The sequence below is a fragment of the Notamacropus eugenii genome, chromosome X (genome assembly GCF_028372415.1).
Source record: "Notamacropus eugenii isolate mMacEug1 chromosome X, mMacEug1.pri_v2, whole genome shotgun sequence".
Classification (NCBI taxonomy): Eukaryota; Metazoa; Chordata; class Mammalia; order Diprotodontia; family Macropodidae; genus Notamacropus; species Notamacropus eugenii.
This window is the reverse complement of record NC_092879.1, coordinates 31,423,426-31,490,056: the sequence shown is the minus strand read 5'-3', so window position 1 is coordinate 31,490,056 and position 66,631 is coordinate 31,423,426. Positions and strand designations below refer to the sequence as shown.

The 66,631-nt window shown below is 41.8% G+C and overlaps 2 protein-coding genes and 1 long non-coding RNA gene across 11 annotated transcripts in view; all 3 read right to left on the bottom strand.

The window, feature by feature from the left end:
- Positions 1–3,406, bottom strand: part of LOC140515195 (uncharacterized) — a 6,028-nt gene extending 2,622 nt beyond the window's left edge. The window contains exons 1-3 of one of the 3 annotated variants that reach the window (XR_011970887.1): positions 3,204–3,406; positions 2,434–2,563; positions 332–1,004 (exon numbers count right to left, since the gene is read on the bottom strand). This is a non-coding gene — a long non-coding RNA (uncharacterized lncRNA). The remainder of the gene's footprint in view (positions 1–331; positions 1,005–2,433; positions 2,564–3,203) is intronic. The other 2 variants (XR_011970888.1, XR_011970889.1) reach the window with 2 other exon arrangements.
- Positions 3,407–21,189: 17,783 nt separating this feature from the next.
- LOC140515361 (uncharacterized) lies at positions 21,190–50,936 on the bottom strand. 5 transcript variants are annotated; one of them, XM_072626031.1, is made up of 9 exons: positions 50,734–50,936; positions 45,310–45,894; positions 40,644–40,775; positions 39,195–39,326; positions 30,523–30,654; positions 28,411–28,542; positions 26,306–26,437; positions 23,491–24,075; positions 21,190–21,538 (listed from the first exon to the last, which is right to left on the bottom strand). In XM_072626031.1, the coding sequence occupies exons 1-9, from the start codon at positions 50,746–50,748 to the stop codon at positions 21,410–21,412; spliced, it is 1,974 nt and encodes a 657-aa protein (XP_072482132.1). In that variant the 5' UTR covers positions 50,749–50,936; the 3' UTR covers positions 21,190–21,409. The 5 variants fall into 5 exon arrangements, with proteins under 5 accessions (XP_072482132.1, XP_072482133.1, XP_072482135.1 ...); XM_072626032.1 differs by lacking the exon at positions 26,306–26,437; XM_072626034.1 differs by lacking the exons at positions 39,195–39,326; positions 40,644–40,775; positions 45,310–45,894; positions 50,734–50,936 and adding an exon at positions 31,227–31,477.
- A 5,840-nt stretch (positions 50,937–56,776) lies between these two features.
- LOC140516471 (uncharacterized) overlaps positions 56,777–66,631 on the bottom strand; it is a 12,142-nt gene continuing 2,287 nt past the window's right edge. The window contains exons 3-5 of one of the 3 annotated variants that reach the window (XM_072627445.1): positions 61,683–61,751; positions 58,759–59,343; positions 56,777–57,122 (exon numbers count right to left, since the gene is read on the bottom strand). In XM_072627445.1, the coding sequence (XP_072483546.1) occupies positions 56,871–57,122; positions 58,759–59,343; positions 61,683–61,751 (906 nt within the window). In that variant the 3' untranslated portion in view covers positions 56,777–56,870. Of the gene's footprint in view, positions 57,123–58,758; positions 59,344–61,682; positions 61,815–66,631 lie in introns of all 3 variants that reach the window. The other 2 variants (XM_072627444.1, XM_072627446.1) reach the window with 2 other exon arrangements.

The following is a 66,631-nucleotide window of genomic DNA, read 5'->3' as shown; positions in this document are numbered from 1 at the left end:
TACATGCATATATATCCCACACCCTATGTATTCCCTCAACCTCCAAGTATCCTAGGTTATATATGTGCCCCATAACCTCTAAGTAGCCCATACCACACAAGTGCCACACATGTGCCACATCCTTCCTGTTCCCCTTTCCCTCCAATTGCCTCAGGACGCACAAGTTTTCCAGACCTATATGTGCTCCATGCCCCACATGGACACCATCCTATGTATGCCTCACCCCCTCTGTGTACACCCTCTGTGTGCCCCATTTCACACAAGTGGCTCACACTATCCAAGTGCAATGAGTTCTCCCAGGTCTTTTACCCTTCAGATGTAACTTACTGACCTGTATTTCACATGGCCTTTCGAAATCTATTTCATTTCGGCAGAACTGCTCTTTTAAAGACTTTGGATGGTGGCATCTTCTATTTCTCCAGGTCCCTTGTTGCATGTTCAAACCCATTTCTCGAATTCCGGGTTCAAGGATATCCTCTAGGTTTTCTTCCTCCACCGTGGCCAGCTCAGATGGTTTGATGTCTTTGAATGGCACGTCTAGGTGACGTTCACTAACAGGGCTGACGTTGTGTCGAGTTGGAAGTGGACTTTTTATGATGATACCTTGGCCTGATGTTTCTTTGTTCCTAATATACCTGCCACTGTCAGTTGTTCTGGATGTTTCCTCATTATTGACGGATATCTGTTGTACAGGGATGTCAGAGGAGTCCTCACAGGATTGAAAAGGGAGGGACATAACCAATAGCTCTTAAAAGGAGAGATTCTATGAGGCAGATGGAAGGAGTGGCCTTTTAGATAATGGATGGAGAGTCCTGTATGAAGAACACTGAGAAGATCAGGTTATGATCACAGAGTGAGGGAAGAGGCCTGAGGTCCAGTGAGGCTGAACAGATAACTTTGAGCCAGGGTGCATGCCCGTTAAAGGCTAAATGGAGGATGCAGTGTTTTATCCAAGGAGCCACAAGTAGTCACAGGAGTTGCTTGTTAGAGTGCAAGGGTCAGATCTGCATGTGAGAAAACACTCTAAGAACAGTATGAAAAATGGACTAGAGAGGGGAGAAACTTGAAGCAAGGAGACCAATGAGAAGGCTGCTTGAGGTGACAAGGGCCTAACCCAGGACTGAGGAACCTGTGGGGTCTAGGCACATGTGACCATCTAGGTCCTCAAGTGAGGCCTATTGAGAGAATCCACACTTCACAGAAGATATCACGTTAATAAAATAATAAAAAAGAAATTTTTAAATAATATTTCTATTTTAAAGACTAAATATTTAAAAGAAAACACAAAAATAAGTAATGTTAATTCAGGTATCCCTATTCATTCAACAATTCAAGGATTAAAATCAATGTATTTACATAAATTGAATAATTAACTAACAATTTTTGTTTATATTAATAGCGTAGGTAAATAAAGTATGCTACTAATTCTGTGAATATAAATTATATGCAAATTATTCATTGAAATATACAAACTTTAAGTATAACTGTATTCATCACATTAGCATGTAATGTAATTACATGTAATTGTGTAATCAGAATTTATATTAATTAACTGAAATATTTATACAAATTTGATAATTTTACAATCAGAATAGTGAAATATTAGGTATTAAAATAATTTCTATACAACTTGGACATAGCCAAAAGGCCCCACCCAAGCATCTAGATGGTCGTATTTAGCCTTCCAGATCCTCAAGTGCCGGCCTTTAGAGGAATCCAGACTTCACAGAAAAACATCTATAATAGAATAATTAGAAATAAAATAAATATTGATATATTAATAATTAAAATTTAAGTGTTAATATTTCAAATGAAATAAAATGAGAACATAAATTAATTAATGGATTTATATTCCATAATTCAATGAATAAAATTGATTTATTGACACTGGTTTAATATTAAATTAAAATAATTTACTTATATTCTGTTGATAATTAGTCTAAATCATACATTAATCCTATAAATGCATGCAAATACAAATTAATTGTCTATATGTTATAAAAATATATATGATCAAAATTTTATAAAGTTATTAAAATATTAATATTGATTGGATAATTAATTTTAAAATTAAAGTAATGAAATAATGATAAGAAGGAAACGAATTCTGTAAAACTTGGACTCAGTCAATGGGCCAGACCCAAGAACCAAGAAGGCCACATGTCGCCTCCATGTCACAGGTTCCCCATCCCTGGACTATAGGAAAGGGGGAGACCACAGTGGAGTAGGAGAGATGATTTCGTGGTATGTGAAATGAAGGGAAAAATGGAAGGAAACTCATCTCCACTGGCCTTGATTGTCTCACCCAAGTCAGAGAGGGTGTCTTCTGCTGAGGGAGAGGGAACAGGGCGAGGCCTGGGAGGCTTGGGGGTCTTGGGAGGGGAAGGGAAGGTTCACAACAGCTTCCATGGAGAGAGAGATCTCTGATTTTACCTGACCCCTGGAGCCCAGAAATCTTCCCTCAGGGCCTGTCTCCCTTCCTTTATAGTAATACTTGTTCCCTTTCCAGTGAATCCTTCTTTGCTGTTTCATGAAAGCCTTCATCCCTTAACAGATTTTCTTCCTGTGTTTCAGAAAGATGCAAAGGTGATACTGGACCTTTTCTTTGTGCTTTCACCTTCCTTTATCTAAAGTGGGGTTGGGGGAAGGGGGAGGAAATTAGACTGGGCTTAAAGAGCAAGAAATATCAGGTCAGGGATTAACTGGCACCCTCTTATTGTTCTGGGGCATTGCTGAAATGTCCTGCACACACAGACACCCAGACACGCAGACACACAGACACCCAGACACGCAGACACGCAGACACACAGACACACAGACACACATACACATGCACACCCTTAAGATTCTCCCACAACTCTCCTCCATTTGACACATCTCAGATCATGAAGAAAAGTAGAAGAATCTCCCATATTTGCTTTGGTAGCTCAGGGGAGACCAATGACAGATTTCAAACGAAAGTTCAGTTGGAGGTTCGTTAAGACCAAGGTATCCCTACTGATAAGTAGCCCTCTTTCTACCCACTCTAACCAAAAGGGGAGGAAAACACTTACTTTTAGATAAAAGAATCTGAAAAGAATAAGACACTCCCAATGGCCCCCATTCATTCAGGCCAGGTGAATTATTAGGGTAGCCCAGCCAAAGAACCCCCCAGGGTACCCTCCAGAACACAGGCACAGCCAAGTGTCCCAACTTCATCTCACCTCTTTGGCTGCCATCCGTGACAGGTAGGGAGGTGTCTGAGAAACCTGAGTGAGTGATCACAAGAATCTCTTGCCAACTGGGTTGATTAGAGGGAGATCCTGAGTGAGGGAGTGATGGACTCTGCCAGCAGCCTGAGCAGAGCTGTGTTGCCTAAAGCCTGTTGCCTCCAGGAATCCCACCATTCCAATGTTAGCTTCATCATAAAAGGTCCTGAAGTGGAGGGTCCTGATGACACAATGGACTGCACCAATGGAAGTGTCCAGTAGGGGGATGGGGCAGCTCACTGAGCCAAGATTCTAGGAAGGAGGTTGTTCTTAAAGGGGCAAGGCTCACCAAGAAGGACAAAGGGGATAGAAAAGACTGAAGCAGAAGAAGATTTTCAGGCAAATGGACATGTTTGGGAAGCAATAGACAAAAAAATGTGGCAAAAGGTTCAAGTCCTTGTCCTGGGGAGATCAAAAGAGGACAACCATAGACACATGCATGCACACATACACACACACACAGACACACACACACACGTCATGACCAGGACAAGTTAAGTGGAAAGATCAGTAAGGGGTTGTGGTAGTATTTCTTCACTTAGGGATCCCTGGGAAGTGTGAAAAAATGATCTTGATAGTGTCAGTCCTCCCAGAATTTTTGGGTGATCTGTGTTTATTTTATAGCATTTAGGCCAGGCCAAAGCCTCCTGTAACCCTCCCTCCATTCTCAGAGTTTGCCCTTCTGGTACAGGACCAGAAGGATGAGGGGACAGGGGCTCCGAATAGAATTGCTTTATACACAAGCAAATGCCCACAATGCAGGCCTGCTCCCTGGGTTAGGCACTAGAGCAGGGGTAGGAAACCTGTGGCCTTCTAGTCCTCATGTGTGGCCCTTTGGATCCAAGTTCTAGAGAACCAATCCTTTCATGAAAGGCATTTGTTCTGTGAAGTTTGGATTCAGTCAGAGGGCTGCACTTGAGGACCTGGAGGGTCCCATAGTGCCTCAAGCCTCAGGCTCCCCATCCCTCCCCCTCCACTTCCCCTCCCCTACCCCTTCTTCTTCCTTCAAAAGGAGAGCCTGGGGTTTTGGGAATGGCTAAGATGAATCTCTGTTTCCTAGCTGAATTATTCACTATAAGGGAAACTTTAGTTCATTAGGAGATCTTATTAATGGGAGGAGCCAGGGCAGAACCAGGTAGAGAGTGAGGCTGAGTATGGTGAGGTGGATAAAGAAGGGGCATCCTCTGTGCCCCTTGGTACATGAGAACTGAGGCCCTGTAGTATTTCAAGATTTTTTCGTGTTCATTGGCGTACCATGTTGTGTTTGAGGACAAAGGTAATAGTGATGCTTTTTTGTGTAATGTGCAAGAAAAGTATGGGTCTGGGGCCAACTGAGATAATCAGATATTCCCTGGCACAATGATTCTAAAAAATGAACTTTACACTTCTTGGTGTCTTGAAGGAAGGTCCTCACGACTGCCCTTTGCCTGTCAAATTACCCTAGACTCATTGATTTAGAGCTCATAGGGTCCTTAAAGGTCATTCAGTATAACCTGATGTTACCCATAGTTTTGTTGAGGCATTTCCAGTTGTGTCTGACTCTTTGTGATCCCGTTTGGGATTTTCTCGGTGGAGAACACAATGTATGGGGTGTCAGAGAGGACTAAGCCTTCTGGTGGGGGGGCTGCCTTCTACCTGCCACCCAATCAACTCTCCCCAGGGACTCCAAGAAGGTGCAGCATGTGCAGAAGCCACACCCTGGCAAAACCACAACTGACAAGGCTCAAACTGGTCAGTGAATGAGGGACCATGTCGTTCCTAATCAAGTGAAGAGTTCCCTAGCAGAGTTGGCAGATGGGACCAATGTATTTCAGTGGCCATGAAATCAGCTGTGGAGTGCTTACAACTTTGATCTGACATGGAAGATGCCAAGGTCATCCACAGCACCTCGGGCTATTGCCTTTATCGTTTTTACTGCCCTGGATGCCACAGATGACTGTAGAAGAAGCTGGTAACTGCCTCCCTTGAATCGAATTCATCCACAAGTCAGTAGACCATGATGTCCCTGGACCACTTCCAACATGGAGAAACAACACTTTGCAGATGAGGAAAAATGAGGCCCAGACACAAAGCAACTTCCCTATGGTCACATAGAGGCTCACAGATTTGGAGCTGGAAGGGACCTTAGAGGTCACCAAGTCTTAAGGTCACTTCTGGCTCAAAATCCATAGTCCTGAGTGTCAGAGGTGAATGAACACGACTGACTGCCTTCGGACCCAAATAAGACCGCCAAATATATTCTTGGCATGTTAAGTGTTTATTGGGGTAAAAAGCATCAGGCACTACCCATTAAGGCAGAAGCCCTTGCAGCTAACTTGCTGTGTTCAAGGAGAGTGTCAAAGGGGACTGAATGGCTTCCAGGACATTGACTTCTCCAGGTGGGAGCCCTGAGATCTGGGCATTCTTTATTTCTGGTCTTTCCAAAAGTACAGGGGCTCCCCTTTGCCCCTTGAAAAGGTTGGTGGGATCTATTGCAGTTGGTGGCGAAAACTAGATGACCATGAGGGTAGATTGCCAAAGGATGTGCATTGGCTCTCTGAGGGACAACTACAGGACGGTTCTGTTCTGTGGTCTCCAAGATCAGGTAGGAGCATCCACTGCAAATAGGAGAAAGGACGGTGAGGGTCCGCTGGAGATAGGTAAGCACCAAGAAAAAGCTGTAACTGAATGAGGGAAGCCACAAAGTACTCATTTGTAGCCCAAGCAGACTGTTCTGATAGAGGACTGTCTGCTCCAGCTTGGCCTCCCCTCACAGCTCTGCAAGGACATTGCCCCAAATAAGAACGTTATGCCCTACTTCCCCCTTCATTCTTGTATGATCCTTCATGCAGTTTGTAAGCCTTCTAAGTGTGATCCTCAATAGACTCTGTGTCCTCCAAGTACTCAGTTCACTACATGTGCCACATACAAGTTAGCTCCCCAAATCCCATGAGTGGTCCACACATTGTATGTGGCTTACACGCTCCAGGTAGCCCAGGTGACACCAATGCTGCACAAGTTCCACTTGCATGAAACCCAAATCTTAAAGCCAAATGTCTCCTATGAACGAGACCCACACTCTATATGGATCCACACCCATATATGTGCCCAAAACTCTAGGTGCCCTATACCAAAGGAAAACCTTACACTGGCTGTTTTTTACATCTTCTGGATGCCCCATGTCACACAAGAATCCTCCACCCTATGTATGTCCCACATCCTCTAGGTGTCCTGTGCTACACAGGTGTCCTACATTCTATGTGTGCCCTATACCCTCCAATTGCTCAGTGCCACACAATAATGTACAGCTTGTGTGCCCCAAATCCTGTAATACCATGCATCATGAGTCGTACACTCTATGTGTACCTTATACTCTTCAGATGCCCCATGGCACATAAAAACCATACACCTTATGTGAACCTCTGCTTCCCTAGGTGCCACATGCCACACAGGAATCCTAAATCCTGTGTGTGCCCTTTCCCATTCAGGTGCCCCTTTCCACACAATAATGCTACATCTTATGTGTGTCCCACATCCTCAAGATGCCACACAATAACCTTATACTCTATGTGTACCCTGTATTCTCCAGGTGCCCCATTGTCCACAAGAATCCTTCACTCTGTGTTTGTCCTAAAATCTCCAGGTGGCCTATGCCACAGAATAATGCTACACTTCCTGTGTGCCCCAATATAAACAAGAATCCACCAATCTATATGTGCCCTATACACCCCAGGTCTCCCATGCCACACAATCACCCTACATCTTATGAGTACCCTATATCCTTCATCTCCCCCATGCCACACAGGCATCCTTCACTCTAGGTGTGGCCCATATCCTTCAGGTGCCCCATGCCACACAGTAATGCTCCACATCCTTGAAATGCCCCATGCTGTACAAGAATCATCAATCCTATGTGTGTAATTTACCCTACACATGCCCCATGCCATACAATAATGTGACACCTGATGTGTGTCCTATGCTCTCCAGGTGCCCCATGCCACACAAATATCCCAGATCCTACATACTGTGACTACTCCAGGTGCCTTTCACCACAATGTTGCCCTGCACTGTCTAAGTGCCCTAATTGTTCTGTGTAATTCCTGCCCTGGTAAGGGCCCCCTCCCCCAGTCACTATGTTTCCTCTGACCTACAGATACCTTATGCCACAGAAGTTGCCCTCATTCTACATGTGTCCCACACGCTGTAAATGAGTCCTGTCGCATGAAAGCCCCATACCCTGTTTGTTTTCCAAGGAACACATTTACTTCGTATGCTAAGTGGGTCCCACATCCTCCAGGCTACTCATGAGAATAAATGCCCCATGCCTCATATGTATCCAACAACCTCCAAGTGTCTCATGTGACACATGTGCCCCACACCCTGTACTTATCTCCTGTCATACAAGGGCTCCATACTTTATGTGTATATATGTATCCGTGTATGTATATGCATGTGTGTATGTTTGTATATGTATTGGCATGCACATACATGTATATGTACATGTTCATGTGTGTATATGTGTGCATATGTGTATTTGTTTGTGTATAAGTATATGCATATTTATGTGCAACATGTATGTGTGTATATGCATTTGTGTATATACATACATATATCTCGCACACCCTATATGTATATATATGTATATATATATGTGTATGTATATATATATATATATATATATATATATATATATATATATATACTTCCCCAAACTCCAAGTATCCTACATTATATATGTGCCCCACTCCCTCCAAGTATCCTATACCACTCAAGTGCCAAACATGTCCCACATCCTTCCTTTTCCCCTTACCCTCCAATTGTCCCATGACACACAAGTTTCCCAGACCTCTATGTGCTCCTTGCCCCACACGGACAACATCCTGTATATTCCTCACACCCTTTGTGTGCCCCATTCCACGCAAATGGCTCATACTATCGAAGCGCAAGGAATTCTACCAGGTCTTTGCTTTACCCTTTGCATTTAACTTGCTGACCTGTATTTCATGTGGCTTTTCTAATTCTATATTCTTTCTCCAGAATTGCTCCCTTGAAGACTTTGCATGGTGCCATTTTCTATTTCTCCAGGTTCCTTGCTAGATGTTCAAACCCATTTCTTGAATTCCTGCTTCAACGATATCCTCTAGGTTTTCTTGGCAATTTCCTCCACTGTGGCCAGCTCAGATGGTTTGATGTCTTCCAATGGCATGTCTAGCTCACGGTCACTAACAGTGTTTACATTGTCCTGAGTTGGAAGTGGACTTTTTATGATGGTACCTTGGCCTGATGTTTCTTTGTTCTCATTATATTTGCCACTGACAGTTGTTCTGGATGTTTCCTCATTATTGATATATATCTGTTGAACGGTGATGTCAGAGGAGTCTCACAGGATTGAAATGGAGGGACATAACCAATAGATGCACTCAATTCACTAGGACTTGAGTCATCACAGAAGGAACTGCCAGGTAGATCTTCTGAACCTTTCCAGGTGGGACCTTCAGAAGTCGTCGTGTTCAATAGTAAGAAGAAAACTTCAAGAGATCTCTTTCTTTCCTCTAAGCTCAAGACTTTGTTGATTCCCTGGAAGAAAGATGAAATGAGGTGAGAATCTTTCCATTGATTGTCTTAGGATCTATTGCATTCACCCTTCAGAATACTCTCAGATCAGAGGGCATTGTTGGGCTCAGTCATCACTGTGTGCTCACTGGGTACTTGGCACTACCTAAGTTTGGGCAGAACTTTTTTTCAGGACTCATCTGTGTAACCGTTGAGTAACTCAGCCTCTGTGGGACTCAGCTTTCTCAACTGTAAAATGAGGGCATTAGTCTCAATGACCTCCAAGGTCCCTTCCAACTCTATGTCAGGGATTTATTACCAGGCATTTATTATACACCTACGCTGGACTGGCCCTAGAGATACACAGTTCAAAGTATGAAATAATCCCTACTTCTAAAAAGTTTCCATTCCAATAAGCGGTGAAGAATATGTCTACGAATACACAGCATAAACGACAGTCAGCAAATGTAAACGTATTACGTCATTATAGGCAGTGAAATCCAAGGCAGTTTAGGAGGAAGGGCAGTGGCACTTGGGGGCGTTGAGAAAATCTTCTTGCAGAAGGTGTTCCCTGAGATGTCACTTAAAGGAGGAGACTGTATGAGGCAGATGGAAGGAGTGGCCTTTTAGAGAATGGATGGAGAGTCCTGTATGAAGAACACTGAGAAGACCAGTTTATGATCATAGAGTGAGGGAGGGGGACTGAGGTCCAGTGAGGCTGCAAAGAGAACTTTGGACCAGGTTGTGTGGCCTTTAAAGGCTAAGTAGAGGATGCCGTATTTTATCTAAGAGACAACAAGTAGCCACAGGAGTTGATTGTTAGAGTGACTGGGTCAGATCTGCATGTAAGAAAAGCACTTAGACAACAATATGAAAAATGGACTGGAGAGGGGAGAGACTTGAAGCAAGGAGATCAATGAGAAGGCTGCTTCAGGTGACAAGTGTCTAACCCAGGACTGAGGGACGTGTGGGCTCGAGGACACATGTGGCCATCTAGGTCCTCAAGTGAGGTCCTGTGAGAGAATCCAAACTTTGCAGAAGAAATCTCTTTAAAATAATTAATGACAAATAAATATTTAAAAATTTAAATTTAATTTTAAAGCAAAAAATTTTATTATAAAATAACAAATGATATTGATTAATTGAGGTGTTCACATTAATTCAATATTTCCATGATTAAAATTGATTGATTTACATAGATTTAATCAGAATTAAAATTATTTATTTATGTTAACTTAATAATTAAATAAAAATCATTTATTAATTATATAAAGATAGGAATAATATATAAATAAAATACATGTATGTAATTTATTTATATAAATATATGAATATAAAATAAAATTATATAGAATTATAAAATCAAAACTTGTGTTAATTAATGAAAGCAGTCACAGAAATTTTCAAATTAAATAAACAAGAAAATGAAAAGGTATAAAATGAATTGTGTAACACTTGGACTCAGTCCAAAGGCGTAACGCAGGGAAACAGAAGGCCATGTGTAGGTGTCTAGAGTAATTGCAGCCTTTTGACAAAGCTGAAACTTCATATGAAACATATCTTAAGAAGATAATTAGTAATAAAATAAATATTTGAATATTAATAACACACACAGACACCTAAAATCCCCCCACACTCACCCTTCACACACACACACACATGCACACACACACACATACATCCTGAAGATTCTCCAAGAACGGGGGGCAGAGCCAAGATGGTGGAGTAGAAAGACACACATACACTAGCTCCAAACCCACAGCCCATAAAATATCTGTAAAGATCTACCAACAAATTCTGGAGCAGCAGAAGCCACAGAACAACGGAGCAGATAAGATTTCTGTTTCAGAGAGCCCTGCAAACCTCTCACAAAAGGTTCTCAGTGCTGCGGACCCAGAGCCCAGCCCTCCTTGGCCGCACAGCACCAAGACGAGCAGATCCGAGCATGCTTCAGGGACAGAATCTCCAGCGGCCACGCGGGTCCCTCCACCCACAGGTGACAAGGGTAAGTGAGACGGTCTTTTTGGTGGGTCGAGAGGGGAGTGGGGTGCCCCCATAACTCAGGCCCCCTCTGGAGGCAGCAGTGGAGGCGGGAGCAGACCAGGGCTCCCCAAGCAGGCAGAAGCCCATATCCATTGTTGAAGGTCTCTGCATGAACCCCCTGAGGGAACTGAGCCAGTGAGGTGGCCCTGCCCCCACCTGAGCACCTGAACTTGATCTCACACTGAATAGCAGCCCTTCCCCCGCCAAAAGCCCTGAGGCTGGGAAGCAGCATTTGAATCTCAGCCCCTAAGTGCTGGCTGGGTGGATCTGGAGGCCAAGTGGAAAAATATTCCCTAGGGGTTTCCTCATATTCCTTCAAAAAATTCTTTTTCTGTAATACCTCTATTTGTCCATCAGATATCTCTATTCCTTTAACCAGAATTTTTTCCTTTTGCAATGTCTCTACCTGTCCACTAGGTGTCTCCCTTGCGCGCTCTCTCCCTGAAGACCATGCCAATTCCCTTTGTTTCCCACTCACTTCTGCTCTTTTCTTTGTTTCAGGGTCCTCCCGTTTGGCGGGAACGTTCACTTCCTCTTTGAACTTAACTGATTTTTTCTTTTCCACTTCTAAGTCCCGTAATCTACTCTTTAGCTCATCTGTCTCCTGTTGCATTCTTTCTCTCTCCTCCTCCCTCTGACTCTGCTCCTGCAGCTGTCCTAAATTAGGATAAATTGAAGGTGGACTGGGAGAACTCGGACGGGATGGTTCAGGGGAGGAATCTGGTGAAACGGAAGGCGTTGTTTGTGTGGAGGCTGGGAATTGCCTGGGTTGCCGATCACAACAGCCATCCGCAGCCTGAAGGGCCGCTTTTACTATATTATACATAAAGAAACTTGTCAGCTCCAGATCCCCAGGATTTTCGGAGTCATAGCTAGTTAACTGTTCCCCTACAACTTTCCACGAGCTTATAGAGACCGGAGGTCTCTGCTTTGTCCAGGGACAAATTCTTTCTACTTCGTTTAAGAACTCCCTGATCACTTTCTTTTGAATGACGACCCCCTGTGCCTTAGCTGATCTGTAGATTATCTTAACAAAAGTTTCTCTATTGGCCGTCTCTACTGATTCAACTAGCCCCATAGTAAGATTAGTCTTACTTCACTGCTCCCGAAGCAGGTTACTCACAAAACTGGTGTCATCTTTGTCCTTTTTCTTCCTGAGGCTGAGTGCACGGAATTCTTCTTCTCGGGGTGGTCACTCCCCAAGGCACCTCAGGGCACACAGGTACGTCTTCTCCCCGCTAAAGGACTACGCTTTTGGCCCTGTGCTTTGTTCCGTGGATTTTTTCTTTTCTTTTTCTTTTTCTGCCCCACGTTGGGCGCCAGAATGTTGGGGTCCCCTAGACCATTTACGGGAACCCCTGAGCCCGACCCAAGGCTCTTGTCCTGCAAGAGGCCTTGATCTCGTGAGTAATGAAATGGGGCGGGAGACAAAGGTGGTGAAGACTCCGTTTCATTCATCTAAATCACATGCATATATAGTCTTACCTACGTAAAACATTAAGCCTTACATAGGACCTATCACCTATCACCTTTCACATTGAACCTATCACCTAACACCTTTCCTTATATGGGTGCCTTCTTCACTGGACATCCGGAGCCAGGACAAAGAACTGCCACGTTGCCAACAAAGACGAGACCCTTCCTCCTGAAATCAATCTAGTTCCACCCCTACTGACAAGCCCCTAGGTTATCTAGGCAGGCTCTCAGTGTGGCGTCCTGCAATGGATAGGGGTCAGCTCTAACTCGTCCCGTTACAAGAACACAGGCACAGCCAAGGGTCCCGACTTCCCCTCACCTCTTTGGTTGCCATCACTGACAGGTAGGGAGGTGTCTGAGAAACCTGAGTGAGCGATCACAAGAATCTCTTGCCCAATGGGTTGAGTACAGGGAGATCCTGAGTTAGGGATGGATGGACTTAGCCAGCAGCCTGAGCAGAGCTGTGTTGCCCAAGGCCTTTTGCCTCCAGGAATCCCACCACTCCAGGGTTAGCTTCATCAGAAAAGGTCCTGAAGTGGAGGGTCCCTGATGACACCATGGACTGTAGTAATGGAAGTGGCCAGTAGTGGTGGAAGGGTAGCCCACTGAGCCAAGATTCTAGGAAGGAGTTTGCTCTTAAAGGGGCCAAGGCTCACCTTGAAGGACAAAGGGGATAGAAAGGGCTGAAGCAGAAGAGGATTTTAAGGCCAATGGATGAGTTTGGGAAGAAATAGTCAAAATAATGTGGCAAAAAGTTAAAGGCCTTGGCCTTGGGGGGTCAACAGAGGAACACCATACACACATGCACGCACACACACACAAACTCACACACATTGTGACCAGTAGAAGGTAAGTGGAAAGATCAGTAAGAAAGTTAAACCAGAATTCAGAGAAGTGATAATGCCCACAAGGGGCCTCTCCTCACTTCTCTGCAGAGGAGGATCATGGGTATGTGACATAGTTCTACTGAATTCTTGTTAAAATGTTGTTGGAAGAGATGGCTCTCTGTGGTAGGGAGAGGGATTGAGAAATAGAGGTAATAGACAACAATCTTGGTTTGTTGTGTTTTGTATTTGTTATGTGACCAACTGAGGAGAGGGAAGCAGGTGAGTGCAGAGAGGCCTCTTCATATAAATATGGTGGATATTGTAGCCCTAAGTATTTTGGGGAAGAAATCACCTGGCTCCCTGTGGAGAATAAACGTTTCTAATTTGCAGATTTGTTCATTTCATTCCAAAGTGCTTCCTTTTTAAAATGCACTGTAGCTTATATTTTGTACCTGTGTACATGGAATCACAGGTTAGGGCCAAAAAAAAAAAAAATTCAGGACATCTCCTCCTTTGTTTGATGTCTCTTACTTGAATATGAACAAGTAGAAAGGAAAGAACACAGGCTGGTACTGAGAAGACCAGGCTTCAAATCCTGCTTCAGATGCTGACCTGGGTAATCTCGGGCAAGTCCTTTCCCCTTCCTGGTCCTCAGTTTCCCTCCTGTATAAAATTATTCATTTTATTTATTATGTATTATTTATTTATTGCAATTAAAATTAATTTATTTACAGTAGAATTTTGTAATTAAAATTATTTATTTAAAGAGATTTCATAATTTTTCAAAATTATATGTTATGTGTAAGGTAATACATAAATTATACACACATATGAATATTAATAATAGATATTACAGATAACTATATTTATGTGTAATATATATGAATTATACATATATAAGTATATAATCAAAATTTTTACTAATTTATGATAGATTTATATTACTTGGATAACTAATTTTAAAAGTATATTAATGAAACAATATTAAGTAACAGAAAATGCATAAAACTTCAATTCAGTCAAAAGTTCCCACACAAGGACCTAGAAGGCCACATGGCCCTCCACACTCTCCAGTACGGCCCTTTGACAGAATCCAAACTTCACAGAACAGATCTCCTTAATCAAATAATTTATAGTAAAATAAATATGTAACATTAAAATTTAAATGTGAAGTGGTTAATGTTTAAAGTTAAAAAAGTAAAATAAAAAATCATTAATATTAATGAACTAATGGATTCACATTAACTCAGTAAATAAATGATTTAAATTAATTTATTCACACTGGTTTTATAATTAATTAAAATTATTTATGTACGTTCATATTATTATTAATGAAGATTGTATATGAATTTCATAAATACATATGAACTATATAAATTACAAATCCTTAGGAACTTTATATAAGTGCATAATTAGATTTAATTACATATTTATATTTATAATAGAACTATATAATCATATTTTTATATAATTAAAATTTTTGTATCAATTTCATAATTAATATTAAAATTGAATTAATGAAATGACAATAAGGCATCAATTGAGTAAATCTTCTCCTCAATCAGGAAGTCCCACCAAAGGACCTAGAAAGCCCCATGGCCCTCTTTGTCCCCAAATGTGGCCCTTTGACAGAATGCAAACTTCACTGGGCAAATCGCCTTAAGAAAACAATTCATAATGAAACAAATATTTAAATTTTAAATAGTAATATTTAAAATTAAACGAATAATACAATCAATCATATTAATTCAATAAGTAAAAGATCAAAATTAATTCATTTACACTGGATTAATAAATAATTAAAGTATTTATATTGGTTTAATAATTAATCAAATTAATATGTTAATTATAAAAATATGTAAATTTTATAGAAACATGAGCTGTATGCATACAAAAATGCAAATATACATAATTTATGTGTAAACATACCATTAAAGATAAAACTCTAGAGCTTAAATATATGGTGGAGCATGGTGGAAGTGAGGAAGTCATGGCAGGAAATGTGAAATGAAGGAAAAAAAAGAAGGAAGCTCATCTCTACTGGCCTCATTATCTCAGCCAAGTCAGAGAGGGTGTCCTCAGCTGAGGGAGAGGGAAGAGGGGGAGGCCTGGGAGGCTTGGGAGGGGAAGGGAAGGTTCACAACAGCTTCCATGGAGAGAGAGATCTCTGATTTTACCTGACCCCTGGAGCCCAGAAATCTTCCCTCAGGGCCTGTTTCTATAATAATACCTGTTCCCTGTCCAGTGAATCCTTCCTTGCTGTTCCATGAAAGCCTTCATCCCTTCATAGATTTCCTTCCCGTGGTTCACAAAGATGCAAAGATGATACCGGATGTTTTCCTTGTGCTTTCACCTCCTTTATCTAAAGTGGGGTTGGGTGAAGGGGGAGAAAGTTAGAGTGGACTTAAAGAGCAAGAGCAACGAGGTCAGGAATTAACTGGCTCCTTCTTATTGTTATTGGGCCTTGAGGAAATGACCACACACACACGCACACACGCACACAGACAAACACACACACCCAAAACCCCCCTCCACACTCACCCTTCACACACACACACACACACACACACACACAGACCCTTAGTATTCTCCCAGAACTCCCCCCATTTGACCCATCCCAGACCATGAGTAAAAGGACAAGAATCTCCCATATTTGCTTTGGTAGCTCAGGGCAGGCCAATGACAGATTTCAAAAGAAAGTTCAGCTGGAGGTTCCTTACGACCCAGCTATCCCTACTGATAAGTAGCCCTCTTTCTACCCACTCTAACCAAAAGGGGAGGAAAACACTTACTTTTAAGTAAAAGAATCTCAAAAGGATAAGACACTCCAAATGGCTTCCATTCATTCAGGCCAAGTGAATTACTAGGGTAGCCTAGCCAAAGAACCCCCCAGGGTACCCTCGAGAACACAGGCACAGCCAAGGGTCCCGACTGCATCTCACCTCTTTGGCTGCCATCATCAACAGATAGGGAGGTGTCTGAGAAACCTGTGTGAGTGATCACAAGAATCTCTTGCCAACTGGGTTGACTACAGGGAGATCGTGACTGAGGGTTTGATGGACTCAGGCAGCAGCCTGAGCAGAGCTGTGTTGCTTAAAGTCTTTTGCCTCCAGAAATGCCATCACTCCAATGTTACCATCATTGTAAAAGGTCCTGAGGTGGATGGTCCCTGATGACACACTGGACTGTACCAATGGAAGTGGCCAGTAAGGGAGAGGGACAGCCCACTGAGCCAAGGTTCTAGGAAGGAGTTTGCTCTTAAAGGGGCCAAGGTTCACCTAGAATGACAAAGGGGATAGAAAGGGCTGAAGAAGAAGAGGATTTTAAGGAAAATGGAGGAGTTGGGGAAGAAACAGTCAAAAGAATGTGGCAAAAAGTTAAAGTCCTTGGCCTGGGCAAATCAACAGAGGAAAACCATACACACATGCATGCACACATACACACATGAATACACACATTAACTCACACACATCGTGACCAGGAGAAGGTAAGTGAAAAGATCACCAAGACAGCTGAACTAGAATTAAGAGAAGTGATAATATCCAGAAGGTACCTCTCCTCACTTCTCTGCAGAGGAGGACCATGTGTATGTGTTACAATTCTACTGAATTCTTGTTAAAACCTTGTTCGAACAGGTGGCTCTGTATGGTAGGGAGAGGGATTGGGAAATAGACGTAATAGATAACAATCTTGGTTTGCTGTGTTTGGTTTTGTTTTTAAAAAGCCTGTACTAGGTAACCAGCTGAGGAGATGGAAGCAGGTGAGTGCAGAGAGGCCTCTTCCTGTAAATATGGTGGAGCTTCTAGCCCTAAGCATTTTTCCAAGAGATCATCTGACTCCCTGTGGAGAGGTAACTCTTTGCATATTCCACTGTGGTGTCCTAATTTGGAGATTTGACCTTCTAACACCAAAGTGGTTGTTTTGTAAAATTTATTGAAGCTTAGATTTTATATCTGTATACATGGAATCATAGGTTAAGGCCAAGAAACAGAATATGGAGATCTCCTCATCTGTCCCCTTCTTTAAAAGGGATGTTTCAAGGCAAAATGGGTTTGGTGGCTTTTACTTGAAGGCAGAGAAATGGAAAGGACAGAGGCCTGTAATCAGAAGAGCAAGCTTCAAATCCTGCTTCTGATGCTCACCTGGGTAATTTGGGGCTAGTCCTTCCCCTCCCTGGGCCTCAGTTTCCCTTCTGTATAAAATGAATGAATTGGACCAGATCATTTCTCTAGAGCTTAGGTCATGTGACCTGGCTGAGCAGAGCAGAAACGATTTACCACATCTCATGGCTAGCTTCATTAGATTCTAAGTTGGACAGTACCACAAAGTGCTAAGAATTTCCCTGAGTTTTCCTCTGGGGTCTCTCAGTAAACAGACCTCAGAAATCACATTTGAAGTGGCCGGGGGTGGGAAGGAGCAGGAGGAGAGATTTGTTGTTGGCTTGTTTTTTTTTTGTTTTTATGGCCGACCTTGAGGAGTACAGAATTTATTCCCAACAGGGAGGTGGACCTTGGCTCTGTCAAGTAGAAGAGAAAATAAAAGACAGGCCCCTGCCCTCAGGCATCTCCCAACACTGGACAGCACTGAGACAGCAGCTGGGGAAAGGCCAAGGGGGCTAGTCAATTGGGATAAGATGATGCCAATGCACTATAAGGGTATGGAGTGGAGAGGTTAGTTTGGGCCCAGCATAACTGACAAACTACTTGAGTCAGGAGTGAAAACAGTGGGCACTGGTGGGAAGGGGAGTTCCCTTTTAGTTGGCATTCTTCGGAATCACAGCCACCCTGTTGCCTATGGCCAAATCTTTTCCTTGCAAACCTCCATGATTTATAGTTTGAGGTTTTTCCCTGAGTGAGAAAGGACTGGCCCTGGTTATGTTCAGAGCTGTTTCTACCTTTCCACAGAAATTCCTCATTCAAATCTGTGAGGCTCAAAATATGAGCAGGGTACATTTTTAATCCCTCTTTGCATAGTTGGCCCTGTTCATCAGTATATTTTGATTTTCCTTCCTTTCTCTTCCTGTCCCCAAATCTAAATGAATTGAAGAAGGGGAGAGAACATTTAGGCCGTAAGTGGAATATTCTCTTTTGCTCTGTAGTGTTTGAATTCCTCCTTCTCCACGATTGGCACCACCATGACATGGGCTTTGGAGGAAGGAAACATGTCAGCCAAAATGTCATCTCTCCCAGACCCCATGGGCAGCTTTGATTCCAAGGTCGAGTGTCCAGCTGGCAGGAAACATTAATTCTGATAAGGTGGGAAGAAGGGTCTTGAGGCTGCAGCCCTTTGTGCCTTGGTGTGCTCAGAGACTGAATGGGCTTTTCTCAGGAGATAACATTGCTTTGAACTAGGAAATAATTGACTATGATTATGACCAGTGGATGGTGGATGGCACAGGGTGCATTAGGTCTTGGAGCCTTTGTGGAATCTGAAGGACTTCATTTGCATTTCCTTGGGTCTTCTTGGGTGCTGGTCAACAGATGCTGCTATGAAAGGGGAGATGTCTGGAAAAGAAGTATAGAAGGAGCCAGTCTGCAGCGAGTGCCAATGTTGGCGTTTACTTCTAGCAGAAGGTGTAAGCAGACTCTTTGCTGCTCCAGCTGTAGTCTCCTGGAGCTTTGCTGCTGAGCTGGTAGCCAGCATGGAGCCAGAGTGACTGATGCTGGCATTCCTATTCAACCATAAGACTTCAATGAAGAAATTAAACTTACTTGGAAAGCAGTTTTGTCTTCCTATTTTTGTCTGTGTGTCATTCAGTCATGTCTATCTCTTCAGGACTCCCTGGACTATGGGATGCCAGCACTGCTCTTGAGGTTTTCTTGGCAAGGATACTAGAGTGCTTTGCCTTTCCCTGCTGTCTCTGCTTGTGTGTACACATGTTCAGTCAGTCCCCAGCCCTGCATTCCCAAAGGCAGGGGAGGGAAAACCTCTGTCAAGTCTTCCCAAGCCCAAAAGATCAGGAGGAAAGGCAGGCCTTGAGAATGCTGAGCTCTCTCCCCTAAACACCAAGCAAAGTTACCAGGCTGTTCACTAGAAGGATGGCTCACTTTGCTTCTCCTAATGCAGGGAAATGAAGTGAATTGCAAATCTGGAAGGATCATCTACACAGAAATCAGATTTTTGAAGTGTGAGTATGTTGTTCTCAAGTCACTGGACCCACCATGAGGTTGAACAGACACTCATTGCCTGTGTCTTGGTCCTGGGAGAGATGGTGGTAGGGAGACTTTCCTGTCCCTTCACCGTGAGTGATGACTGTATGTAGAGAGAACAGAAACTTGATTTTAGCGTCAGCCCAGTTGGGAACCTGCACAATAACATTCTAAATGGAACACGAAAGGATTGATTTGTTATTGATACCACAAATCAGTCTGATTGAAATGTAAAACTGGTGTCTAACGTCCAATCGACTTTCATAAACCATGTTTCTGTCCGTCATCTCTTTGTGCAGCTGTCCCTTGCTCTCCTTAATCCCATACACATGAAGAGCTTGGTCTATGCAATACTTTGTTCTTTCCATTTAAAGCTTTCTCTGTGACATTCCTGCCCCTTCCCAGGGATCTGCTTTCCCTGCTTCCCAGTATGGAGCCCTGCCCTGTAATAAGTAAATATAGTCCAGCAACACAAAGCGGTGCATCAACCCTGTCTGCCTCATTTCACACCTTCTCCAAAAATTCACAAAGGAAAATCAATACAATTATTTAATTTGAATTTGGGGCTCTGAGCAACCCCCAGGTTTAGCAGCCTACCTGTAGGAATGCTACTGGTAGTGGTGTGTGGAACTGACAAGACTCGCCAGCTTGGGGGGGGGGTTCTTTAATCCCCTTCTGTGTCTCTTCCTAGCTCTCCATAGGCACTTTCCTTCCCAGTCTTGGCTTTGTGGACATTGACTTCACAGAGAGGTAGATGGCAAGCTCTTGGGGGTTGTGGTAGCATGTCTTCTCTTAGGGATTCCTGGGAAGCGGGAAAAAATGATCTTGATGCAGAACTAATCACTCCCAGACTGTTTGGGTCGCTGGTTTCATTTTATGGCAGTTAGACCAGACAAAGGCCACTCCATTCTCAGAGTTTGCCCTTTGGTGCAGGAATCATCTGATCACTCACTCAGGTTTCTCAGACACCTCCCTCTCTGTCAGTGATGCCAGCCAAAGTGGTGAGATTAAGTCGGGACTCTTACAAATTAACATTCAACTTCCTGGCATCTTGAATGTTCTCACTACTACCCTAAGCAGTTAAATTATCCTAGACTCATGGATTTAGAGCTCAAAGGGTCCTTAAAGGTCATTCAGTATAACCTTATGGTACATCTAATTTTGTGGAGTCATTTCCAGTTGTGTCTAACTCTTTGTAACCCCATTTGGGATTTTCTTGGTGGAGAATGCAATGTATGGGGCGTCAGGGAGGACCAAGACTTCTGGTGAGGGCTCTGCCTTCCACCTGCCACCCAATCAACCCTCCCCAGGGACTCCAAGAAGCAGTAGCATGTGCAGAAGCCACACCCTGGTAAAAGCACAACTGACAGGCCTCAAGCTGGTCAGTGAGTTAGGGGCCATGTCTTCTCCTATCAAGTGAAGACTTGCCTAGCAGACTGGGCAGATGGGAAGAATTTATTCCAGTGGCCATGAAGGCAGCTGAAGCCCACTCTGTGGAGTGCTTAGAACTCTGATCTGACATGGAACATGTCAAGGTCATGCACTGCACCCTGGGTGGCTGGCTTTATCTTTTCTGCAGCCCTGGATGCCATAGATGACATTAGAAGAGGCTGGTAACTACCTCTCTTAAATCCAATTCATCCACAGGTCAGTAGTGCACCCCATAATGTCACTGTTCCCCTTCCAAAATGGAGAAACAACATTTTGTAGATGGTGAAAAATGAGGCCCAGACACAAAGCAACTTCCCTATGGTCATATACAGGCTCAGAGATTTGGAACTAGAAGGGACCTTAGAGGTCATCAAGTCTTAAGGTCAGTTCTGGCTCAAAATCCATAGTCCTGAGTGACAGAGCTGGGTGAACACCACTGACTGCCTTCAGACCCAAAGAGGACAGCCAAATACATTGTTGACATGGTAAGTGTTTATTTGGTAAAAAACATCAGACACTACCCATCAAGGCAGAAGCCCTTGCAGGTAACTTGCTGTGTTCAAGGATAGTTTCAAACTTAATAGAATGGCTTCCAGGGCAACCACCTGCACAGTCGGGAGCCCTGAGATGTGGGCACTCTTGGTTTCTGGTCTTTGCATCTTTGCAGGGGCTTCACTTTGCCCCTTGAAAAGGTTTGTTGGATTCATAGCAAGAGGCAGTGAACACTAGATGACCGTGAGGATGGATTGCCAAAGGATGTGGATTGGCTCTCTGAGGGATAATTACAGGAAGGTTCTGTTGTGAGTTCACGAAAATTAGGTAGGATCATCAACTGCAAATAGGAGAAAGTAGGGTGAGGGTCAGCAGGTGAAGGGAAAGCACCAAGAGAAAGCTATAAGTGAATAAGGGAAACCACAAAGTACACATTTCCATCCCAAGCAGACTGCTTTGCTGGAGGACTGTCTGCTCCAGCTGGGCCTCCCCTCCCAGCTCTGCAAGGGCATTGCCCCAAATAAGAACGTTGTGGCATATTTCCCCCTTCGTTCTTAATCATCCCTCACGCAACTTGTAAGCTTTCCAAGTGCTCTACATCCTCAAAAGGCTCCATGTCCTCCAGGTACTACATTCACTACACATTCCCCATAGAAGTGAGCTCCCCAAATCCCATGCATGATTCATACTCTGTATGTGGTTTACACGTTCCAGGTAGCCTAGGTGACAGGAATGCTGCACAAGTTTCACTTGCATGAAACACAAATCTTAAAACTGAATGACCTTTACAAACGAGCCCCATGCTACACAATAACCCTACACTCTCTGTGTGCGCTATACCCTCCAGGTGCCCCATGCCACACAGGTGTCCTATACCTTTTGTGTGCCCTTTATCATCCATGTGCCCCACGACACACCAAAACCCTATATCATATTTGTGCCCAATACCCTCCAGGTGTCCCATGCCACACAATAACCCTGCACCTTAAGTGTGCCCCATGTCGTTCAGATACCTTATGCCACACAAGTGTCCCACATTCTATGTATGCCCTATACCCCATGTCACACATGGGGTGTGCCCTATATCCTTCCTGTGCCCCATGCCACACGCTAATGCTATACTACATGTGTCTCCCACAACTTTGAAATGCTTCATGTCACACAAGAATCATAAATCCTATGTGAACCCTTCACCCTACAGATACCCTATGTCACAGAATAATGTGACACCTGATGTGTGCCCTATACTCTCCAGGTGCCCCATGCCACACAAATGTCCCAAATCCTATGTGCCCTGCCTGCTCCAAGTGCCTTTCACTACAATGCTGCCCTGCACTCTTTATATGCCCTATATGTTCTTTATAATTCTTTTCCTGTTATGGGCCCCCTCCCCTAGCCCCTATGTTCCTTTTGTCCTCCAGGTACTACATGACACAGAAGTCCCCCTCATTCTGTATGTGTCCTACACACTGTAGGTGAGTCCTGTCACACAAAAACCCCACATCCTGGATGTTCCCCAAGCCACACATTTATTTCGTATGCTAAGTGGGTCACACACTCTCCAGGTACCCTATGAAAATAAGTGTCTTACACCTTATATGTACCCTACAACCTGCAGGTGTCCCACGTGCCATGGGCCACACACCCTGTATATATCTCCTGTCATAAAAGTGCCCCATACTATATATGCATATAGGTATTTGTGCATGTGTGTATGTATACATGTGTGTTTGTACATGTATCTGCATGTGCATACATGTATATGTATATTGTGAATGTTTAGATATTTTGCATATATACACGTACATGTATGTGTATACAGATGTGCATGCATGTGTGTAGGTATGTGTGTATCTATGTGTATATCTGTATGTATATAAGTATATGTACAGGCATATGTTCGTTTCCATCCCACATGTTTGTGTGCATGCATATGTTTGTGTATGTGTATGCACACATATTACATGCATATACCTCCAACACCCAATGTATTCACTCAGCCTCCAAGTATCCTAGGTTATATATGTGCCCCATAACCTCTACGTAGCCCATACCACACAAGTGCCACACATGTGCCACATCCTTCCTGTTCCCCTTACCCTCCAATTGCCTCAGGACACACAAGTTTCCCAGACCTATATGTGGTCCATGCCCCACATGGACAACATCCTGTATATGCCTCACACCCTCTGCGTACACCCTCTGTGTGCCCCATTTCACACAAGTGGCTCACACTATCCAAGTGCAATGAGTTCTACCCGATCTTTTACCCTTCAAATTTAACTTACTGACCCGTATTTCACATGGCTTTTCGAATTCTATTATATTTCTGCAAAACTGCTCTTTTGAAGACTTTTCATGGTGGCATTTTCTATTTCTCCAGGTCCCTTGTTGGATGTTCAAACCCATCTCTTGAATTCCGGGTTCAAGGATATCCTCTAGGTTTTCTTGAAAATCTTCCTCCACTGTGGCCAGTTCAGATGGTCTGACGCCTTTGAATGGCACGTCTAGGTGACGTTCACTAACAGGGCTGACATTGTGTGGGGTTGGAAGTGGACTTTTTATGATGATACCTTGGCCTGATGTTTCTTTGTTCTGAATATACCTGCCACTGTCAGTTGTTCTGGATGTTTCCTCATTATTGAGGGATATCTGTTGTACGGGGATGTCAGAGGAGTCCTCACAGGATTGGAAAGGAGGGACATAACCAAGAGATGCACTCAATTCACTAGGACTTGAGTCATCACAGAAGGATCTGCCATGTAGGTCTTCTGAACCTTTGCAGGTGGGACATTTAGAAGATGCAGAGTTGAATAGTAAGGAGAAAACTTCAAGAGACCTGTGGCTTTCCTCAGAGCTCAAGACTTTGGTGATTTCCTGGAAGAAAGATGAAATGAGGTGAGAATGTTTCCATTGATTGTCTTAGGATCTATTGCATTCACCCTCCAGAAAATTCTCAGAGCAGAGGGCATTCTTGGGCTCAGTCATCACCGTGTGCTCACTGGGTACTTGGCACTACCTAAGTTTGTGCAGAGCTTTTTTTCAGTACTCATCTGTATAACCCTGAGTAACTCAACCTCTGTGGGTCTCAGTTTCCTCAACTGTAAAATGAGGGCATTACTCCCAATGCCCTCTAAGGTCCCTTCCAACTATGTGAGGGAGTTACCAAGCATTTATTATACACCTATGCTGGATGAAGAATATGTAGAAGTATACACAGTAAAGACGACAAAGTCAGTAAACGTAAAGGTCTTAACATAATTATGAGCAGTTAAATCCAAGGTAGTTTAGGTGCAAGGTCAGTGGCATTCGGGGGGCATTCAGAAAGTCTTCTTGCAGAAGGTGGTCCCTGAGGTAGCTCTTAAAAGGAGAGATTCTATGAGGCAGATGGAAGGAGTGGCCTTTTAGATAATGGATGGGGAGTCTTGTATGAAGAACACTGAGAAGATCAGTTCATGATCACAGAGTGAGGGAAGAGGACTGAGGTCCAGTGAGGCTGAAAAGATAACTTTGGGCCAGGGTGCGTGGCCTTTAAAGGCTAAATGGAGGATGCAGTGTTTTATCCAAGGAGCCACAAGTAGTCACAGGAGGTGCTTGTTAGAGTGCAAGGGTCAGATCTGCATGTGAGAAAAGCACTCTGACAACAGTATGAAAAATGGACTAGAGAGGGGAGAGACTTGAAGCAAGGAGACCAATGAGAAGGCTGCTTGAGGTGACAAGGGCCTAACCCAGGGCTGAGGAACCTGTGGTGTCTAGGCACATGTGACCGTCTAGGTCCTCAAGTGAGGCCTATTGAGAGAATCCACACTTCACAGAAGAAATCTCATTAATAAAATAATAAAAAAGAAATTTTAAAATATTTCTATTTTAAAGACTACATATTTAAAAGAAAACACAAAAATAAATAACGTTAATTCAGGTATCCATATTCATTCAACAATTCAAGGATTAAAATCAATGTATTTACATAAATTCAATAATTAACTAAAAATTTTTGTTTGTATTAATAGCATCGGTAAATAAAGTATGCTACTAATTCTATGAGTATAAATTACATGCAAATTATTCATTGAAATATATAAATTTTAAATATAACTGTATACACCACATTATTATGTAACGTAATTATATATAATTGTGTAATCAGAGTTTATATTAATTAACTGAAATATTTATACAAATTTGATAATTTTACAAACAGAATAGTGAAATAATAGGTATTAAAATAATTTCTATACAACTTGGACATAGCCAAAAGGCCCCACCCAAGCATCTAGATGGTCGTATTTAGCCTTCCAGATCCTCAAGTGCAGGCCTTTTGAAGAATCCAAACTTCACAGAAAAACATCTGTAATAGAATAATTAAAAATAAAATAAATATTGATATATTAATGATTAAAATTTAAGTGTTAATATTTAAAATGAAATAAAATGAGAACATAAATTAATTAATGGATTTATATTCCATAATTCAATGAATAAAATTGATTTATTGACACTGGTTTAATATTAAATTAAAATAATTTACTTATATTCTGTTGATAATTAGTCTAAATCATACATTAATCCTATAAATGCAAGCAAATACAAATTAATTGTCTATATGGTATAAAAATATATATGATAAAAATTTATATAAAGTTATTAAAATATTAATATTGATTTGATAATTAATTTTAAAATTAAATTAATGAAATAATGATAAGTAAGGAAATGAATTCTGTAAAACTTGGACTCAGTCAACGGGCCAGACCCAAGGCCCTAGAATGCCACATGTCGCCTCCATGTCATAGGTTCCCCATCCCTGGACTATAGGAAAGGGGGAGACCATGGTGGAGTAGGAGCGATGATTTCGTGGTATGTGAAATGAAGGGAAAGATGGAAGGAAACTCATCTCCACTGGCCTTGATTGTCTCACCCAAGTCAGAGAGGGTGTCTTCTGCTGAGGGAGAAGGAACAGGGGGAGGCCTGGGAGGCTTGGGAGTCTTGGAAGGAGAAGAGAAGTTTCACAGTAGCTTCCATGGAGAGAGAGATCTGTGAGTTTACCTGACCCCTGGAGCCCAGAAATCTTCCCTCAGGGTCTGTCTCCCTTCCTTTATAATAATACCTGTTCCATTTCCAGTGAATCCTTCTTTGCTGTTTCATGAAAGCCTTCATCCCTTAATAGATTTTCTTCCCGTGGTTCAGAACGATGGAAAAGTGATACTGGATGTTTTCTTTGTGCTTTCACCTCCTTTATCTAAAGTGGGGTTGGAGGAAGGGGGAGGAAATTAGAGTGGGCTTAAAGAGGAAGAAAAATCAGGTGAGGAAATAACTGGCACCTTCTTATTATAGGGCCTTAAATGACCTTCACACACACACAAACAGACACACACACACACACACACACACACACACACACACACACACACACACACACACACACACACACACACACCCTTAAGATTCTCGCACAACTCTCCTCCATTTGACCCATCCTAGAACATGACTAAAAGGAGAAGAATCTGCCATATTTGCTTTGGTAGCTCAGGGCAGGCCAATGGCAGATTTCAAAAGAAAGCTCAGTTGGAGGTTCCTTAAGACCAAGCTATCCCTACTGATAAGTAGCCCTCTTTCTACCCACTCTAACCAAAAGGGGAGGAAAACACTTACTTTTAGATAAAATAATCTGAAAAGAATAAGACACTCCAAATGGCCCTCATTCATTCAGGCCAGGTGAATCATTAGGATAGCCCCGCCAAAGAACCCCCCAGGGTACCCTCCAGAACTCAGGCACAGCCAAGGGTCCCAACTTCTTCCCACCTCTTTGGCTGCCATCCGTGACAGGTAGGGAGGTGTCTGAGAAACCTGAGTGAGTGATCACAAGAATCTCTTGCCAACTGGGTTGATTAGAGGGAGATCGTGAGTGAGGGACTGATGGACTCAGGCAGCAGCCTGAGCAGAGCTGTGTTGCCTCAAGCCTGTTGCCTGCAGGAATCCCACTATTCCAATGTTAGCTTCATCATAAAAGGTCCTGGAGTGGAGGGTCCCTGATGACACAATGGACTGCACCAATGGAATTGGCCAGTAGGGGGATGGGGCAGCTCACTGAGCCAAGATTCTAGGAAGGAGTTTGCTCTTAAAGGGACAAGGCTCACCTAGAAGGAGAAAGGGGATAGAAAGGACTGAAGCAGAAGAGGATTTTCAGGCAAATGGACGTGTTTGGGAAGAAATAGACAAAAAATGTGGCAAAAGGTTCAAGACCTTGTCCTGGGGCGATCAAAAGAGGACAACCATACACACATGCATGCACACATACACACACACACACACACACACACACACACACACAGACACACACACACAGACATCATGACCAGGACAAGGTAAGTGGAAAGATCAGTAAGACAGCTGAACCACAATTCACAGAAGTGATGATGTCCAGAGGACGCCTCTCCTCACTTCTCTGCAGAGGATCATGGGTAAGTGACAAAATCCTACCGAATTCTTGTTAAAACAGTGTTAGAACAGATGGCTCTCTATGGTAGGGAGAGGGATTGGGAAATAGAGGTAACAGATAACAATCTTGGTTTGTTGTGTTTTGTATTGTTTATAAAACGTCTGCACTATGTGACCAACTGAGGAGAGGGAAGCAGGTGAGTGCAGAGAGGCCTCTTCACATAAATATGTTAATTCAATCATTAGAAGCTCAATATAATATCTAATCCCTAAGAGAAATATATTTAATAATATAATGAAGAGTATACTGATTAATTAACATATTTATATTAATTTCATAATTAATTTTACAATTATATTAATGACATTATAATGAGTAATAAAATAAATGAGGTAAAACTTGGACTCAGTCAAAAGTCCCCATCCATGGACCTAGAATGCCACATGGCCTCCAGGACACAGGTTCCCCACCCCTGGACTGAGAGACAGGAGGCAAGCATGGTGGAGGTAGAGAAGTGAATTCAGGGTATGCAAAATGAAGAAGAAAGAGAAGAAAACTCATCTCTACTGGCCTCGATTTTCTCAGCCAAGTCAGAGAGGGTGTCCTCTGTTGAGGGAGAGGGAAGAGGGGGAGGCCTGGGAGGCTTGGGAGTCTTGGGACGGAAGGGAAGGTTCACAACAGCTTCCATGGAGAGAGAGATCTCTGATTTTACCTGAACCCTGGAGCCCAGAAATCTTCCCTCAGGGCCTGTCTCAGTTCCTTTAAAATAATACCTGTTCCCTTTCCAGTGAATCCTTCCTTGCTGTTTCATGAAAGCCTTCATCCCTTGATAGATTTTCTTCCCGTGGTTCAGAATGATGGAAAAGTGATACTGGATCTTTTCTTTGTGCTTTCACCTCCTTTATCTAAAGTGAGGTTGGAGGAAGGGGGAGAAAATAAGGGTGGGCTTAAAGAGCAAGAAAAATCAGGTCAGGGATTAACTGGCACCCTCTTATTGTTCTGGGTCATTGCTGAAATGTCTTGCACACACAAACACACAGACACACAGACACAGAGATATAGCCACAGACACACACACACACACACACACACAAACACACACACACACCCTTAAGATTCTCCCACAACTCTCCTCCATTTGAACCATCCCAGACCATGACTAAAAGGGGAAGAATCTCCCATATTTGCTTTGGTAGCTCATGGGAGGCCAATGACAAATTTCAAAAGAAAGTTCAGGTGGAGGTTCCTTAAGACCAAGGTATCCCTACTGATAAGTAGCCCTCTTTCTACCCACTCTAACCAAAAGGGGAGGAAAACACTTACTTTTAGATAAAAGAATCTGAAAAGAATAAGACACTCCCAATGGCCCCCATTCATTCAGGCCAGGTGAATTATTAGGGTAGCCCAGCCAAAGAACCCCCCAGGGTACCCTCCAGAACACAGGCACAGCCAAGTGTCCCAACTTCATCTCACCTCTTTGGCTGCCATCCCTGACAGGTAGGGAGGTGTCTGAGAAACCTGAGTGAGTGATCACAAGAATCTCTTGCCAACTGGGTTGATTAGAGGGAGATCGTGAGTGAGGGACTGATGAACTCAGGCAGCAGCCTGAGCAGAGCTGTGTTGCCTCAAGCCTGTTGCCTGCAGGAATCCCACTATTCCAATGTTAGCTTCATCATAAAAGGTCCTGGAGTGGAGGGTCCCTGATGACACAATGGACTGCACCAATGGAATTGGCCAGTAGGGGGATGGGGCAGCTCACTGAGCCAAGATTCTAGGAAGGAGTTTGCTCTTAAAGGGACAAGGCTCACCTAGAAGGAGAAAGGGGATAGAAAGGACTGAAGCAGAAGAGGATTTTCAGGCAAATGGACGTGTTTGGGAAGAAATAGACAAAAAATGTGGCAAAAGGTTCAAGACCTTGTCCTGGGGCGATCAAAAGAGGACAACCATACACACATGCATGCACACATACACACACACACACACACACACACACACACACACACAGACACACACACACAGACATCATGACCAGGACAAGGTAAGTGGAAAGATCAGTAAGACAGCTGAACCACAATTCACAGAAGTGATGATGTCCAGAGGACGCCTCTCCTCACTTCTCTGCAGAGGATCATGGGTAAGTGACAAAATCCTACCGAATTCTTGTTAAAACAGTGTTAGAACAGATGGCTCTCTATGGTAGGGAGAGGGATTGGGAAATAGAGGTAACAGATAACAATCTTGGTTTGTTGTGTTTTGTATTGTTTATAAAACGTCTACACTATGTGACCAACTGAGGAGAGGGAAGCAGGTGAGTGCAGAGAGGCCTCTTCACATAAATATGTTAATTCAATCATTAGAAGCTCAATATAATATCTAATCCCTAAGAGAAATATATTTAATAATATAATGAAGAGTATACTGATTAATTAACATATTTATATTAATTTCATAATTAATTTTACAATTATATTAATGACATTATAATGAGTAATAAAATAAATGAGGTAAAACTTGGACTCAGTCAAAAGTCCCCATCCATGGACCTAGAATGCCACATGGCCTCCAGGACACAGGTTCCCCACCCCTGGACTGAGAGACAGGAGGCAAGCATGGTGGAGGTAGAGAAGTGAATTCAGGGTATGCAAAATGAAGAAGAAAGAGAAGAAAACTCATCTCTACTGGCCTCGATTTTCTCAGCCAAGTCAGAGAGGGTGTCCTCTGTTGAGGGAGAGGGAAGAGGGGGAGGCCTGGGAGGCTTGGGAGTCTTGGGACGGAAGGGAAGGTTCACAACAGCTTCCATGGAGAGAGAGATCTCTGATTTTACCTGAACCCTGGAGCCCAGAAATCTTCCCTCAGGGCCTGTCTCAGTTCCTTTAAAATAATACCTGTTCCCTTTCCAGTGAATCCTTCCTTGCTGTTTCATGAAAGCCTTCATCCCTTGATAGATTTTCTTCCCGTGGTTCAGAATGATGGAAAAGTGATACTGGATCTTTTCTTTGTGCTTTCACCTCCTTTATCTAAAGTGAGGTTGGAGGAAGGGGGAGAAAATAAGGGTGGGCTTAAAGAGCAAGAAAAATCAGGTCAGGGATTAACTGGCACCCTCTTATTGTTCTGGGTCATTGCTGAAATGTCTTGCACACACAAACACACAGACACACAGACACAGAGATATAGCCACAGACACACACACACACACACACACACACACAAACACACACACACACCCTTAAGATTCTCCCACAACTCTCCTCCATTTGAACCATCCCAGACCATGACTAAAAGGGGAAGAATCTCCCATATTTGCTTTGGTAGCTCATGGGAGGCCAATGACAAATTTCAAAAGAAAGTTCAGGTGGAGGTTCCTTAAGACCAAGGTATCCCTACTGATAAGTAGCCCTCTTTCTACCCACTCTAACCAAAAGGGGAGGAAAACACTTACTTTTAGATAAAAGAATCTGAAAAGAATAAGACACTCCCAATGGCCCCCATTCATTCAGGCCAGGTGAATTATTAGGGTAGCCCAGCCAAAGAACCCCCCAGGGTACCCTCCAGAACACAGGCACAGCCAAGTGTCCCAACTTCATCTCACCTCTTTGGCTGCCATCCCTGACAGGTAGGGAGGTGTCTGAGAAACCTGAGTGAGTGATCACAAGAATCTCTTGCCAACTGGGTTGATTAGAGGGAGATCGTGAGTGAGGGACTGATGAACTCAGGCAGCAGCCTGAGCAGAGCTGTGTTGCCTCAAGCCTGTTGCCTGCAGGAATCCCACCATTCCAATGTTAGCTTCACCATAAAAAGTCCAGAAGTGGAGGGTCCCTGATGACACAATGGACTGCACCAATGGAAGTGTCCAGTAGGGGGTTGGGGCAGCCCACTGAGCGAAGATTCTAGGAAGGAGGTTGCTCTTAAAGGGGCAAGGCTCACCTAGAAGGAGAAAGGGGATGGAAAGGACTGAAGCAGAAGAGGATTTTCAGGCAAATGGACGTGTTTGGGAAGCAATAGACAAAAAAATGTGGCGAAAGGTTCAAGTCCTTGTCCTGGGGAGATCAAAAGAAGACAACCATACACACATGCATGCATACACACACACACACACACACACACACACACACACACACACAGGTCATGACCAGGACAAGGTAAGTGGAAAGATCAGTAAGGGGTTGTGGTAGTATTTCTTCACTTAGGGATTCCTGGGAAGTGTGAAAACATGATCTTGATACTGTCAGTCCTCCCAGAATTTTTGGGGGACCTGTGTTTGTTTTATAGCATTTGGGCCAGGCCAAAGCCTCCTGTAACCCTCTCTCCATTCTCAGAGTTTGCCCTTTGGTACAGTACCAGAAGGATCAAGGGACAGGAGTTGAGAAGAGAATTGCTTTATACAGAAGCAAATGCCTAAAATCCAGGCCTGCTTCCTGGGTTAGGCACTAGAGCAGGGATAGGAAACCTGTGGCCTTCTAGGTCCTCATGTGTGGCCCTTTGAATCCAAGTTCTAGAGAACCAATCCTTTCATGAAAGGCATTTGTTCTGTGAAGTTTGGATTCAGTCAGAGGGCTGCACTTGAGGACCTGGAGGGTCCCATAGTGCCTCAAGCCTCAGGCTCCCCATCCCTCCTCCTCCCCTTCCCCTGCCCTGTCCCTTCTCCTTCCTTCAAAAGGAGAGACTGGGGTTTTTGGAACAGCTAAGATCAATCTCTGTTTCCTAGCTGAATTATTCACTATAAGGGAACCTTTAGTTTAATAGGTGGTCTTATGAATGGGAGGAACCTGGGCAGAACCAGGTAGAGAGTGAGGCTGAGCATGGTGAGGTGGGTAAAGAAGGGGCATCCTCTGAGCCCCTTGGTGCATGAGAACCGGGGCCCTGTAGTATTTGAAGATATTTTCGTGTTCATTGGCGTGCCATGTTGTGTTTGAGGACAAAGGTAATAGTGATGTTTGCCTACCACACTGGCTATTGTTTTGCGTGTAATGCGTAGCAAAAGAATGGGTCTGGGGCCAACTGAGATAATCAGATATTCCCTGGCACAATGATTCTAACAAATGAACTTTACACTTCTTGGCGTCTTGAGGGAAGGTCCTCACGACTGCCCTTTGTCAGTCAAATTATCCTAGACTCATTGATTTAGAGCTCAGAGGGTCTTTAAAGGTCATTCAGCATAACCTTATGTTACACATAATTTTGTTGAGGCATTTCCAGTTGTGTCTGACCCTTTGTGATCCTATTTGGGATTTTCTCAGTGGAGAACACAGTGTATGGGGCGTCAGAGAGGAGTAAGACTTCTGGTGGTGGAGCTGCCTTCTACCTGCCACCCAATCAACTCTCCCCACGGAATCCAAGAAGCAGCAGCATGTGCAGAAGCCACACCCTGGTAAAAGCACAAATGACAGGTCTCAAGCTGGTCAGTGAGTCAGGGGTCATGTCTTTCCCAATCAAGTGAAGAGTTCCCTAGCAGAATGGGCAGATGGGAACAATGTATTTCAGTGGCCATGAAATCAGCTGTGGAGTGCTTAGAAGTTTGATCTGACAAGGAAGATGCCAAGCTCATCCACTGCACCTCGGGCTATTGCCTTTATCTTTGCTCCTGCCCTGAATGCCACAGATGACTTTAGAAGAGGCTGGTAAATGCCTCCCTTAAATCCAATTCATCCACAAGTCAGTAGACCATGATGTCACTGGACCCCTTCCAAAATGGAGAAACAGCACTTTGCAGATGGGGAAAAATGAGGCCCAGACACAAAGCAACTTTCCTATGGTCACACAGAGGCTCACAGATTTGGAGCTGCAAGGGACCTTAGAGGTCACCAAGTCTTAAGTTCACTTCTGGCTCAAAATCCACAATCCTGAGTGACAGAGGTGAGTGAACACCACTGACTGCCTTCAGACCCAAATAAGACAGCCAAATACATTGTTGACATGGTAAGTGTTTATTGGGGTAAAAAGCATCAGACACTACCCATTAAGGCAGAAACCCTTGTAGCTAACTTGCTGTGTTCAAGGAGAGTGTCAAAGTGGAGTTAATGGCTTCCAGGACATCGACTTCTCCAGGTGGGAGCTCTGAGATCTGGACATTCTTTATTTCTGGTCTTTCCAAAACTACAGGGGCTCCCCTTTGCCCCTTAAAAAGGTTCGTGGGATCCAATGCAGGAGGTGGCAAAAAATAGATGACCATGAGGGTGGATTGTCAAAGGATGTGGATTGGCTCTCTGAGAGACAACTACAGGACGATTCCGTTCTGTGGTCTCCAAAATCAGGTAGGAGCATCCACTGCAAATAGGAGAAAGGACGGTGAGGGTCCGCTGGAGATAGGTAAGCACCAAGAAAAAGCTGTAACTGAATGAGGGAAGCCACAAAGTACTCATTTGTAGCCCAAGCAGACTGTTCTGATAGAGGACTGTCTGCTCCAGCTTGGCCTCCCCTCACAGCTCTCCAAGGACATTGCCCAAAATAAGAATGTTATGCCCTACTTCCCCCTTCATTCTTGTATGATCCCTCATGCAGGCTGTAAGCCTTCTAAGTGCTCTTGATCCTTAATAGACTCCATGTCTTCCAAGTACTCAATTCACTATACGTGCCACATACAAGTTAGCTCCCCAAATCCCATGAGTGGTCCACAGTCTCTATGTGGCTTACACACTCTAGGTAGCCCAGGTGACACCAATGCTGCACAAGTTCCACATGCATGAAGCAGAAATCTTAAAGCCAAATGAATCCTACAAACGAGCCCCATACCCTATATAGATCCACACCCATGTATGTGCCCAAAATTCTAGGTGCCCTATACCACAGAAAATCCTTACACTTGATGTGTCCTACAACTTCTGGATACCCCATGTCACACAAGAACCCTCCACCCTATGTATGTCCCACATCCTCTAGGTGTCCCATGCCACACAGGTATCCTACACTCTATGTGTGCCCTGTACCCTCCAGGTGCTCAGTGCCAAACAATAATTCCAGAGTTTGTGTGCCCCAAATCCTGAAATACGATGCATCACAAGAGTCCTACACTCTATGTGTACCTTATACCCTCCAGCTGCCCCATGGCACATAATAAGCATACATCTTATGTGAACCTCTCCTTCCCTAGGTGCCACATGCTACACACGAAACCTAAATCCTGTGTGTGCCTTTTCCCATTCAGGTGCCCCTTGCAACACAATAATGCTACATCTTATGTGTAACCCACATCCTCAGGATACCTCATGCCACACAGTAACCTTATACTCTATGTGTACCCTGTATCCTCCAGGTGCCCCATTCTCCAGAAGAATCCGTCACCCTGTGTTTGACCTAAAATCTCCAGGTGACCTATGCCACACCATAATGCTACACCTCCTGTGTGCCCCAATACAGACAATAATCCTCCAACCTATGTGTGCCCTACACACTCCAGGTCTCCCATGCCACACAATTACCATACACTCTAAATGTGCCCTATACCCTCCACATGCCCCATGCCATACAATCACCCTACACCTTATGTGTGCCCTATATCCTTCATCTGCCCCATGCAACACAGGTATTCTGCACTCTAGGTGTGGCCTACATCGTTCAGGTGCCCCATGCCACATGGTAATGCTCCACATCCTTGAAATGCCCCATGCTGTACAAGAGTCATAAATCATATGTGTGTCCTTTACCCTACTGATGCCCCATTCCACACAATAATGTCACACCTGATGGGTGCCCTATACTCTCCAGGTGCCTCATGCCACACAAATATCCCAAATCCTACATACTTTGACTACTCCATGTACCTTTCACCACAATGTTGCCCTGCACTCTCTATGTGCCTTATATGTTCTGTGTAATTCTTGCCCTGGTAAGGTCCCCCTTCCCCAGTCACTATGTTTCCTCTGACCTCCAGGTACCACATCCCACAGAAGTTGCCCTCATTCGGTATGTGTCCTACACAGTGTAAATGAGGCCTGTCACACGAAAGCCCCATACACAGTATGTTGTCCAAGGAGCACATGTACTTCGTATGCTAAGTGGGTCCCACATTCTCCAGGCTACTCATGAGAATAAATACCCCATGCCTCATATGTATCCAGCAACCTCCAAGTGTCCCATGTCACACATGGGCTCCACACCCTGTACTTATCTCCTGTCATACAAGGGCTCCATACTTTATGTGTATATATGTATCCATGTACGTTTATGTGTGTGTATATGTGTATGTTTGTTGATTATGTGTGTCTATGTAGGTATATTGTATACTCATATATAGGTGTGCATGTATGAGCGTATGTGTATATATATGTGTGTACATATGTGTATTTTTGGATGTATATAAGCATGTGCATATTTATGTACAACATGTATGTGTGCATATGCATTTGTTTGTGTACATACATACATATATCTCCCACGCCCCGTATATATATTCCCCCAAACTCCAAGTATCCTAGGTTATATATGTGCCCCTCTCCCTCCCAGTAGCCTATACCACTCAAGTGCCACACTTGTCCCCTTACCCTCCAATTGTCCCATGACACACAAGTTTCCCAGACCTATATGTGCTCCATGCCCCACATGGACAACATCCTATATACGCCTCACTCTCTTTGTGTGCCCCATTCCACACAAATGGCTCACATTATCCAAGGGCAAGGAGTTCTACCAGGTCTTTGCTTTACCCTTTGCATTGAGTTTGCTGACCTCTATTTCATGTGGCTTTTCGATTTCTATTTTGTTTCTGCAGATTTGCTCATTTGAAGACTTTGGATGGCACCAGCTCATATTGCTGCAGGTTCCTTGCTCGATGTTCAAACCCATTTCTTGAATTTCAAGTTCAAGCATATGTTCTAGTTTTTCTAGGAAATTTTCCTCTGTTGTGGCCAGCTCAGATGGTTTGATGTCTTTCAGTGGCATGTCTAGCTCACGTTCACTTACGGTGCTTCTATTGTGTAGAGGTGGAAGTGGACTTTTTATGATGATACCTTGGCCTGATGTTTCTTTGTTCTGAACATACCTGCCACTGTCAGTTGTTCTGTATGTTTCCTCATTATTGATGGATATCTGTTGTACGGGGATGTCAGAGGAGTCCTCACAGGATTGAAAAGGAGGGACATAACCAAGAGATGCACTCAATTCCCTAGGACTTGAGTTATCACACAAGGATCTGCCATATAGGTCTTCTGAACCTTTCCAGGTGGGATATTCAGAAGCTGCTGAGCTCAATAGGAACAAGAAAAACTGAAGAGATGTCTTTCTTTCCTCAGAGCTCAAGACTTTGATGATTCCCTGGAAGAAAGATGAAATGAGGTCAGAATTCTTCCTTGATTGTCTTTGGATCTACTGCATTCAGCTTCCAGAAAACTCACAGAGCAGAGGGCATTTTTGGGCCCAGTCATCACTGGGTGCTCACTGGGTACTTGGCACTACTTAAGTTTGGGTAGAACTTTTTTTCAGGACTCATCTTTTTAACCCTTGAGTAACTCAACCTCTATGGGTCTCAGTTTCCTCAACTGTCAAATGAGAGCATTAGTCCCAGTCCCTTCTAAGGTCCCTTCCAGCTGTATGTCAGGGAGTAACCAAGCATTTATTACACACCTACGCTGGACCTGGCCTTAGAGATACAAAGTTCAAAGAATTAAATAATTCCTACTTTGAAAGAGTTTCCTTTCCAATAAGCAGCGAACAATATGTCTAAGAATACACAGCATCAACAACAGTCAGCAAATGTGAACGTATTACGTCATTATAGGCAGTGAAATCCAAGGCAGTTTAGGAGGAAGGGCAGTGGCGCTTGGGGGCATTGAGAAAATCTTCTTGCAGAAGGTGATTCCTGAGCTGTCTCTTAAAGGAGGAGACTGTTTGAGGAAGATGGAAGGAGGGGCCTTTTAGATAATGAATAGAGAGTCCTGTATGAAGAACACTGGGAAGACCACTTTATTATTACAGAGTGAGGGAGGGGGACCGAGGTCCAGTGAGGCTGCAAAGATAACTTTGGGCCAGGTTGTGTGGGTTTCATAGGCTAAGTAGAGGATGCCATATTTTATCCAAGGGCTAACAAGTAGCCAGAGGAGTTGTTTGTTAGAGTGACTGGGTCATGTAGGAAAAGCACTTTGACAAGAGTATGAAGAATGGACTAGAGAGGGAAGAGACTTGAAGCAAGGAGATCAGTTAGAAAGCTGCTTCAGGTGACAAGTGCCTAACCCAGGCCTGAGGAACGTGTGGGCTCGAGGACACATGTGGCCATCTAGGTCCTCAAGTGAGGTCCTGTGAGAGAATCCAAACTTTGTAGAAGAAATCTCCTTAAAATAATTGATGACAAATAAATATTTAAAAATTAAAATTAAAAATTTACAGAGTAAATATTTAAAATAAATTAAGAAATAATATTGACTAATTGAGATGTTCATATTCATTCAATAATTCCACTACTAAAATTAATTGATTTACATAGATTTAATCAGGAATTAAAATTATTTATTTGTGTTAACTTAACAATTAAATAACAATCATTTATTCATATTATAAATATAGGAAGAATATCTAAAGATATAAATAAAATATGTAATTTTATAGCATATAGATAATGTATGAATATGAAGTAAAATCATACAGAATTAGAAAATCAAAACGTGTTAACTAATTAAAATATTTACATAAACATTAAAATTAATTTTAAAATTAAATAAAAAAATAATTAAATGTAATAAAATGAATTCTGTAACACTTGGGCTCAGTCCAAAGGCCTCCCCCGGGGACCTCCAAGGCCCCATGCAGCTGTCTAGATGAACTGCAGCCCTTGAAGACGTTGAAATTTCACATAAAACGTATTGTTAAAAAAATAATTAGTAATAAAAAAGCATTTAATTATTAATGATAAAATTTAAATATGAAACACTTAAAATTAGATAAGTAAAATGAAATAATAATACCAATTAATTTGTAAGTTAATATTAAATAATTAAATGAATAACATTAATGTATTTTCACTGGTTGACAAATAAATGCAAATTATTTTTAGGTTGATTTAATACTTATTCTCAATTATATATTAATCTTATAAATGCACGTGAATATATGTATAAAAATATATGAATTATATATAAATAATACGAATATGTAATTATAAAAATTATTTAATCAATATTTTTATTAATTACTTAAAACATCTATATTAATTTAATAGCTAATTTTAAAATGAAATTCATGAAATAATGATGAATAATAAAATAAGTACTTTAAAACTTGGATTCAGTGACAGGACCCCACCCAGGGACCTAGAAGGCCACAATGGCCTCCAGGCCCTAAGTTCTCCACCCCTGGACTAGGGGAAAGGAGGAAATCATGGGGGAGGTGAGGAGGTGATGGCAGGGAATGCGAAATGAGGGAAAAAGAGAAGGAGGCTCATCTCCACTGGCCTTGATTGTCTCACCCAAGAGAGAGAGGGTGTCTTCTGCTGAGGGAGAGAGAATGGGGGGAGGCCTGTGAGGCTTGGGAATCTTGGGAGGGGAAGAGAAGGTTCACAATAGCTGATTTTACCTGACCCCTGGAGCCCAGAAAGCTTCCCTCAGGGCCTGTCTCCCTTCCTTTATAATAATACCTGTTCCCTTTCCAGTGAATCCTTCTCTGCTGTTTCATGAAAGCCTTCGTCCCTTGATAGATTCTCTTCCCATGGTTCAGAAGGATGGAAAAGTGATATTGGATCTTCTCTTTGTTCTTTCACCTCCTTTATCTAAAGTGGGGTTGGGGGAAGGGGGAGAAAATTAGAGTGGAGTTAAAGAGCAAGAGAAACCAGGTCAGGAATTAACTGGCACCTTCTTATGGTTATGGGGCCTTGTGGAAATGACCTTCACACACACACACACACACACACACACACACACTCATACACACACACATACACACACACACACACATACACATTATGACCAGTAAAAGGTAAGTGGAAAGATCAGTAAGAAAGTTAAACCAGAATTCAGAGAAGTGATAATGTCCAGAAGGTGCCTCTCCTCACTTCTCTGCAGAGGAGGATCATGGGTAAGTGACACAATTCTACCGAATTCTTGTTAAAATGGTGTTAGAACAGATGGATCTCTATGGTAGGGAGAGGGATTGGGAAATAGAGGTAACAGATAACAATCTTGGTTTGTTGTGTTTTGTATTGTTTATAAAAAGTCTATACTACATGACCAACTGAGGAGAGGGAAGCACGTGAGTGCAGAGAGACCTCCTCACATAAATATGTTAATTCAATCATTTAAAGCTCAAAATTAATTTATTTACATGGGTTTATTAATGAAATAAATTATGTATTTATTTTTATTATTAATCAAAATTATATATTACTTGTCAAAATATATAAAATTATATATGAAATATAAGTAAATATAAATCAATAAAAATATACAAAATAAATATATATTATACATAATATTAAATAGTGTATAATATATGTAATATTTACTTATAAATACCTAATTTAATGTAATAAATTTAATTTATTATAAAATACTAAAATATTATCCAATTTATTATATCTAATACCTAATAGAAATATATTTAATAATATAATGAAAAGTATATTGATTAATTAAAATATTTATATTAATTTCATAATTAATTTTACAATTATATTAATGACATTATAATGAGCAATAAAATAAATGAGGTAAAACTTGGACTCAGTCAAAAGTCCCCATCCAAGGACCTAGACTTCCACATGGCCTCCAAGGCACAGGTTCCCCACCCTGGACTGGGAGACAGGAGGCAAGCATGGTGGAGGTAGAGAAGTGAATTCAGGGAATGTGAACTGAAGGAAAAAAGAGAAGAAAACTCATCTCTACTGGCCTCGTTATCTCAGCCAAGTCAGAAAGGTTGTCCTCAGCTGAGGGAGAGGGAAGAGGAGGAGGCCTGGGAGGCTTGGGAGTCTTGGGAGGGGAAGGGAAGGTTCACAATAGCTTCCATGGAGAGAGAGATCTCTGATTTTACCTGAACCCTGGAGCCCCGAAATCTTCCCTCAGGGCCTGTCTCACTTCCTTTATAATAATACCTGTTCCCTTTCCAGTGAATCCTTCTTTGTTGTTACATGAAAGCCTTCATCCCTTAATGGATTTTCTTCTGGTGGTTCAGAACGATGGAAAAGTGATACTGGATCTTTTCTTTGTACTTTCCCCTCTTTTATCTAAAGTGGGGTTGGGGGAAGGGGGAGAAAAGTAGAGTGGGCTTAAAGAGCAAGAAAAATCAGGTCAGGAAATAACTGGCACCTCCTTAGTGTTATGGGCCCTTAAATGGCCTTCACACATGCACACACACACACATACACACACACACACACGTCATGACAAGGACAAGGTAAGTGGAATGATCAGTAAGGTTTTGTGGTAGTATTTCTTCACTTAGAGATTCCTGGGAAGTGTGACAAAATGATCTTGATACTGTCAGTCCTCCCAGAATTTTTGGGTGACTTGTGTTTATTTTATAGCATTTAGGCCAGGCCAAAGCCTCCTCTAACCCTCCCTCCATTCTCAGAGTTTGCCCTTTGGTACAGGACCAGAAGGATAAAGGGACAGGGGTTGAGAATAGACTTGCTTTACACAGAAGCAAATGCCCACAATCCAGGCCTGCTCCCTGGGTTAGGCACTAGAGCAGGGGTAGGAAACCTGTGGCCTTCTAGGTCCTCAAGTGTGGCCCTTTGGATCCAAGTTCTAGAGAACCAATCCTTTCATGAAAGTCATTTCTTCTGTGAAGTTTCGATTCAGTCAGAGGGCTGCACTTGAGGACCTGCAAGGTCACATATGGCCTGAAGCCTGCAGGTTTCCCACCCCTATCCCTCCTCTTCCCCTCCTCTACCCCTTCTTCTTCCTTCCACAGGAAAGGCTGAGGTTTTTTGAACGGCTAAGATCAATCTCTGTTTCCTAACTGAATTATTCACTATAAGGGAACCTTTAGTTTAATAGGTGATCTTATTAATGGGAGGAGCCTGGGCAGAACCAGGTAGAGAGTGAGGCTGAGTATGGTGAGGTGGATAAAGAAGGGGCATCCTCTGAGCCCCTTGGTGCATGAGAAACGGGGACCTGTGGTATTTGAAGATTTTTTCGTGTTTATTGGCGTGCCATGTTGTGTTTGTGGACAAAGGTAATAGTGATGCTTGCCTACTACATTGGCTATTGTTTTCTGTGTAATGTGTTGAGGCATTTCCAGTTGTGTCTGACTCTTTATGGTCTCATTTGGGATTTTCTCAGTGGAGAACACAGTGTATGGGGTGTCAGAGGACTAAGACTTCTGGTGGGGGGGGGGCTGCCTTCTACCTGCCACCCAATCAACTCTCCCTAGGGACTCCAAGAAGCTATAGCATGTGCAGAAGCCACACGCTGGTAAAATCACAACTTACAAGGCTTAAAGTGGTCAGTGAGTTAGGGTCCATGTCTACCCTAAGCAAGTGAAGACTTCCGTAGCAGATTGAGCAGATGGGAACAATGTATTCCAGTGGCCATGAAGGCAGCAGAAGCACACTCTCTGGAGTACTTAGAACTTTGATCTGACATGGATGATGCCAAGTTCGTCCACTGCACCCCAGGCTATTGCCTTTATCTTTACTCCTGCCCTGGATGCTGTAGATGACTTTGGAAGAGGCTGGTAACTGCCTCCCTTAAAGCCAATTCATATGCAAGGCAGTAGATCACACCATGATGTCACTAGAACCCTTCCAAAATGGGGAAACACCACTTTGGTGATGGGGAAGAATAAGGCCGGGACACAAAGCAACTTCCCTATGGTCACATAGAGGCTCACAGATTTGGAGCTGGAAGGGACCTTAGAGGTCACCAAGTCTTAAGGTCACTTCTGGCTCAAAATCCATAGTCCTGAGTGTCAGAGGTGAGTGAACACCACTGACTGTCTTCAGACCCAAACAGGACAGCCAAATACATTGTTAACGTGGTAAGGGTTTATTGGGGTCAAAACCATCAGGAACTCCCCATTGAGGCAGAAGCCCTTGTAGCTGACTTGCTGTGTTTTTAAGGAGAGTGTCAAACTTAAGTGAATGGCATCCAGGACAAGCACTGCTCCAGGTGGGAGCCCTGAGATCTGGGCATTCTATATTTCTGGTCTTCCCAAAACTACAGGTGCTCTCCTTTGCCCCTTGAAAAGGTTGGTTGGATCCATTGCAGGAGGTGGTGAAAACTAGATAACCCTGAGGGTGGACTGCCAAAAGATGTGGTTTGGCTCTCTGAGGGATAATTACAGGAAGGTTCCCTTCTGGGGTTTCCAAAATCAGGTAGAAGCATCAACTGCAAATAGGAAAAAGGAAGGTGAGGGTCCACTGGAGATGGGAAAGCATGAAGAGAAAGCTGTAACTGAATGAGGGAAGCCACCAAGTACTCATTTCCAGCCCAAGCAGACTGTTCTGCTGGGGGACTGTCTGCTCCAGCTTGGCCTCCCCTCACAGCTCTGCAAGGACATTCCCCAAATAAGAACGCTATGCCCTACTTCCCCCTTCATTCTTGTATGATCCCTCATGCAGTCTGTAAGCCTTCCAAGTGTTCTAGATCCTCAACAGACTCCATGTCCTCCAAGTACTAAATTCACTACACGAGCCCCATACAAGTTAGCCCTTGTAAGCCACTCTATATGTGGCTTACATGCTCCAGGTAGCCCAGGTGACACCAATACTGCACAAGTTCCACTTGCATGAAACCCAAATCTTAAAGCCAAATGACTCCTATGAAAGAAACCCACACCCTATACGCATCCATACCCATATATGTGCCCAAAACTCTAGGTGCCCTATACCACAGGAAAACCTTGCACCGGCTGTTTTTTACATCTTCTGGATGTCCCATGTTACACAAGAACCCTCCACCCTATGTAGGTCCCGCATCCTCTAGGTGTCCTGTGCCACACAGGTGTCCTACATTCTATGTGTGCCCTATACCCTCCAGGTGCTCAGTGCCACACAATAATGTGCAGTTTGTGTGCCGCAAATCCTGTAATACCACGCATCATGAGTCCTACACTCTATGTGTACCTTATACTCTTCAGCTGCCCCATGGCACATAAAAACCATACACCTTATGTGAACCTCTCCTTACCTAGGTGCCACATGCCACACAGGAATCCTAAATCCTGTGTGTGCCCTTTCCCATTCAGGTGCCCCTTTCCACACAATAATGCTACATCTTATGTGTGTCCCACATCCTCAAGATACCTCATGCCACACAATAACCTTATACTCTATGTGTACCCTGTATCCTCCAGGTGCCCCATTATCCACAAGAATCCTTCACTCTGTGTTTGTCCTAAAATCTCCAGGTGGCCTATGCCACACAATAATGCTACACCTCCTATGTGTCCCAATATAAACAAGAATCCTCCAATCTATGTGTGCCCTATACCGTCCAGGTCTCCCATGTCACACAATTACCTTACACTCTAAGTGTGCCCTATACCCTCCACATGCCCCATGCCACACAATCACCCTACACCTTATGAGTACCCTATATCCTTCATCTGCCCCATGCCACACAGGTATTCTTCACTCTAGGTGTGACCTATATCCTTCAGGTGCCCTATGCCACACAGTAATGCTCCACATCCTTGAAATGCCCCATGCTGTACAAGAATCATAAATCCTATGTGTGTAATTAACCCTACAGATGCCCCATGCCGTACAATAATGTGACACCTGATGTGTGTCCTATGCTCTCCAGGTGCCCTATGCCACAGAAATATCCCAAATCCTACATACTGTGACTATACTAGGTGCCTTTCACCACAATGTTGCCCTGCACTCTCTATGTGCCCTATATGTTCTGTGTAATTCCTGCCCTGGTAAGGGCCCCCTCCCCCAGTCACTGTGTTTCCTCTGACCTCCAGGTACCTCATGCCACAGAAGTTGCCCTCATTCTACATGTGTCCCACACACTGTAAATGTGTCCTGTCACATGAAAGCCCCATACCCTGTATGTTCTCCAAGGAACACATTTATTTCATATGCTAAGTAGGTCCCACAACCTCCAGGCTACTCTTGAGCATAAATGCCCCATGCCTCATATGTACCCAACAACCTCCAAGTGTCCATGTCACACATGGGCCCCACACTTTGTACTTATCTCCTGTCATGCAAGGGCTCCATACTTTATGTGTATATATGTATCCATGTATATTTATGTGTGTGTATGTGTATGTTTGTACATGTATTGGCATGCATATACGTTTATGTGCACATGTTTATGTGTATATGTATGTATATTGTATATGTCTATATAGATGTGCATATATGAGTGTATGTGTGTATATGTATGTGTGCATATGTGTATTTGTTTTTTGTATATAAGTACATGCATATTTATATACAACATGTATGTGTGTATATGCATTTGTTTGTGTACATACATACATATATCTCCCACGCCCTACATATATATTCCCCCAACCTCCAAAAAGCCTAGGTTACATATGTGTCCCACTCTCTCCAAGTAGCCCATACCACTCAAGTGCCACACATGTCCCACACCCTTCCTTTTCCCCTTACCCTCCAATTGTCCCATGACACACAAGTTTCCCAGACCTCTATGTGCTCCTTGCCCCACATGGACAACATCCTATATATGCCTCACCCCCTCTGTGTGCCCCATTCCACACAAATGGCTCACACTCTCCAAGGGCAATGAGTTCTACCAGGTCTTTGCTTTACCCTTTGCATTTAACTTGCTGACCTCTATTTCATGTGGCTTTTCTAGTTCTATTTTGTTTCTCCACAATTGCTCCTTTGAAGACTTTGGATGGGGCCATATCATATTGCTGCAGGTTTCTTGCTGGATGTTCAAACCCATTTCTTGAATTTCAAGTTCAAGCATATGTTCTAGTTTTTCTAGGAAATTTTCCTCTGTTGTGGCCAGCTCAGATGGTTTGATGTCTTTCAGTGGCATGTCTAGCTCACGTTCACTTACGGTGCTTCCATTGTGTAGAGTTGGAAGTGGACTTTTTATGATGATACCTTGGCCTGATGTTTCTTTGTTCTGAATATACGTGCCACAGCCAGTTGTTCTGGATGTTTCCCCATTATTGATGGGTATCTGTTGTATGGGGATGTCAGAGGACTCCTTACAGGATTGGAAAGGAGGGACATAACCAAGCGATGCACTCAATTCACTAGGACTTGAGTCATCACACAAGGATCTGCCATATAGGTCTTGTAAACCTTTCCAGCTGGGATGTTGAGAAACTGCAGAGCTCAATAGGAACAGGAAAAACTGAAGAGATCTGTTTCTTTCCTCGGAGCTCAAGCCTTTGGTGATTCCCTGGAAGAAAGATGAAATGAGATAAGAATTCTTCATTGATTGTCTTTGGATCTATTACATTCAGCTTCCAGAAAAGTCTCAGAGCAGAGGGCATTGTTGGGCCCAGTCATCACTGTGTGCTCACTCGGTACTTGGCACTACCTAAGTTTGGGCAGAACTTTTTTTCAGGACTCATCTTTTTAACCCTTGAGTAACTCAACCTCTATGGGTCTCAGTTTCCTCAACTGTAAAATGAGAGCATTAGTCCCAATGCCCTCTAAGGTCCCTTCCACCTGTATGTCAGGGAGTCACCAAGGATTTTTTACGCACCTATGCTGGACCTGGCCTTAGAGATGCAAAGTTCAAAGAATTAAATAATCCCTACTTTGAAAGAGTTTCCATTGTAATAAGCAGCGAAGAATATGTCTAAGAATACACAGCATCAACGACAGTCAGCAAATGTAAACGTATTACGTCATTATAGGCAGTTAAATCCAAGGCAGTTTAGGAGGAAGGGCAGTGGCACTTGGGGACAGTGAGAAAATCTTCTTGCAGAAAGTGATGCCTGAGCTGTCTCTTAAAGGAGGAGACTGTATGAGGCAGATGGAAGGAGGGGCCTTTTAGATAATGGATGGAGAGTCCTGTATGAAGAACACTGAGAAGACCAGTTTATGATCATAGAGTGAGGGAGGGGGACTGATGTCCAGTGAGGCTGCAAAGATAACTTTGGGCCAGGTTGTGTAGGTTTTAAAGGCTAAATAGAGGATGCCGTATTTTATCCAAGAGACAACAAGTAGCCAGAGGAGTTGTTTGTTAGAGTGACTGGGTCATGTAGGAAAAGCACTTTGACAAGAGCATGAAAAATGGACTATAGAGGGAAGAGACTTGAAGCAAGGAGATCAGTTAGAAAGCTGCTTCAGGTGACAAGTGCCTAACCCAGGCCTGAGGAACGTGTGGGCTCGAGGACACATGTGGCCATCTAGGTCCTCAAGTGAGGTCCTGTGAGAGAATCCAAACTTTGTAGAAGAAATCTCCTTAAAATAATTGATGACAAATAAATATTTAAAAATTAAAATTAAAAATTTACAGAGTAAATATTTAAAATAAATTAAGAAATAATATTGACTAATTGAGATGTTCATATTCATTCAATAATTCCACTACTAAAATTAATTGATTTACATAGATTTAATCAGGAATTAAAATTATTTATTTGTGTTAACTTAACAATTAAATAACAATCATTTATTCATATTATAAATATAGGAAGAATATCTAAAGATATAAATAAAATATGTAATTTTATAGCATATAGATAATGTATGAAAATGAAGTAAAATCATACAGAATTAGAAAATCAAAACGTGTTAACTAATTAAAATATTTACATAAACATTAAAATTAATTTTAAAATTAAATAAAAAAATAATTAAATGTAATAAAATGAATTCTGTAACACTTGGGCTCAGTCCAAAGGCCTCCCCTGGGGACCTCCAAGGCCCCATGCAGCTGTCTAGATGAACTGCAGCCCTTGAAGACGTTGAAATTTCACATAAAACGTATTGTTAAGAAAATAATTAGTAATAAAAAAGCATTTAATTATTAATGATAAAATTTAAATATGAAACACTTAAAATTAGATAAATAAAATGAAATAATAATACCAATTAATTTGTAAGTTAATATTAAATAATTAAATGAATAAAATTAATGTATTTTCACTGGTTGAAAAATAAATACAAATTATTTTTATGTTGATTTAATACTTATTCTCAATTATATATTAATCTTATAAATGCACATGAATATATGTATAAAAATATATCAATTATATATAAATAATACGAATATGTAATTATAAAAATTATTTAATCAATATTTTTATTAATTACTTAAAACATCTATATTAATTTAATAGCTAATTTTAAAATGAAATTCATGAAATAATGATGAATAATAAAATAAGTACTTTAAAACTTGGATTCAGTGACAGGACCCCACCCAGGGACCTAGAAGGCCACAATGGCCTCCAGGCCCCAAGTTCTCCAACCCTGGACTAGGGGAAAGGAGGAAATCATGGGGGAGGTGAGGAGGTGATGGCAGGGAATGCAAAATGAGGGAAAAAAGAGAAGGAGGCTCATCTCCACTGGCCTTGATTGTCTCACCCAAGAGAGAGAGGGTGTCGTCTGCTGAGGGAGAGAGAATGGGGGGAGGCCTGTGAGGCTTGGGAATCTTGGGAGGGGAAGAGAAGGTTCACAATAGCTGATTTTACCTGACCCCTGGAGCCCAGAAAGCTTCCCTCAGGGCCTGTCTCCCTTCCTTTATAATAATACCTGTTCCCTTTCCAGTGAATCCTTCTTTGCTTTTTCATGAAAGCCTTCATCCCTTAACAGATTTTCTTCCTGTGTTTCAGAAAGATGCAAAGGTGATACTGGATTTTTTCCTTGTGCTTTCACCTCCTTTATCTAAAGTGGGGTTGGGGGAGGGGGGAGGAAATTAGACTGGGCTAAGAACTAACTGGCACCTTCTTAGTGTTATGGAGTTTTGTGGAAATGACCTTCACACACACACACACACACACACACACAGACAGAGACACACACACACACACACACACACACACAGACAGAGACACACACACACACATACACACACACACACATACACACACACACAGACACACACACACACATTATGACTAGTAGAAGGGATGTGGAAAGATCAGTAAGATAGTTAAACCAGAATTCAGAGAAGTGATAATGCCCACAAGGGGCCTCTCCTCACTTCTCTGCAGAGGAGGATCATGGGTACGAGACATAGTTCTACTGAATTCTTGTTAAAACTTTGTTAGAAGAGGTGGCTCTCTATGGCAGGGGGAGGTTTTGGCAGATAGAGGTAATAGACAACAATCTTGGTTTGTTGTGTTTTGCTTTTATTATGTGACCAAATGAGGAGAGGGAAGCAGGTGAGTGCAGAGAGACCTCTTCATACAAATACGGTGGAGCTTGTAGCCCTAAGTATTTTGGGGAAGAAATCACCTGGCTCCCTGTGGAGCGTAAATGTTTCTAATTTGGAGATTTGTTCATTTCATTCCAAAGTGCTTCCTTTGTAAAATGCACTGTACCTTATATTTCATATCTGTATACTTGGAAGCATAGGTTTAGGACAAAAAATAAAATTCAGAACATCTCCTCCTCTCTGTGATGCCTTTCACTTGAAGACAGAGAAGTGAAAATGAAAGGACACAGGCTGGTAATCACAGGACCCTGCTTCCAATCCTGCTTCTGATGCTGACCTGTGGAATCTGGGCCGGGTCCCTTCTCCTTCCCAGCACTCAATTTCCCTCCTGTATAAAATTATGTATTTTATTGTCTATCACTTATAATGATGATAAAATTACAATAAAAATTAATTTATTTACCCTGTCATTTTATGATTAATATTATTTGTTGATCTTAATTTAATAATTATTCAAAATTATATATTAATTATGGAGTAACATATGTTATACATAAATATGAATATACAATAATACACATTGTAAAGAACCATTTTTACGTGTGATATATAGAATATCCAAATGTAGAAGTAAATCATCAAAAGTTTGATCAATTCATCAAATATTTATATTAATTGGAGAAATAATTTTAAAAATTATATTAGCAAAATAATGGTAAATAACATCAAAAGTTGGGTAAAAATTCAACTCACTCAAGAGGTTACAGGCAAAGCCCTAGAAGGCCACATGGCCCTCTATATCCTCAAGTGTGGTCCTCTGGTACAATCGAAACTTCACAGATCTTTTTAATTAAATAATTTATAATAAAATACTTATTTTATACTGATATTGAAATTTTAAATGTTTAGTGTTTAAAATTAATTAATAAAAGAAAAAATCAATATTAATGAACTAATGCATTCATAATAATTGAATAAATTAATGATCAAAATTAATTTATTCACCCTGGTTTAATAATTACTTAAAATTACTTATTTATGTCCATTTTTTAATCAATCAAAATGACATAAGAATTATATAAATATATATCAAGTATATAAAATATAAATCTGTACAATTATATATAAATGTATAATTTGATATAATTATATAGTTATATATGTAGTAGGATTATATAATCATAATTTCTTTTATGTAACTAAAATATTTGTGTGAATTTGATTATTCTTTTTCCAATTAAATGAATGAAATGATAATGAGGCATAAAATAAAGTGGGTCAAACTACTCCTCATTCCAGACGTCCCCCCCAAGGACCTAGGAGGCCACATGGCCCTCTTTGTCCCCAAGTGCCAAGGTGACATTGGATCTCCTTTTTGCTCTTTCACCTCCTTTATCTAAAGTGAAGTTGGAGGAAGGAGGGAGAAAATAAGAGTGGGCTTAAAGAGCAAGAAAAATCAGGCCAGGGATTAACTGGCACCCTCTTAATGTTCTGGGGCCTTGCCGAAATGTCCTGCACACACAGACACATATCACATACATCCTTAAGATTCTCGCAGAACTCCCCACCTTTTGACCCATCCCAGAGAAGAAGAAAAAGGAGAAGAACCTCCCATGTTTGCTTTGTTAGCTCAGGGGAGGCCAATGGGAGATTTTCAAAAGAAAATCCAGTTCGAAGTTCCTGAAGACCATGGTATCCCTACTGATTAGTAGCCCTCTTTCTAACCACTCTGACCAAAAGGTGAGGAAAACACTTTTAGATAAAAGAATTCAAAAGAATAAGACACTCCAAATGGCCTCCATTCATTCAGCCTAGCTGAATTATTAGGGTCGTCTAACCAAAGAACCCCACATGGTACACTCCAGAACACAGGCACAGACAAGGGTCCTGACTTCAACTCACCTCTTTGGCTGCCATCACTTTCAGACACGCAGGTGTGTAAGAAACGTGAGAGAGTGATCCCAAGAATCTCTTGCCAATTGGGTTGACTAGAGGGAGATCCTGGCTGAGGGTTTGATGGACTTAGCCAGCAGCCTGAGGAGAGCTGTGTTGCCCAAAGCCTTTTGCCTCCATGAATGCCACCACTGCAGGGTGAGCGTCATCATAAAAGGTCCTGAGGTGGAGGGTCCCTGATGACACAATGGACTGCACCAATGGAAGTGGCCAGTAGGGGGATGGGGCAGCCCACTGAGCCAAGATTCTAGGAAGGAGTTTGCTGTTAAAGGGGCAAGGCTCACCTAGAAGGACAAAGGGGATAGAAAGGGCTGAAGCAGAAGAAGATTTTAAGGGAAATGGACAAGTTTAGGAAGAAATAGTCAAAAGAATGTGGAAAAAAGTTGAAGTCCTTGTCCTGGGGAGACCACCAGAGGAAAACCACACACACACAGACGTACACACACACACACACACACACACACACACACACACACACAGACATCATGACCAGGACAAGGTAAGTGGAAAGATCAGTAAGACAGTTGAAACAGAATTTAGAGAAGCGATAATGTCCAGAAGGTGCCTCTCCTCACTCCTCTGCAGAGGAGGATCATGGGTATGTGACATAGAGTTACTGAATTCTTGTTAAAACTTTGTTGGAAGAGATGGCTCTCTGTGGTCGGGAGAGGGATTGGGAAAAGGGGGTAATGGATAACAATCTTGGTTTGCTGTGTTTTGTTTTGTTTTTAAAAAGCCTATACTAGTTAACCAGCTGAGGAGATAGAAGCAGGTGAGTGCAGAGAGGCCTCTTCCTATCAATATGGTGGAGCTTCTAGCCCTAAGGATTTTTCGAAGAAATCACCTGACTCCCTGTAGAGAGGTAACGCTTTGCATATTCCACTGTGGTGTCCTAATTTGGAGATTTGACCTTTAACATCAAAGTGGTTGTTTTGTAAAATTCATTGAAACTTAGATTTTATATCTGTATACATGGAATCATAGGTTAAGGCCAAGAAACAGAATATGGAAGATCTCCTCCTCTGTCCCCTTCTTTAAAAGGGATGTTTCAAGGCAAAATGGGTTTGGTGGCTTTTACTTGAAGGCAGAGAAATGGAAAGGACAGAGGCCTGTAATCAGAAGAGCAAGCTTCAAATCCTGCTTCTGATGCTCACCTGGGTAATTTGGGGCTAGTCCTTCCCCTCCCTGGGCCTCAGTTTCCCTTCTGTATAAAATGAATGAATTGGACCAGATCATTTCTCTAGAGCTTAGGTCATGTGACCTGGCTGAGTAGAGCAGAAAAGATTTACCATATCTCATGGCTAGCTTTATTAGATTCTAAGTTGGACAGTACCACAAAGTGCCTAAGAATTACCCCAAGTTTTCCTCTGGGGTCTCTCAGTAAACAGACCTCAGAAATCACATTTGAAGTGGCCTGGGGTGGGAGGGAGCAGGAGGAGAGATTTGTTGTTGGCTTGTAATTGCTTTTTGTTTTTGTGGCCAACCTTGACGAGTACAGAATCCATTCCCAACAGGGAGGTGGACCTTGGCTCTGTCAAGTAGAAGAGAAAATAAAAGACAGGCCCCTGGCCCCAGGCATCTTCCAACACTGGACAGCACTGAGACAGAAGCTGGGGAGAGGCCATACTGTTCATCAGTATATTTTTATTTTCCTTCCTTTCTCTTCCTGTCCCCAAATCTAAATGAATTGAAGAAGGGGAGAGAACATTTAGGCCTTAAGAGGAATACACTCTTTGCTCTGTAGTATTTGAATTCCTCCTTCTCCACAACTGGCACCACCATGACATGGGCTGTGGAGGAAGGAAACATGTCAGCCAAAATGTCATCTCTCCCAGACCCCATGGACAGCATTGCTTCCAAGGTCGAGTGTACAGCTGGCAAGAGGCATTACTTCTGATAAGTTGGGAAGAAGGGTCTTGAGGCTGCAGCCCTTTGTGCCTTGGTGTGCTCAGAGACTGAATGGGCTTTTCTCAGGAGATAACATTGCTTTGAACTAGGAAATAATTGACTATGATTAAGACCAGTGGATGGTGGATGGCACAGGGTTCATTAGGCTTTGGAGCCTTTGTGGAATCTGAAGGACTTCATTTGCATTTTCTTGGGTCTTCGTGGGTGCTGGTCAACAGATGCTCCTATGAAAGGGGAGATTTCTGGAAAAGAAGTGTAGAAGGAGCCAGTCTGCAGCGAGTGCCAATGCTGGCGTTTACCTCTAGCAGAAGGTGTAAGCAGAGTCTTTGCTGCTCCAGCTGTAGCTTCCTGGTGCTTTGCTGCTGAGCTGGTAGCCAGCATGGAACCAGAGTGACTGATGTTGGCATTCCTATTCAACCATAAGACTTCAGTGAAGAAACTAAACTTACTTTGAAAGCAGTTTTGGCTTCTTATTTTTGTCTGTGTGTTGTTCAGTCGTTTCTACCTCTTCATGACCCCCTGGACCATAGCATCCCAGTACTGCTCTTGAGGTGTTCTTGGCAAGGATACAGGAGTGCTTTGCCTTCCCATTCCCTCTCTGCTTGTGTGTACCTATGTTCAGTCAGTCCCCAGCCCTGCATTCCCAAAGGCTCTGGCAGGGGAGAGGAAAATCTCTGTCAAGTCTTCCCAAGCCCAAAAGGTCAAGAGGAAGGCCTGGCTTTGAGAATGCTGAGATCTGTCCCCTAAAGACCAACCAAAGTCACCAGGCTGTTCACTAGAAGGATGGCTCACTTTGCTTCTCCTAAGGCATGGAGATGAACTCAATTGCCAACCTGAAAGGATGATCCACACAGAAATCAGATTTTTGAAGTGTGAGTATGTTGTTCTCAAGACACTGGACCCACCATGAGTTTGAAGAGACACTCATTCCCTATTTCTTGGTCCTGGGACAGATGGTGGTAGGGAGACTTTCACTGTCCCTTCACCGTGAGTGATGACTGTATGTAGAGAGAACAGAAACTTGATTTTAGGGTCAGCCCATTTGGGAACTTGCAGAATAACATTCTAAATGGAACACCAAAGGTTTGATTGGTTATTGATCCACAAATCAGTCTGATTGTAATATAAAACTGGTGTCTAACATCCAGTAGACTTTCATAAACAATGTTTCTATGCCTCATCTCTTTGTGCACCTGTACCTTGCTCTCCTTAATTGCATAAACATGAAGGTCTTGGTCTATGCAGTACTTTGTTCTTTCCATTTAGAGCTTTCTCTGTGACATTCCTGCCCCTTCCCAGTGATCTGCTTTCCTCCCTTCCTCATATAGAGCCCTCCCCTGTAACAAGTAGTCCAGCAACACAAAGCAGTGCATCAACCCTGTCTGCCTCATTCCACTCCTTCTACAAAAATTCACAAAGCTTGGGGGGAGTGGAGAGATGAGGAGACAGCTTGGAACTCAAAATCTTTTGGAAATGAAGGTTGAAAACTAAAAATTAATTAACTAATTAAAACAGGGAAAAGAAGGATATAGCCAGGTCTGTTATTTGAAGCAGAGTGGTTAAAGTAGATGAGCTTTGAGGAGAGGTCATGGGTCATGATTACTTTATGGAATTATTTCAGTTATCTGACTGAATAAACAGTAAGAAGTTCAGAATGGAGTGTGTTTTGAAAACAGTTGGAGGGAGCAAGAATAAGCCACAGTGATTTTGTTCATGAAGAAAATGAAAGAAATGTAATCACAGTTTTCAAGGGACAAAAATAAAATTCACAAAGCAAAATCAATACAATTATGTATTTTGATGCAGAGGCTGGATAACGGAATTTGGGGCTATGAGAAACTCCCACGTTTAGCAACCTGCCTGTGGGAATGCTACTGGTAAGGGGGTGTGGAACTGACAAGACTTGCCAGTTTGGAGGGAGGGGTTCTTCAGTCCCTTTCAGTGTCTCTCTCAAGCTCTCCAGAGGCCCTTTACTTCCCAATCTTGGCTCTAGGGACGTTGACTTCAAAAAGAGGTGCAGAATAATTCCCAAGCTCTTGGGATTTGTGGTAGTGTATCTTCACTTAGGGATTCCTGGGAAGTGTGAAAAAATGATCCTGGTACTGTCAGTCCTCCCGGAATGTTTGGGCAACCTGCTTTTATTTTATGATAGTTAGGTTAGGGAAAATCTCCTCTAACCCTCCCTCCATCATCAGAGTTTGCTTTTTGGTACACGACCAGAAGGATCAAGGGGCAGAAGTTGAGAATAGAATTGCTTTATATAGAAGCAAATGCCCACTACGCAGGCCTGCTCCCTGGGTTAGCCATTAGATCCGGGGTAGGGAGCCTGTGACCTTCTAGGTCTTTAAGTGTGGCCCTTTGAATCCAAGTTCTGCAGCACAAATACTTTCATGAAAGGTATTTGTTCTGTGAAGTTTGGATTCAGTCAGAGGGCTGAACTTGAGGACCTGGAGGGTCACATAGGGCCTCAAGCCTGCAGGTTCCCCACCCCTACGCCTCCTCTTCCCCTCCTTTCCCCCCTCTCCTTTGCTCAACAGGAAAGTCTCGGGTTTTTGGAACAGCTAAGATCAGTCTCTGTTGCCTAGCTGAATTATTCAATGTAGGGGAAACTTTAGTTTAATAGGTGATCTTATTAATGGGAGGAGCCAGGGCAGAACCAGGTAGAGTGAGGCTGAGTATGGTGAGGTAGATAATGAAGGGGCATCCTCTGAGCCTGGGAGACCTGGATTCAAGTTCCTCCTCTGGTACATGACCTTGGGCAAATCATTTAACCTCTGAGTGCCCCAGGAAACTCATTCTGTAAGTAGCAGAGCCAATGGTAATGCAGTTGGTTGGTTCAGGCTTTCCCCACTAGTATATCCTTGCCCACATGTGACATCACACGTCTGGTCCAAAACAAAATTGCCATGTGGGAAACTGACAGTATGTGGGGGAGAATTCCTTGGAGTTTAAAAAATAAAAACGAGATTGTTGCCTTCTTGTTTGGGTACATGAGAACCTGGGCCCTGTATTATTCAAGGATTGTTTCATGTTCATTGGGGTGCCATGTGCTATTTGAAAACAAGGTAACAGTGGGGTTTGCCTACCAGATTTGCTATTCGTTTGTATGTAATGTGTACCAGAAGTATAGGTCTGGGGCTAGCCGAGACAGTCTGATACTCCTTGGCACCATGATTCTAACAAATTAAATTTCACCTTCTTTGTTTCTTGAAGGAAGGTCCTCACAACTGCCCTTTTGAAATCCTTTGCCAGTCACATTATCATAGACTCATTGATTTGGAGCTTAAAGGGACCTTAAAGGTCATTCAGTATAACCTTATGTTACATATAATTTTGTTGAGTTGTTTCCAGTTGTGTCTGACTCTTTGTGACCCCATTTCGGATTTTCTTGGTAGAGAATGCAGCGAATGGGGTGTCAGGGAGGACTAACACTTCTGGGGGGGGGCTGCCTTCCACCTGCCACCCAATCAACTCTCCCCAGGGACTCCATCAAGCTGTAACATGCACAGAAGCCATACCTTTGTAAAACCACAAGCCACAGGCCTCAGCATGTTCAGTGAATTAGGGGCCATGTCTACTCTAAGCAAGTGAAGACTTCCCTAGCAGAATGGGCAGATGGAAACAATGTATTCCAGTGGCCATGAAGGCAGCTGAAGCACACTCTGTGGAGTGCTTAGAACTTTGATCTGACATCGAAGATGCCAAGGTCATCCACTGCACCCCGGGCTATTGCCTTTATCTTTGCTCCTGCCCTGGATGTCACAGATGACTTTAGAAGAGGCTGGTAACCACCTCCCTTAAATCTAATTCATCCACAAGTCAGTAGATCATCCCATGATGTCACTGGTCCCCTTCCAAAATGGAGAAACAACACTTTGCAGATGGGAAGAAATGAGGCCTAGACCCATTTACTTACCTATGGTCACATACAGGCTCACAGATTTGGAGCTGGAAGGGACCTTAGAGGTCATCAAGTCTTATGGTCACTTCTGGCTCAAAATCCATAATCCTGAGTGACAGAGTTGAGTGAATACCACGGACTGCCTTCAGACCCAAATAGGACAGCCAAATACATTGTTGGCATGGTAAGTGTTTATTTGGGCAAAAACCATCAGGCACTACCCATTAAGGCAGAAGCCCTTGCAGGTAACTTGCTGTGTTCAAGGATAGTGTCAAAATTAATTGAATGACTTCCAGGACAGCCACCTCCATAGTCGGGAGCCCCGAGATCTGGGCACTCTTTGTTTCTGGTCTTCCCCAAACTCCAGGGGCTTCATGTTGGCCCTTGAAAAGGTTTTTCGGATCCATCGGAAGAGTCGATGAAAGCTAGATGGTTGTGAGGGTGGATCATCAAAGAGTATGGATTGACTCTCTGAGGAATTATACCAAGGTTCCCTTCTGGGGTCCATAAAATCAGCTAGGAACCTCAGCTGTAAATGGGAGAAAGGAGAGTGAGGGTTTGGAGATGATGGGAAAGCACAATGAGAAAGCTGTAACTGAATAAGGGAAGCCACAAAGTACTCATTTTCAGCCCATTCACACTGCTCTGCTGGAGGACTGTCTGCTCCAGCTTGGCCTCCCCTCACAGCTCTGCAAGGACATTACCCCAGATAAGAACGTTGTGCCCTACTTCTGCCTTCATTCTCGTACGATCCCTGGTGCAGGCTGTAAGCCTTCCAAGTGCTCTACATCCTCAATAGGCTCCATGTCCTCCAAGCACTACATGCACTACACGTGCCCCATATAAGTTAGCTCCCCAAATCCCATACCTGGTCCACACTCTGTATATGGCTTACAGGCTCCAGGTAGCCCAGGGCACACAAGTGCTCCACAAATTCCATGTGAGCCACACACAAATCTTAAAACCAAGTGACACCTACAAATGGTCTATACATACCCTATATGTATCCCATCTCATATATATGCCCAACACTCTAGGTGCACCATATCACACAAAAACCTTACACTCGACATGTCCTACATCTTCTGGATGCCCCATGTCACCCAAGAACTCTACACCCTATATGTCCCACATCCTCTAGGTGTCCCATACTACACAGGTGTTGTATTATCTATTTGTGCCCTATACCCTCCAGGTTGTCTATGCCACACAAGTGTCCCAAATCTTATGTGCCCTGAGTGCTCCAGGTGCCTTTCACTGCAATGTTGCCCTGCACTCGCTATGTGCCCTATATGCTATGTTCCCTGTGTTCTCCAGGTACTATATGCCGCAGTAGTCCCCCCACATCCTATATGTGTCCCACATACTGCAGATGAGTCCTGTAACAGAAAAGCCCCACTCCTAGTATGTGCCCCAAGCCACATATTTATTTCATATGCTAAGTGGGATCCACAACCTCCAGGTACTCCATGAGAATAAATGTCCCACACCATATATACACTACAACCTCCAAGTGTCCCATATCACACATGTGCCCCACACCCTGTATGTGACTCCTGTCAGACAAGTGCTCCATACTATATATGTATATACATATTAATGTTTGTGTATATGTGTACATATATGTATATATACATGCATGTTTATGTGTGTTTATACGTATACATGCATAGATGTGTATATGTTTATGAGTGTATGTAGGTATATTTGTATATGTATAGATGTTTATACATGTGTGCATGTATATATATGTGTATATATGTGTGTTTGTATGTATATATGTAAAAGTATACATACACACAACATGTATGTGTGTGTATTTGTGTATGCATGTATACATACCTATATACATATATCTCTCATACCCTATATATTCCCACAACCTCCAAGGATCCTAAGTTATATATGTGTCCCACACCCTCCAAGTAGCCAATACTGCACAAGTGCCACACACGTCCCACATCCTTTGTGTTTTCCTTACCCTCTAATTGCCCCATAGCACACAAGTTTTCTAGACCTGTAAGTGTTCCATGCCCCACATGGACAACATCCTATATATGCCTCACACCCTCTGCATGCCATAATCCACACAAGTGGCTCACACTATCCAAGTGCAATGGGTTCTACCAGCTCTTTGTTTTACCCTTCACATTTAACTTGCTGACCTTTATTTGATGTTGCTTTTCTAATTCTATTTTGTTTCTCCAGTACTGGTCTCTTGATGGCTTTTGATGGTGCCATATTGTTTTCCTCCAGATCCCTTGCTGGATGTTAAAACTCATTTCTCGAATTCCAGGTTCAAGTAAATCCTCTAAATTATCTTGGAAGTTTTCCTCCACTGTGGCCAGCTCAGATGGTTTGATGTCTTTCAATGGCATGTCCAGCTCACATTTCCTAACAGTGCTGACATTGTGTGGAGTTGGAAGTATAATTTTTATGATGATACCTTGGCCTGATGTTTCTTTGTTCTGATTATACCTGCCACTGTCAGTTGTTCTGGATGTTTCCTCATTATTGATGGATATCTGTTGTACGGGGATGTCAGAGGAGTCCTCACAGGATTGAAAAGGAGGGAAATAACCAATAGATGCACTCAGTTCACTAGGACTTGAGTCATCACTGAAGGAACTGTCATATTGGTCTTCTGAATCTTCCCAGAAGGGACATTCAGAAGATCCTGAGTTGACTAATGATAAGAAAAATTCAAAAGACTTGGTTCTTTCCTTAAATTTTAAGACTTTGGTGATTCCCTGGAAGAAAGATGAAATGAGGTAAGAATTCCTTCATGTATTGTCTTTGGATCTATTGCATTCACCTTCCAGAAAATTGTCAGAGCAGAAGGCATTCTTGGGCTCAGTCATCACTGTGTGGTCACTGGGTACTCGGCACTACCTAAGTTTGGGCAGAACTTTTTCTCAGGACTCAGTTTTGTAACCCTGAGCAACTCAACCTCTATGGGTCTCAGTTTTCTCAACTGTAAAATGAGGGCATTAGTTCCAGTGATTTCTAAGGTCCCTTCCAACTGTTGTCAGGAAGTCACCAAGGATTTATTATACACCTACGTTGGACCTGGCCCTAGAGATACAAAGTTCAAAGAATTAAATAATCCCTACTTCTGAAGAGTTTCCATTCTAATATGCAGTGAAGAATACTTATAAATATATACAGAATAAATGACAGTCAGTAAATGTAAACATATTACGTAATTATAAGCAATTAAATCCAAGGTGGTTTGGGAGGAAGGGCAGTGGCATTTGGGGGCATTCAGAAAGTCTTCTTGCAGAAGGTGATGCCTGAGCTGTCTCTTAAAGGAGGAGACTGTATGAGGCAGAGGGAAGAAGTGGCCTGTTAGATAATGGATGGAGAGTCCTGTATGAAGAACACTGAGAAGACCAGTTTATGATCATAGAGTGAGGGAGGGGGACTGAGGTCCAGTGAGGCTGCAAAGAGAACTTTGGGCCAGGTTGTGTGGCCGTTTAAGGGTGAACAGAGGATGCAGTGTTTTATCCAACAAGCCACAAGTAGCCACAGGAGTTGATTGTTAGAGTGCAAGGGTCAGATCTGCATGTGAGAAAAGCACTCTGAGAACAGTATGAAAAATGGACTAGAGAGGGGAGAAACTTGAAAAAGGAGACCAATGAGAAGGCTGCTTCAGGTGATAAAGGTCTAATCCGGGAGTGAGGAACCTGTGGGCTCAAGGACACATGTGGCCCTCTAGGTTCTCAAGTTTGGCCCATTGAGAGAATCCAGACTTAACAGAAGAAATCTCCTTCATAAAATAATTAATAAAAAATAAATATTTAAATATTAATATTTAAATTATAAAGACATACTAAAAGAAAAGAAAAAATAATATTACTTAAGATATTGATATTAATTCAATCATTCAATGATTAAAATTAATTTATTGACATGGATTTAATAATTAGTTAAAATGATTAATTAATATTAATTTAATAATAAAAGAAAATAATTTATTAATTATATAAATATATGAAATATATAAAGAGATACAAATTGTATGTATCAATATACAAATTATACATAAATATAAAATACAATTAAATGTAATTATACAATCAAAATTTATATTAACTAATTAAAACATCTATATAAATTTGAAAATTAGTTTTAAAATTAAATAAATGGAATAATAAAAAGCAATAAAATAAATTCTATACAACTTGGACTCAGTCAGAAGGCCACACCCAAGGACCTAGAGGGCCATATGTGGCTGCCTAGATCCCCAAGTGCAGCCCATTAATAGAATCCAAACTTCACAGAAAAAATATTAATAATAAAATAAATATTTAAATATTAATATTCAAATATTAAATATTTAAAATTAAATAAATGCAAAATCAATAACAGTAATTAATCAATGCATTCATGTTTAATTCAATAATTAAATGAATAAAATTAATTTATAGACATTGGTTTAATAATTAATTAAAATTGTTTTAAAATTGATTTATTAATTAATCTAAAGTAAAGATTAATCATATATGCATACAAATATATAATCATAAATACATGAAAATTACATATAAACATATATAAACTATATATAAATTATATAAATGCATAATATAATTATTTGTAATAAAATAATCAAAATATATATTAATTAAAATATTTATATTAATTTGAAAATTACTTTTAAAATTAAATTAATGAAATAATAGTAAATAATAAAATAAATTCTGTAAAACTTCCATCAGTCTAAGAGCCCCATCCAGCAACCTAGAAGGCCATACGTGGTCTCCAGGCCACAGGATCCCCACCCCTGGACTAGGAGAAAGGAGGAGAGCATGGTGGAGGTGGGGAGTTGATGTCAAGGAATGTGAAATGAAGGGGAAAAGAGAAGAAAACTCATCTCTACTGGCCTCGATTTTCTCACCCAAGTCATAGAGGGTGTCCTCAGCTGAGGGAGAGGGAACAGGGGGAGGCCTGGGAGGCCTGGGAGGCTTGGGAGGGGAAGGGAAGCTTCACAACAGCTTCCATGGAGAGAGAGATCTCTGATTTTACCTGACCCCTGGAGCCCCGAAATCTTCCCTCAGGGCCTGTCTCCCTTCCTTTATAATAATACCTGTTCCCTTTCCAGTGAATCCTTCTCTGCTGTTTCATGAAAGCCTTCATCCCTTAACAGATTTTCTTCCTGTGTTTCAGAAATATGCAAAGGTGATACTGGATCTTTTCTTTGTGCTTTCACCTCCTTTATCTAAAGTGGGGTTGGGGGAAGGGGGAGAAAATTAGAGTGGGCTTAAAGAGCAAGAGAAACCAGGTCAGGAATTAACTGGCACCTTCTTATGGTTATGGGGCCTTAAATGACCTTCACACACACCTACACCCCCCCCACACATACATACACACACACCCTTCACACACACACCTACCCACCCCCCCCACACATACACACACACACACAAAGACACACACACACCCTTAAGATTCTCCCACAACTCCCCCCAGTTTGACCCATCCCAGACCATGAGTAAAAGGAGAAGAATCTCCCATATTTGCTCTGGTAACTCAGGGGAGGCCAATGACAGATTTTCAAAAGAAAGTTCAGTTGGAGGTTCCTTAAAACCAAGCTATCCAGAATGATTAGTAGCCCTCTTTCCACCCACTCTGATCAAAATGTGAGGAAAACACTTACTTTTAGGTAAAGCAATCTGAAAACAATAAGACACTCCAAATGGCCCTCATTCATCCAGGCCAGGTGAACTATTAGGGTATCCCAGCCAAAAAACCCCCCAAGGTACCCTCCAGAACATAGGCACAGCCAAGGGTCCCGATTTCCCCTCACTTCTTTGGTTCCCATCACTGACAGATAGGGAGGTGTCTGAGAAACCTGAGTGAGTGATCACAAGAATCTCTTGCCCAATGGGTTGACTAGAGGGACATCCTGAGTTAGGGATGGATGGACTTAGCCAGCAGCCTGAGCAGAGCTGTGTTGCCCAAGGTCTTTTGCCTCCAGGAATCCCACCACTCCAGGGTTAGCTTTATCATGAAAGGTCCTGAGGTGGAGGGTCCCTGATGACACCATGGATTGCACCAATGGAAGTGGCCAGTAGTGGGGACACGCAGCCTACTGAGCCAAGATTCTAGGAAGGAGTTTGCTCTTAAAGGGGCCAAGGCTCACCTAGAAGGACAAAGGAGATAGAAAGAGCTGAAGCAGAAGAGGATTTTAAGGCCAATGGACGAGTTTAGGAAGAAATTGTCAAAAGAATGTGGCAAAAAGTTAAAGGCCTTGGCCTTGGGGGGTCAACAGAGGAAAACCACACACACGCACACACACACACACACACACACACACATACACACACATGCACAGAGTCACTAACACACATCATGACCTGGATTGAGTAAATGATCAGTAAGACAGTTGAACCTCAATTCAGAAAAATAGATAGTGACCAGAAGGTGTCTCTCCTTACTTCTCTGCAGAGGAGGATCATGAGTATGTAACACAATTCTACAGAATTCTTTCAAAAACTTTGTTAGAGGAGATGACTCTCTAAGGAAGGGAGAGTTGGGAAATACAGCTAATAGATAAAAATCTTGGTTTGTTGTGTTTTGGTTTGTTTTTATAAAGCCTCCATCAGGTGAACAGCTGAGACAATGGAAGCAGGTCAGGGCAAATAGGCCTTTTCTTATAAATGTGGTGGAGGCTGGAGTCCAAAGCGTTATGGGGAAGAAATCACCTGGCTCCCTGTGGAGAATAAAAGCTTTGCATATTCCACTGTGGTGTCCTAACTTAGAGATTTGACCTTCTGACACCAAAGTGGTTGTTTTGTAAAATTCATTGAAGCTTAGATTTTATATCTGTATACATGGAATCATAGGTTTAGCTCCCTCCCCCCCCCCAAAAAATACAGAACACCTCTTCCTCCATCCCCATGTTTAAAAGGGATGTTTCAAGGCAAAATGGGTTTGGTTGCTTTTACCTGAAGACAGACAAGTGGAAAGGAAAATACGGAGGCTAGTAATCAGAAGACCAGGCTTCAAGTCCTGCTTCTGATGCTGACATGGGTAATCTTGGGAAGTCCCTTCCCCTTCCTGGGCCTCAGTTTCCCTCCTGTATAAAATGAAGGGCTTGGACTAGCTGGCCTCTGAGTTCCCTTCCAACTCTTATCTAGGAATCTATGTGTGGCCTTGGACAAGTCTCTTACCCTCCCTGGGCCTCAGCTTCCCTATATATAAAATGAATGGTTTGGACCAGATCATTTCTCTAGAGCTTAGGTCTTGTGACTTGGCTGAGCAGAGCAGAAATGATTTACCACATCTCATGGCTAGCCTCATCAGGCTCTAAGCTGGACAGTACCACAACGTGCTCAAGAATTACCCTGACTTTTCCTCTCGAGTCTCTCAGTAAACAGACCTCAGAAATCACATTTTCAGGGAGAGGATTAGGAGGAGAGATTTGTTGTTGGTTTGTTTTATTTTCTGTTTCTGTGGCCAACCTTGACCAGCAGAGAATCCATTCCCAACAGGGAGGTGGACCCCTGGCTCTGAGGAGTCGAAGAGAAAAGGCCCAGGGGAGACACCAGCTGGCATAGCTCCATGCCCTGGTCCTTCTGATGGTACCTTGACTCAAAGCTTCTGGGCTCCACACCGATGCCTCTTTAAATGTTATTTTTTATTGATATCTTTTGTTTTGGCATCACTGTCATTTCTAAATATGTCCTTCCTCCACCTGGACCTTCACCCGCAACCCCACAGCGAGCAACCTTTGGAACAAAGATTTACAAAGAGAAAAAGGAAGTTCAGCAAAACCAAACAACTCATCCATTGGCCCCCACTTTTGCCAAAATGGGGAAGCAGAGCTGTACATTGTGTTAATGATTCTTAATCATGCCAGTGTGACACTCTAGTGTGTCTCTCAACAGGTCTTGGGGAGCATGGGGCATCATAGCAGAGAAAGTGGGAGAACGATTTAACTGACGGGTGGGGAACTTTCAATCTTAACAGCAAATATGACTTGCTAGGTCCTCAAGTTTGGCCCTCTGACTGAATCCAAACTTCACAGAACTAATCTCCTTAATAAAATAATTAATAATAACATAAATACTTAAATATTAATATTGAAATTTGAAATATTTAAAATGAAATAAACTAAAGTAATCAATAGTATTAATTAGTGTATTCATATTATTTTAATAATTGAGTGATTAAAATTAATTTATTTTCCCTGATTTAACAATTAATTAAAATTATTTAATTCTATTAATTTAATTATTAATCAAAATGATATATTAATTATATTAAAAATATATATTATATATAAAAATTACATACAAATATAGAAATTGCATATAAATATACACTTATATATAAATACATAATTTACATATGATTATATAATTAACATTTAAATTAATAATTAAATATTTATATTAATTTGACAATAAATTGAGAATTAAATTAAGAAAAAATAAGTAGTAAAATAAGTTGTGTAAAACTTGGATTCTGTGAAAAGGTCACACCTAAGGACCAGAAGGCCACATGTTGACCTCTAGGTCCAGGTCCTCAAATGCAGCCCTTTGATGGAATCCAAACTTTACATAACAAACCTCCTTAATAAAACAATTAATAATAAAATAAATATTTAAATATTAATATGTGATCATTATTTAAAATTGAATAAATAAAAATAAAATAATCAATAATATTAATTAAATAATATATGAAGATTAAATAAATAACTCAATGCTTAAAATTAACATTTATTCACACAGTTAATAATCAAACAAAATTATTTATATTAATTTGGTAATTAACAAAATTTACGTATTAATTACATAAATATATACACATTAAATAATAAAATATATAAATATATAATTTACATGTGTAAATTTATTATATAAACATGTAATAAAATTTATATAATTATATCAAAATTTAGATCAATCAAATGATTATATTAGTTTCTTAATTATTGTTAGAGTAAATTAAGGAAATTTTAATAAGTAATAAAATAAATTTTGCAAAACTTGGATTCAGTCAAAAGGCCACACCCAAAGATCCAGAGGGACCTCTAGGTCCTCAAGGGCAGTCTTTTGAAGGAATCCAAATTTCACAGAATAAATTTTGTTGATAAAATAATTAATAATGAAATACATATTTAATTGTTAATAGTTAAATTTTCAACCTTAAATTTTTAAATTAAATGTATTCATTAATCGATAACATTAATTAATGCATTCATATTAATGCAATAATTAAATTATTAAATTTATTTAACTATACTGGTTTAATAATTAATGTTTATATTCACTTAATAAATATTCAAAATTATATATAAATATGTGATTATTTAAATATAAGTATATTAATTGTATATATGAATATATAACTCTGATAAATATATAATATAAATATATAATGAAAATTTATAATTACATAATGAAAGTTGGTACCAATGAAAACATTTTTATTATTTTGATAATTAATTTTAAAATTAAATTGATGAAATGATAATGAATAATAAAATGAATCCTGTAAAACTTTGACTCTGTCAAAAGGCTTCACCCAAGGACCAAGAATACCACATGTGGCCCTCTAGATTCTCAAGTACGACACTCTGATTGAATTCAAATTTAACAGCACAAAGATTCTTAATAAAATGATTAAGAATAAAATAAACATTCAAATTTCAATATTTAAATTTTAAATATTTAAAATTAAATAAAATTAAAACTCAGTAATATTAATTAATTTATATCAATCAAGAATTAAATGAATAAAATTAATTTATTTACACTGGTTTAATAATTAATTAAATTTATTTATATAGATTTAATAATCAAAATGACATATTACACAAACATATATAAATTATAGACAAATTATATACATAAGGTATATAATCACATAGTGATTTTATATTATTATCAAAATTTATATTAATTAAAGTTTTCATATTAATTTGATATTTAATTTTAAAATCAGATTAATGTAATTATAATCAACACCAAAATAAAATCTGTAAAACTTGAACTTAAAAGGCCACAGGCAAGGATCTAGAAGACC

Excerpts from the sequence above, each read along its gene's own strand:
- LOC140515361 (XM_072626031.1), bottom strand. Across the intron at positions 40,776-45,309 it reads AAAAGCCACATGAAATAGAG|ATAAAAGAGGGGAAAGTACA; the intron begins GTCAGCAAGTTA and ends ACCCCACTTTAG. Across the intron at positions 39,327-40,643 it reads ATTCACTGGAAAGGGAACAG|ATAAAGGAGGTGAAAGAACA; the intron begins GTATTATTATAA and ends ACCCCACTTTAG.